The following is a 68,866-nucleotide window of genomic DNA, read 5'->3' on the forward strand; positions in this document are numbered from 1 at the left end:
CCCTTAACTGCCCTCCCTTGCCAGCCTGGCCACCCCTAACTTCCCTCCCCTGCTGGCCTTGTCACCCCCAACTGCCCTCCCCTGCAGGCCTGGTCCTCTCCCAAATGACCTCCCCTGTCGACCTGGTCACCCTTAACTGGCCTCCCCTGTAGATCTGGTCCCCTCCACAACTGTCCTCTCCTGCTGGCTTGTTCACTCATAACTTTTCTCCTCTGCAGGCCTGATTGCCCCCAACTGCCCTCTCTTACAGGCCTAGATCCTTCCAACTTCCCTTCCGGGCCAGCCATCTTGTGGTGGCCATCTTGTGTCCACATGCAAGTAGCCATCTTTGAGCACATGGGGGTGGCCATCTTTTGTATTGGAGTGATGGTCAATTTGCATATTACTCTTTTATTAGAATATGTGTGTGTGTGTGTGTGTGTATATTTATTTATATATATAAGAATATAGATGGATGCACGTATCTCTATCTTTCTCTCTATCATCTGTAGCAGTCCAAGAGAGTAACCTTTATATAGTTATATTGATGTTGTATATTTATATCAAACACTATTTTCTTGATTTAAGGAAACTTTAATTTATTGTAAATAACATTTAAAGTGATGCTTTTGTGAAGCAAGGGACTTAAGTTACCTATATAAAGTCAATGGTAAATAATGAGAGGATCAATTGCATTTTTTAATCTTAAATGTGTTGTGCTAGTTTTCTAATGAGAAAACTAAATTTTAATTTTAAAACATAAAGTTTACACACAATACTATGCTTTTTTTTTTCTCTCTAATAGGATTATAATGCCTAAGAAAAATTTTCAGACACATTTTATTTTTTTCAATATTCTCTTTTATCTGAGATCTCTTTTATGGTTAAGATATCTGAAATGACTTTTCTCTTGCTTAGCATTTAGTGAACAAACTAATAAGATTCTACCAATCCAGCCGAGACCGGTTTGGCTCAATGGATAGAGCGTCGGCTTGGGGACTGAAAGGTTCCGGGTTCGTTTCCAGTCAAGGGCATGTACCTTGGTTGCGGGCATATCCCCAGTAGGAGGTGTGCAAGAGGCAGCTGATCGATGACTCTCTCTCATTGATGTTTCTAGCTTTCTATCTCTCTCCCTTCCTCTCTGTACAAAATCAATAAAATATATTTTAAAAAAAAAAAGATTCTACCAATCTGAAACATGTTGTAGGTAAGATTGTGTATACGATCATAGTTTTAGATAACCAATACAGCACTCTTTTTATGAGAGATGCAATTAGTTACCTATATACCTTTGGAAATTTGAAATATAATAAATCTTCAATATAATATATCTCTTTCAAATTGGTAAGATAGATGTTTGTAATCATATACTTACTGACATGTAATAGTAACTGTATGCATATATAATTCTTCAATTCTTTTTTTAAATTATGAAGATCTTATTTTATCCAAATATCATAAATACAAATATTTATTTCCAATTGTCATAACATTTTAAATAACAATTGAATATAGCATTATAACTGTAATGCACAATTAATTTCTCAGGAAGTTCATGTATCGATTGCTCTTCTGACATGTGAGTTTTATACAATGCATTCTTCTCCAAATTATTTGAAGTAGCTTTAAAAACATTAGTTTAATTGGTCGGTGTGGCTCAGTGTTTGAGCATGAACCTATGAAACAGGGAATCTTGGTTTAATTCTCCCTCAGGTCACAGGTTTGGGTCCACACTGGATACCCAATGGGGCATGTAGGAGGCAGCTGATCAATGATTCTCTTTCATCATTTATGTTTTCTATCAAATTCTTCATCTCCTTTCTTCTCTAAAATCAATAAAAATGTATTTAAATATATATTAGTGTTTATTTCCCTTCTTCATGTATAAAATTCTCATCTTCCAGCCTATATTTACTTGAGTCACCACACGAGTTGTGTTTACAATGAAAATTTATCAACTATACTTAGTCAAATTTTAGTAGTAAAGATATTAGCAATATTGAGAGAAATAGAACCTCTTGGTAAAGAATAAGGAGGAGGAGGAGAAGGAAGGAGGGAGGAATAATAATAATAATAAAAAAAAAAAGCCAACATTTGTTGTTGGAGGGAAAGTTTATTTCAGTCTTTAGATGCCAGACCACAAGAAAAAATGTTTCTTCTGTTAGATTTAGATAATATTGGCATCATTACTCTGCTGCAGAAGCTATCACTGTTATGCTTATACAACATTATAAAATGATGACATTTCCTCCTTACCCCAAAACAGTGGTATAATTTTCATTATAAATCCCTATTCTACATCCTCAGCATGCCAAATTTACTAGGCTTTACTTTCTCCATTCTGCCAACATCCAAAAGTTAAAGTCCTGAATGAAATGGAGAGCAGGCATACCTTGCAGTAGAATATATCTATATCTATATATCTATATATCTATATATCTATATCTATATATCTATATCTATATATATATATATATATATATATATATATATATATATATATATATATATATAGAGAGAGAGAGAGAGAGAGAGAGAGAGAGAGAGAGGGAGAGGACTATTCCAAAATGGAAAACAAATGCAGCATGTGAATACTGTCTAGGTCATGGATTATTAAAAAAACAAAAAACAAAAAAACCTAAAAGAGCTAAAAAGAACTTCTGGAGACAGTTGAGGAAAGTCAGATATATTTTGGATATCATATTGTTTAATTAATGTTAACTTTCTTGAGTATAACATGGGATTAATGTTATAAAAGAATAACTTTAATGTTTTTAAAGGAATACAAGCTATCTTTTTGGGTGTTAAACATTATATCTGTGATCACTTCCAAATCACTCAGGAAAAAAAATGTGGCATACATGCATGTAAAGATGTATGTGTATATATATATATTAGAGGCCCGAAGCACAAAGATTTGTACAAGAATGGGCCTTCCTTCCCTTAGCTGCTGGCACTACCTTCACTCTGTCCCAGAGACACTTTTCTCCCTTCCCACACTGCCCAGAGGCCCAGAATGGCTGATGCAGTGTGGAACACCCATGTCGTGGCCATAGCAAGAACTCAGGTGTCTCTCCCTGCCCACAGCCACTTGGTGCCTGCATATTCAAATTACATGCCATCTTTGTTGTGTTGATTTGCATACTCACTTCTGATTGGCTGGTGGGCATTGCGAAAGTAAGATCAATTTGCATCGTTCTCTTTCATTACTGTAGATATGTATATATCTTACATATATATATTTTCCAGTTTATATAAAGGGAGAAAGAAAAAATAAATGTGGCTAAGTATTAGCTGGTAAATTAAATATATATATAGAGATAGATAGATAGATAGATAGATATTTAGATATAGATATATGTGTGTGTGTTTAAGTTTTTTAAAAAAAACATAAAGAAAAGGCATAATTTATATTATTTTTGAGTAATACAAAATTCTCCCTCCACAGAGAATCATTTTAAACAATCATTTGTAATACTAACTTGAATACTAAATATGTTTTCCAAAAGTTAATGTGTGGCAAGTTAGCAGTGGGCACACGAAGTGGAAATTTTCCTCTTAGTGCAAATATTTGAAGTGTCCTAGGATGTGTATTGTTCTAACTCATGGTGAAATATTTTTTAATTTCATGCTGTTTTCTCATTCTGCCAAGCTATCTTTTTTATGTGTGTATGCAATTTGTAGACTCATCATTTAAAATGTTTATGGATGTGGAATTATTCATTTATCTTTTGTATAATTTCTATAACACAGAGCCATGGCTATTATCTGGTTCATATTGTATAAACTTTTAATTCTCAATTTTCTTGAAAATACAAAGTGATGAAAACCCTAAGCATTATGAACTAACCTGAGAAAATAAGATAGATTTAAATTATGTGGCTCAAGAAGGAAACATTTTGCTTTTATTAGTGATATCTAAGCTCATTTAGTTGTCTTAGGCAAGCACCACAGTAAAAAAATATTTCACAACTAATTTCATTATTGTCTTGTAAGAGATAAATGAAAAAGAAAAGTCAGGGCAAAAGGAACAATTTTAGTGTTTCTCTGAATGTCATTTTGACTTAAATGACCATTTATCATTTTAGGTCTCTTGTTTACATCAAATATTTTCCTATGCAAATACCTATCATTTTATACAAAATTATAAACTAATTTGGCTTTGTGCGGCTTCAAACTCTAAAGTAGTACCAAATCATTTACCAGTATTATTCTAATAAAAATATTCAATACATGAACAGGCTATCAAAATGCTTTATTTTTTGTATATGCAGTTCAAAACCCAGTTTCCTTCAGGAAATTCTCTGACTTCAGTTAGAATTATAAACTGAAGCTGATAACAGTGTGAGCCTCACTAAACAAATATCTAGCAGTGTTTTAAGTAAAGAGATTAAAGAGAAAATAGAATGAAATATCAATTAGCTTGCAGTCCTGAAGCCTTACCAGTAGATACATTTTACATCTAAAACAAGCCTTTAGTTATGCAAATATCTTAAACAAGAACAGTTGGCACATCAGAGACACTTTTATTTATTTTTTATCTTTTTGCTATTTCAGTCCACATTTTTAATTATTAATGAAATAAAAAAGAAAAGCCCATATTTCATAAATCATTAATTTTTAGCTACATGATCACAGGAGAGTTAACAATCAGTTGTTTTTAGATGTATAGGAATATGGTAAGATAATTTGTCATTGAAGATCTACAGTTTCTTTTTATTTGCAGCAGGGAGTGGGTGAAATTCAGTAATTATCATTAGAATTATGAATCATTTATAATAATTTGAATTTTAATGACTGTAGATACCACATTCATCATTCAGGTTGGAAATATTTTATTATTCAATTATTAAACATGTTATGCAGTAGTATTGCATTTAAATGAGAAATTATCCTGTATGAAGTATTATGCAAGGATATTAGTCTACATATGTTTATTTATGCTAGAAAATGCAGTAATGCACTTTATTTTCTGAAAAATAAATATAAAATGCTTCACATTATGAAAATTCCTGCTGATTATCCTGCATATGAGAATTCTTGTCAATATATCCACTTTGAAAAAAAGAGTCTTATCATAATTCTATTTCATTTTATATTTTTTACTTAAAGAAAGAATTGCCTGTCATTTCAGATTCATATGCTCTATAGTGGAAACCCTGTATGGAGTATAGCAAAACATGTTCAGTATTATGAAGATGGCCTTTTATGTGATGAAATATTTTATTTATTTAACTCAGTGACCTGGATTTTTATTTTTTAGCTAGAGACCTGGTGCAGGAATTCCTGCATTGGTCAGGTCCCTCAACCTGGCCAGTAATTGGGCTGACCAGGGCCATTTCACCTGTTTGGGGCCGGCCAGCTTGGGGTGGGAGGTTGGCTGTGAGAGTACACTGACCACCAGGGGGCAGCTCAAGCATTGAGCATCTGCCCTCTGGTGGTCAGTGCATGTCATAGCTACTAGCAGGTTATCTGGTTGTCTGATTCTAATGGTCGCTTAGGCTTTTATATATATATACATACATACATATTTTTTTTTAATTTGAGAGAGAGAGAAAATGTTATTCCATTTATATGCATTCATTGGTTAGTTTTTGAATATCCCCTAACAGGGATCAAACCAAAAAACTTGGTCTATCAGGATGATACCCCAACTACTTGAGATACCAGACTAGGGTGGCCTTTCATTTTACATTGAAATGAGATTTTATTGAGTATCAATTTACCCATGTGGTACATGTGATACACACAATAATGGCTTCCAAAAGATGTCTCTATTCTAGCCCCTAGCACCTGTGACTATGTTATTTTAAATGACACGGACACTTGCAGTTGTGAATACATTATTATTATTAAGAATCTTAAGATGAGATTATTGCCCTGGGTTACAAGAAAGGCAGACAGGAGTGTCAGAGACACAAAAGGAGACATGATGATAGAAGCTGAGGTTGGAGTAATGGAATTTCTGGAGGAGAAAATGATGCCAGGGACACAGACAACCATTATAAACTAGAAAAGGCAAGGGACAGATTCTTCCCTGTATCTTCTAGAATAGGGGTGTCGAACTCAATCAGAGAAGGGGCCAAAATCTAAAATCCAGCCTAAATCGCGGGCCGAATGGTTTACTGAACAGTCATAAACTGTCATTGTGATGGAAACGCAGCGGAGTGCAGTGATGACAGCGCGGTGCGGGCCACATTGCAAGGCCTGGCGGGACGGATTTGGCCCGCTGGCCTTGTGTTTGACACATGTGCTCTAGAAGGAACACAGGCCTATCAATGCCTTCATTTCAGTCAGTAAAACCCATTTCCAATGACTAGAAGTGTAAGATGATAACTTTGTGATGTTGAATGCACTATTTGTGATAACTTGTTACAATAGCAATAAGAAATGATATACCCAGATACCAGATAATTTTCTCTCTTCTCATTTTTAAATTAAGCATAATTATCAATAATTTAAAAAAAATTATACTTTGTCCTAGTCATTGTCACTGAGTGGCTAGAGTATCAGCCAGTGAAGCAAAGGGTCATGGATTCAATGCCCTATGGAGGGTGAGTACCTGGTTCAACCCCAACCGCAGTCAGAGAATATGTAAGAGGCAACCTCTCACATTGATGATTCTCTCTCCTTCTTTCTCCCGCCCTTCCACCATCTGTAAATAGCAATGAAAAATATATTCTTGGGTGAGGATTAACAACAACAATACAAAAACACATTTTTAGTTTTATGTCATCTTGAAAAGAAAAAAAATATAGGTTGGTTGTTAGTACAGTACCTCTGGACATGATATTCAGTGTTATATGTACACATTCTAAGATATTTATACATAGCATAGAATGCTTGCTAACTCAACTTTTCTCATGTATCTCCACTATACATTTGTCTCCTTAAAGATTGCACATGCATAATATTGTTTATGGCCTTTATTTTCAATTACTTAGAGTCAACAAATATTTAATATTTGCTATACTATTTTATAACATTAAAATAGTAACAACTATTCAAATATGCTCCCTAAGGCAAATCATTTTTATCTAAATTTCACACATCATATTTAGATTTGGATTACTTTCTCCTTTAAACTTCTTCTCACACCACTCTTTTTATTCATTTGATTAATTTCTATTTGGAACAGAATTAAAGCATTTAGACATGAAATTGTGTGTGGCATCCCTAAACCAAGCCACTATAATAATAATCAGCAGTTACCAAATTATTTGTGGAAAACTATCAGTATTTCATTTTACTGTTTAATTGCCAATAGATATGTGTTCTCCTTGACCATCAATAGTAATTAGCAACTAATTTAACTCACCACTCAAGTTTTTCATCACCTACACTGTTTGTAACCTGTATAATTATATGTCAAATATTGCTGTAACTTTTCCTGTACTTATCCCATGTGGGGCAGGTAATAAACAGTAGCAGATGGTCTGTGAATAGCCTTAGTCTCAGAGGATTCTCTTATCTAAACTAACAAACTCTTTTCAAGTTCTGTGGCAGAGCAATATCTAGAGACATTTAATATAATGAAAGGATGTGCATGCACCTGTTAAACCTAAGAACCTTCTCAAACAACATGAAATTCTTTAACAGAAATTCTAGTGTTCTCAGTGTATAATCACTGGTATCCCCAAAAGGGTTTTAATTATTTTGTTATGAAACAAACTACATCAAAGGTGGTAAGTAATGGGGAACTTTGGATTACACTGATTATACTAGAAATATAAAACAGATTTTGGAAGCCAGAAGACAATGCCAGGGCTGTGGACTTATACAGTAAATATAGAATAATTTTCTATGATTGTGGAATTAGGAAATAGCTTTAAAATTTTATGATAGAAAGGTACCTCTCCAATTGTGAAGATGTAAAAAATATGAATATTTAAGAATATCCCAAATCTCTTATATAAGTAAAAAGAAACCTAGTCAAAACATTTCCACTGAGAAAGGTGGCAGAAACAAGCTTAAGAACATTCAGATGGGTGAGTTGTTTCAACATATCAGTGGAGCTTGGCCATCAGTTACTGCTTCAATGGTATTTCTGAGGAGTGCATTTCTCAGAGGTGTTTAAGTTTTAAAAGTCAAAATAAACACATCTTGTTAGATTAAATCTGTTCTGTTCCTGAGGCTTTCAGGCTTTTTGCTCTATTACAGATTACATTGCTTAACCAGGGTCTATTTTTATAAAAATTGTGCTGTTTTATTTTATTTTATTAAATTTTCTGATCATAGAAATTTACATGAATGATCTTCTTTTGTCTTTTATTTTTTTAATAAAACAATACAGGCTTTGAGTAACTGTGAGAAATTTAGAAGTCTTAATAACCATTGTCATTTCTAGTAATGATCTCAGAATACATACAAAGGTAAAAATGAGTCTGACAACAGTCCTCAACTATGATGCTTAATACACTGAAAAATGTAAACATTGGGGTAGAACAGTCACATTGCTGCTTATATCCTCCAAGGATCCCACAGAAAATCAACAGAAGAATTTTATCCTAAGATTGCACATAAAATACAGATATCTGATTTTATTTCTGGGAGGCACTTGATAATATTGAATTTATGAAAATTATATTGATGAATACTATTGATGCTATCTTCACTTTTCTAATTCATATACTTCTTAAAAATATGTGGGTATATAAATGTGGGGCTTGCTTTATTCACAGAACACAAAATTTATCATACCCAATTAATTCACCAGAATCAGGTGAATTGTAACTTTATATCCTAACGGTAAATCAAGAAGTTACTAAGCAGTAGAAAATGCACAAGAGTTTTATTTTTATTTTTTATATTAATTTTTTCTGTGTAAATTTTATCAAATCTTTATTACTTTAGATTTACCAATTCTTCAATTACTATTGGGTAAATACAATTATATGTTATATATGTCATATATATGTTATATTATCCTATATAATAAAACCCTACCATGCAAATTGACCAAATGGCAGAAGGATTGGTTGCTATGATGGACGATGACCACTAGGGGGCAGACTCTCAATGCAAGAGCTTCACCCTGGTGGTCAGTGCACACCCATAGGGGGAGAGCCACTCAATGAGAAGCCAGCAGGCAGACATCCCCCTGAGAGGGCACAGGCCAGGCTGAGAGACCCCCCCCCACACACACACACACAGTGCACAAATTTCATGCACCAGGCCTCTAGTAATATATATATAATTTAATATATATTATATAGTTGTAATAGTAATTTTTACTTTTTTATTGTTTTTTCTCATTTTTTTAGTATAGCCACTTAAAGTTACATAGTAAAATGAAAATAAATTTGCAAGATTATAGAAAATTTAGTATTCTCTTCCAGAAAACTAAAGTTTTATGTATTTATATAACTTATTTCTAACTTCATAAGATATTTTTAAACTTTATGTATTTTTTTCTTAGTTATTTTCACATCTTTCAACTCTATGCCTTTTAATTATTTTTCCACTTTTATAGTTAATGTGTTTTATAAGTAGCTTTTATTTATTGGCAGGTGAAACTTTCTCATTAACCTTAAAGGTGTTTTCTTGACTGTGTTATTCTCTTTAAGTAATATGCTAAGGATATTTCACACTTGTCTATTATCTATCAAATTAAAAATAATTCCTGACTTCCCAAATATGGTATGTATTAATTCTCTATCCAAATTCTAAAAGTTTAGTAGTCATTTTGATTTCAGATCACCTAAAATTATCTTTAATTCTAGTTATGAAGGAAATATTAATAGAATTCTGAAATACAAGAGTAGAAAATATATTTTTTCCTTTTTTAATTTTTTTATTATATAGTATCCTTTTTCCCTCATTGACCTCTCTCTGCTTGCTCCCCACCTATATCCCCCACACATGCCCTCACCCTGCCTACTGACTGTGTCCATGGGTTATGCTTATATGTATGCATTCAAGTCCTTTGATTGTTCTCTCCCCATACACACACTTCTGCCTCTCGCCCCTTTCCCCTGAGGTGGGATGGTCTGTTTGATGTTTCTATGTCTCCATTTATTATAGTTCACCGGTTTATGTTATTCATTAGATTCCACATATGAGTAAGAGCATATTATATGTATATTTCTCTGATTGACTTAATTTCACTTAGCATAATGCTCTCCGGTTCCATCCACACTGTTGCAAATAGTGAGAGTCCCTTCTTTTCTACAGCAGCATAGTATAGATATACCACAGGTTTTTAATCCACTCATTTGCTGATGGGCACTTAGGCTGTTTCTAAATGTTAGCTATGGTAAATTGTGCTGCTATGAGCATAGGGGTGCATATATCCTTTCTGATTGGTGTTCCTGATTTATTGAAATATGTTCCTAGAAGTGAGATTACTGGGTCAAATGGGAGTTCCATTTTCAGGTTTTTGAGGAAACTCCACACTGTTCTCCACAGTGGTTGCACCAGTCTGCATTCCCACCAGCAGTGCACAAGGGTTCCTTTTTCTCCGCATCCTCACAAGCACTTGTTTTTTTATCTGTTGATGACAGCCATTCTGACAGGTGTGAGGTGGTACCTCATTGTCATTTAGATTTGCATCTCTCAGATGATTCGTGACTTTGAGCCTGTTTTCATATGCCTCTTGGCTTTCTGTATGTCCTCTTTCTGAAAGTGCCAATTTAGGTCCTTTGCCCCCCCCCCCCCTTTTTTTATTGGATTACTTATCTTACTTTTGATAAGTTATATGAGTTCCCTATAAATTTTGGAGATTAAACCATTATCTGAGATAACATTGACAAATATGTTCTCCCATGCAGTGGGCTTTCTTATTGTTTTGTTGATGGTTTCTTTTGCGGTGCATAATCTTTTTATTTTGATGTAGTCTCATTTGTTTATTTTCCTCTTAGTTTCCATTATCCTAGGAACTATATCAGTAAAAATATTGCTATGACATATGTCTGATATTTTGCTGTCTATGGATTCTTCTAAGATTTTTATGGTTTCCCATCTTACTTTTAAGTCCTTCATCCATTTTGAGTTTATTTTTGTGAATGATGTAATTTGGTGGTCTAGTTTCTTTTTTTTTTTTTAATGTATTTCTAAAGTTTGTGTGGAAACCAAAGGGCTCTTCTTTAATCTCAGAAAATTTCTAAAGTAGAGATTAGTTTAAAGACAAACATTAAAAAGAATCAATGGGGAAAATAAAAGGATACATGTAATATTTTCAACCAGAAAGTTAAAAAAACAGAAGCAAGTGCTCAAATGCACTGAAAGCATAACAGAAGTAAAATGAAATAAAGTTTATTTTAGGTTATTTGACTATATGAGCTATACTCATTAGAGGAGATTAATTCTTAAGAAGATTTTTAAAATTATTATACTTTTAAAACAACTTATCTATGTTTAATACATGCTTAATAATATATATACAAAACAATTTTATGTCGGGCATTTGGAAATAGAACCGATCACAGATAATTTCAAGTGCTCTGATTCTTGCCAAAAATGACTGTACAAAGTTTTCCATAATCACAGTCATTTGAGACTTTGTCCTTTTCATTCTTTTAGATTACATTTCATGCTCTATTCAGCTCACATTAACTTCCATGTCTCAGAATCATAATTTCTGAATCATCTTACACAATTGACCCTAATTTTAGATATACAGTAGAGCCACTTTTAAATAAATAGTCTTCAATATCTCCAATGCACATTTAGTTCAAAGAAGAGAATTGAAATGTCACAAAATAGAGAAAAATTTTGATGCTGCAAACATAACATTTTGTGAAGAGAAAAAAAAAAATGTGTAGTCTTCAATGAGGTCTAAAGGGCCCTTAAGAGTATTGGATTCCAGTTCTGTTTCTCAGTTCAGGTATACTTAGTTGGTCCTTGACAAGTTTTAATTTTGTACAAAACAAATGCCAATAGCATTATCCATCAAATGACAACTCAAAGTTGAGATAGCAATTTACTATTTTCTTGTGAGTGATAGGATTGCAACTCCCGATTGAAAATTACTGGATATAAAGGGGCCCAAATATCTTCTACTTCTCACTCATATGTGGAATCTAATGAACAAAATAAACTGATGAATAAAGATAGACCCTGAGGGATAGAAGCATTGAACAGACTATGGAACCTAAGAGGGAAGGCAGGGGAAGGTAGGTGGGTCGGAAGAGATCAACCAATGAACTTATATGCATATATGCATAACTCATGAACACTGACAATAGGGTGGTGAAGTCCTGGGGTGGGAGTTGGAGTGAGCTGGAAGAGGCCAATCAGGGAAAAAAGGGAACATATGTCATACTTTTAACAATAAAGACTTAAAATAATTTTTAAAACAAAGTAAAAAAATTCTCGTATTTTCAAAGATTAATATATTTTCCTCTTTTGGATTATCTTGTCCTCACAATTTTCTATCTGAATGGTAAGCTTATTTGATAGGTTCTCACTCCAAAGGTCTGTAGTTATCTGGATCTATCTGAGACTGGGAAAATAAGATTAATTAAAGGGGGAAATACCAGGACAAATGGCCTCATATTTATGTTATTTTTATCTTCATCTTCTGGTTGTTATTCTTTATTTGGTACCTGAGGAGGGTATGAAATTATGGCCCCTTTTTATCTGTGCCAGCAACAGGACACAGGCACCAACCTTACCACAGTACCCACAGATTTAATGGTCATTCCAAATCTCTGTGTGCCTCTTATTTGACTCTTTAAACTTAAAGGCATTAGTTGTTTCTTGGTCCTTGTCAAAGACTGGAATTTTAACTTCTGAATAAATGAACTGTTTTCTGGTAATTCTAAAAAATATTTAATAAATACATGGCTAAAAAATCTATATTCAATCCCTTCATTCCAACATGTTTACCTCCCCCTTGAGTTATCTTCTAAAATACAAAGTTAATAATGTCGGCTCACTCTTAGAAAACATTGATAAGTCCTCATCACCTGAAATAATATTAAATGTCTTTTTTTTTTCTTTTTTTTTTCTTTCTTTTTTTTTCTTTCTTATGACCAGGCCCATTATCATCTGTGGAACCCAATCTCCCCTTACTACAAATCTTCTGTCTAGTTCTAATAATTCAGACTGATGTAGTCCTGGAATCTCTTCTCTTTTTATTTATTTATTTATTTATTTATTTATTCCATTGAACATGCTGTTTGGTCTGCACGGAATATCTGCTGCTGTTGGACTGCCTGGGCAGTTCCTAATCATGATACCATTTACACACTACTTTATGAAATATTTCCTGGCCTTCCTTAAGTATGCTTATTATTGTAAAATTTTCTATTTCTACTGTTACTTGTAAGTTTATGTCACACTTTAATTATATACATGAACCATAAAACCTTTGTAGTCATATTTTAATTATTTTTATATCATAAAGTTGCTAAGGAAAGAAAATTCATTTATTCATTTATTTATTCAATATTACCCTGTCTCAATCACAGAAAGATAGCTGCTATGAAGGAAATTATTGTTAGTGACACAATTAATATAGATAGAATGATTTAACTATGACTATGACTAAGATATAATTGGACACCATTGATTTTCTTTCTTATGTGGTATTTTGTAAATACATTTAGGAAAACATCCTAACAATAGTAAAAAACAATTTTTGAAATCTTAAAAGACTGATTAAATATTTAAGTACCATAGAACTTTAAAAGTAACTAGTGTGCTCTAACTATGAGTGACAGAAACTAGGGTAAGGTACAGTGTTGCAAAAATATGTAAGAATGTAGATAAACTGGTAAAGAAAAACTTAAAGCACAAAATGGGGGCAAAATGAAATAGATGCATGAAGTACTCTGAGTTACATGCATGACTTTACAAGCAATGCCATAACCTGACTTCTGTTGTAGAAAGACAGAGATGCCAGTAATGTGGAACATAGACATCAGAAACACAAGGCTGAAGAGCTTTAGGCTCAACACACTTATTGAACACAACCAGTATTCTGTTATTTTGTTTAGGAGCAAATGCTGAGCCAAGCTTTGAAGTCCTGTTGATGGATCAAAATACTTTGAAACCCATGTGATATTTTCATCTCTTCTCTGGTTGATGTTTTCAGAAAAACAAACAAACAAACAAACACATAAATGGCACATCAGATAATATCACAAATAAGACTGGACTCTATGGATTCTGATATCAAAAAAGTGAGCTCCTGGTAAAGCTTGGATTATGTGTTGTGAAGATTAGAAACATATTTAAGGAAAAAATGTAGACATACTCAGATAAAAAATCTTCAATGAATACATGGCTGAGCAGCATGATGATTTTTAGGAGTAATATATAAAACATAAAAGTGAGGCCAGGATTATTAATCGTGAGTAATAAAGTAACACATGAAAAAGGAAATGTTTTAAATGACTTTGGGAATGATAAGGTAGCCATTATCATTTGATTACAAAATGATAAGATTTGAAACAAATGTGATAAAGTATTAATATTTGCAAAATCAAAGTAGTAGTTAAAAGAGTATCATATTATTGTCCATACTTTCTGTATGTATGAAAAATTTCATTATTAAAAAGAAGTATAAACTTGTTTTACAGTACTGGTAGAGTTATAAAGTGTTTATTATGGTGCATATCACTTGTATTAAATTGTTTACATGGTTTTATGTCTGTGATATCTAAAGTACAATGAAACCATGAGTTGTTCATTTTTGTATTCATAGCATCTTTAATCTATATATAAGAGGCTAATATACTAAGTGTCAGATCCTCTGACCAGTCACTATGACACACATTGACTGTAGACAGTGTCTGGGAAGGCACATGGACATTTCTTTAATTATTGTCAGCTGAACCTAAGGCAACAGGCAAAGCCACATTGTGGGAACAAGCTTTGTTAAAAAGGCTGATGTGTTATTAGCACTGACTCTTATTTTTGTCCAGGTGTCAGGTAGTGGGTCTTTGATATGTAAATCAAGTCAAGCACCAGGAATGTTTGGGCCTACTCAAGAATGCAAATAATCTCCTTTTGTCTTGACCTTTTGGTGAAACTTCCTGGTATTTGGGATATAAAATAAACTCTCTGGATAGGCCCTGTGTCATTGTCTCTCCAGCAAAAAAGGACAGTGGTCCCTCCCAACTCCCAACTTTTTCCTTCTATTTTGTGTCTTGTCTATTTCTTTCTTTTATTTCTCAATAGCCAGCTGCCCTTACGCAGGAACTGGACCCACTATATTTCTGTGCTGGACATGGAAAGAGATAAAGACCTACAACTGACCACCATAGGGCAGATGCTCAACAAAGAAGCTGCCATGACATGCACTGGCCATTTACAGAGATACGGCGCCATGACCTGGCACCCACAAAGCAATACTCGGCTTTCCCCAAGTGGAACACAGGGTCACCACCACACCAGAGCAATACCCCACCAAATCATAGACAATGATGCCAAGACCCCATAATGTAAAATGCAGCCCACAGCCTAACCCAGCCTGAAAAGCAGTGGCTGTCGTGCTGGGTAATGGTATCACAGAGCAACACCCAGCTTCATCTCCCAGTAACTAGCTTCCCTGGAGTTTTTTCAGCCCAGGAACACAACCTGCTTTATAACCAGGGGGAAACATTTTACACTGTAACCAAATGTCTCTGAATGCTTTCCCATGCCCCATTTCATTGATCCTCACAGAAGTCCTAGAGTAGGTAGATAGGAGAGTCAGTGGAATCCTATTTTCTTCTCATTAGCTGAAAAATAAATATTTAGAAAGCTTAGAAACTTCACCCAACTGAAAAGAAATAAGAAATGGTGGACCTTGAAAATGACTTCAGATTTGCGAAGAATATAGTCAAACACTGTTGCAGTTAAATATTTTACCCTTTGTTCTCCCTGCATGATCTATTCAATATAATAATAATCTGCTTTTTGTTGATATTTACTGCTGTGTTGCTGACAATTACCGAAAGAGAAATTGAGGAGCTTCATTGGGCTGGAAAAAGGTTATCTAGATTAGAAAGCCAGTCTAATTAAGTAAATTTATCTATATATATAAAGCTCTTGCTGGTGCCAATCGCATGTGTGTGTTCCCAATCTGTCATTGTCAACCGTGACTTTAGTTAACACTTCTATTGTATTATAGAGAAATGGCGAATAGCAATATTAAAATATTTCTTCTAATTTATTTCCTTTCAATGTGCATGAATTTGTGCACCGGGCCTCTAGTTAAAATATAAAATCATAAATAATTATTGCATAAATAAGGAAATTATTAAATTACTAAAGACAATTCAGAGTAGAATGTGTATGAAATATATATTGTACTATACATGAAAACATTCATCTAAGTGAAATGCTTAGGTAGAGAAATAGGGAAAATATAAATTAGTAATAATAAGTCTAAATAATAAAGAGACCCTTATACCTGACTAAGACATGGAGGCTTCATCATGAATAAATAACTGTTAGGGTTAGTCCTGGATTTTTTTCAGCTATAATATGAATAAAGTATATGTAAAATAATAGTATATATACTGAGTGGCCAGATTATTATGATCTATAAATGAATAATAATCTGGCCACTCAGGATAGATAGATAGATATTAATAGATAGATAGATAGATAGATAGATAGATAGATAGATAGATAAAGATAGATAGGTAGGTAGATAGATAGATAGATAGATAGATAGATAGATAGATAGATTAGAGGCCCAGTGCATGAATTTATGCATGAGTAGGGTCCAGCCAGCCTGGTCAGGGTTGGCTGGCTGACCTGCCTGCTGGTCGAACTCCTGATCAAGGGGACTATTTGCATATTAGCCTTTTATTATATAGGTTATAAACTGAGTGGCCAGATTATTATGCATTCGTTCAGAGATCATAATAATCTGGCCACTCAGTGTATATGACAGTGAAGTATAAGATGAAGGTGCATTTTAGAGAAAATTGCTTTTAAAAAAATCCCCACCCAATGATACTGTTTTTTATTGATTTTAGAAAAAAAGGAAGGAAGAGGGAGAGAGAAACATCTATGTGAGATAGAAATATTGATCAGTTGCCTTTCATATGTACAAGGACAGTACAATCAACTTAGCCACACTGGCCAGAATAAGAAAATTGATTTTTTCCCCCACTAAAATATGTAATGGAAAACAATTGAAACAATACAGATCTGAGAAGTTAAAAGTCTAGACTAGTTATATAGGTAGAAAGAGGGAAGGAATATAAGTAAATATTTTACAAATATGTATTAATAATAATACAACAAAGTAAATATTATAATTGCATTCATTTTAAAGAGGAAGAAACTGAAGGACAAATATTTAAAAATATATATATTTCATTTATTTTTTACAGAGAAGAAGAGAGTGGGATAGAGAGTTCAAAAGATCAATGAGAGAGAATCATCAATCAGCTGCCTCTTGCACAGCCCCTACTGGGGATGTGCCCACAACCAAGGTACATGCTCTTGTTGGGAATCAAACCTGGGACCTTTTGACGCTCTATCCACTGAGCCAAAACAGTTTCAGCAGCATAGATATTTTTTAAATAGTTTAAGTAGCCAGGCCTTCTAACCCTAAAATCAGTGTTTTTCTTTAGGGTTTATAACCTTTAATACTCAGCAAAGAGCAAATTTGTAAGGTAAAAAAAAATAAAAAATCACTATTTAAAATTATCAGAAGGCTACATAAAGAGATGAATTAGAAAATATCAACTAAAAGTTAAAGAAAAACAGAGTTCAGATCCATTAAGATTAACATATGACTAAAAATAATTTAAAAATTCGTGAAGTAAAATGATAGTAGAAAACTGTTTAAAGAGATAATGATTGGACATTTCTCAGAACTAGAGAAAGGCATAAGTCATCAGATTTGAAATCTCTATTAAGGTCAAATAGAATAGAAATAAAAATAAAAAGAATGTTTACACTTACATATCACAGTCTTCTAGGAAACCACAGGTAAAGAAAAATAAAATAGCCCTGGCTGGTGTGGATCAGTTGGCTGAGCATTGTTCCAGGTACCAGATCACAGGTTCAATTCCCGGTCAGGGCACATACCTAGGTTACAGGCTTGATGTCTAGTAGGGGGCATGTGGGAAGCTACCAATCCATGTATCTCTCTCACATTGATAGAGAAAATAAAAAAATACCTGTCATGATGGTGAAAAGAAAAAAATGTAGAAATTCCACACACTCAATGCTGCTTTAAATTATATATATATATATGATATATATATATATATATATATATATATATATATATATGTTGGAAAAAAAATAGGGAGCTAAACAGTAAGGAGAAATTGAAAATGTGCTCCACATGGAGTGGCCAGTAACTAACACATGTCTTAGGTTTTAAGTTGGAATCCTTACATTGGAAAAAATTGAGTTTGCTGGCACATGACAAGGCAGGTGGGTATTTTCACAACATGACTACCATTATCATAACTACTAGAATGAAAATGCCTAAGATTTACACACTGTCACTTAAAGAAGTTAGATTTCATGGGAACAGTATGTTTAAAAAAAGTAAATTTTAATTCATTTTCTGGTCAATATTCATTCCTATCAGAAAGAAAAACATAGAGCCCAATTGCTATCTAGAGTTCTAGGACCCTTAGCTGGAATTATGCACCTGAGGGTGGGTATCAAACTGTACAGTGTGAAGCTGGCTGCTTCAGAAGTCTCAAGGGTAAAACTATCTGTGAAACTTTGGAGAGGTGCAGAAACCAGTATAAAAAAATAAATCGGCATATTGAGATACTTAAAGATATGAATTAAAACATAGTCTAAGACAAGCCTAAATGGATATCTTAAGTCTAAAAGCATATTTACATTTTTGTTTTTGGTTGATTTGGTTTAATTAGAGATTATTTGTGAATAACTCTGACAGGATTAAAAATGCCTGTTTGGTAATCACTGAAAATATTAAAAACTTTACTCTGTCTAGAATGTCTGCAGTGATGATTACACCAATCATCAAAGAGGAACTAGGATCCAAACTGTTTGAGTTTACCAGTAAGACAAACAGAGGGAAATAACATGCAATAACTTGAAGGCATTATATTACAGCATACTTGTGGCAGTGCAAAATTTTTATAAAATTGAGGCCTAGCCTAAGGAAATATAAATCAGTTTGGAGCAGTAAGTAATGAGTTAATTTTGGATTTGAGGTAACCCTAAAATAGTTGGAAGGGATATTTGGAAAAAGCTAAAATTTTTAACTAGGCAGTTTCACTTACTTTTTTCTGAAAATTTAAGCATTACCAATCTAGTTTCTTTATTTTTCTATTTGATTGATGATTCTATTCCCTTCCCATTTTGTCTCTAACTCTAAAATTATTCAATACTCACTAATTTGCTTATTTATTACATTATAGTGTTTTAATCCAGGGTCATCTACCTAATAAAAAAGTAATATGCAAATTGACCATACTTCTGCTACACCCACCAGCCACGCCCACCAGCCAATCAGAGAAAGTATGCAAATAAATCCAACCAAGATGGCTATAGCCACAGAGAACTGGAGGGAGGCTTGTGTTTCCTAGGCAATGGAGAAGCTTTCCACCTGCCCTTACATACCTAAGCCTCCACTCAAAGCTATAAATTTTCAATTTTAGAAGACAAACAAATCCAAACAGAAATGGCAGGAGCCACAGAGCTGGAAAGAGCAGGAGGCTAGGGTAGCCCCTGGCAATGGAGGAAGCAAAGCTTTCCACACACCCTGTCAGCCCAGGCTTCCACTCCAGGCTAAAAAATTTCAATTATAGAAAATACAGGAACCTTAACAGAAATGGCTGCCAGCCACAGAGCAAGCAGGAGGCCTGGCTCTGCTCCAGGCTACAAAGTTTCAATTATGGAAGATAAATAAATTCCAGATACTAGCACCTCTGCTTGAGTCACCAGGGTGTGCGGCTGGCCTGAAAACCACCACAGGACCCTCACCCAGGCCGCCCAACACCTCAAGGGAGCTCCCACCCTGACCCAGGACACCCTTCAGGGCAAATCAGCTGGCCCCCACCCAGGCACCAGGCCTCTTTCCTACCTAATAAAAGAGTAATATGCAGATTGACCATCACTCCAACACACAAGATGGCTGCCCCTATGTGGTCAAAGATCCTGCCCTCTATGTGGACACAAAATGGTCACCACAAGATGGCCAGCAGTGGAGGGCAATTGGGAGGCACCAGGCCTGTAAGGAAGGGCAGTTGAGAGAGACCAGGCAAGCAGGGGAGGGAACTTAAGGGTGACCAGGCCAGCAGAGGAAGGAAGTTGGGGGAAAACTGGCTGGCGGGGGAGCAGTTAGACAACAATCAGGCTGGCATGGGAGTGGTTAGGGGGTGATCAGGCTGGCAGGAAGAAGCAGTTAAGGGCAATCAAGAAGCCACGAAGGTGAACAGTTGGGAGCCAGCAGTCCTGGATTGTGAGAGGGATGTCCGACTGCCAGGTGAGATCAGGCCCAAAGTGGCAATTGGACATCCCTTGAGGGGTCCCAGATTGGAGAGGGTGCAGGCTGGGCTGACCTCCCCAACCCCATGCATGAATTTCATATACCAGGTCTCGTTTGGTTATAAGAAACATATAAAGTTTACTTATAAATATTGATTTGGTTATAAGTAACAAATGTCAATAGCCCCATAATTATTAAGAAGAATTTGAGAGAATTACTGAGATTCAAAGTGCTAATATGATTTTTAAATATTTCCCCTAAGAACCAAAATCAGAAAGAGTAAATGTCCCTGTAATCAAAGCTCACTCTTTATAATGCCATATGGTGTCTTTTTGGAGGGTTGGGCACATGGCAAAAACAAAGACATGGCACTACTAGTACATGCTCTTTAGGTTCATGTGCCCAACAGGATCTGAATCCAGTCACTCTGTGAAGTCTTCTCATGGGAAAGAGACTATCAGTAATCTTATTTTGGACAAGTTAACACCTTCAGGAATTGGTGCTAGGAACTTCTTTGGGAAGGCTTTTTACAGTTGATTGAAAAGAGCATACAGATGTTCTCTAAGAAAGAAAAATGAACAAACAAAACTCATAGCCGGGACCAGTTTGACTCAGTGGATAGAGTGTTGGCCTGCGGACTGAAAGGTCCTGGGTTCTATTCTGGTCAAGGGCATGTACCTTGGTTGCGGGCACATCCCCAGTAGGGGGTGTGCAAGAGGTAGCTGGTCGATGTTTCTCTCTCATCGACATTTCTAACTCTCTGTCCCTCTCAATTCCTCTCTGTGTAAAATCAATAAAATGTATTTTAAAAAATTAAAAAAAAACACAAACGAACAAACTCATAGACACAGACAAGAACACAGTGGTTACCAGAGGGAAAGCAAGTGCTGAGGGGTTAGTAAAGGCAAAGGGGTCAAATATATGATAATGGAAGAAGATATGACTTTGATTAGTGGCCACAAAATGCAATATACAGATGATGTATCATAGAATTTTACCCTTGAATATAATTGTATACTTTTATATAATTTCCTTAATCAATGTCACACCAATAAATTTAATTAAAAAAAAAACTCACAAAACAAAGAAAGAGATATGAGAATGGGATGAAAATGACAAACATTTCCATCTCTCATAGAAAAGGTATTTTAAGTACTATGATTTTGATTTCTTATCAGAACCTAAAGTCACATCAGAGGAAAAGCCATTGACAATATCCATCATTCTCATCATTGAATTTATTTTAGCCAATATCTACCATGTATAGCCTATATGATTCTTTCTGTAGAGAAGACAGATTGTTATACAATCTAGAAATGGCATTCTAGAACCTACTTTTTATTTTCACTTTATAGAAATTACACTGTCTACTAATGAACCTTCATGGAGAGTTATTATTAATCACAATGAGTGTCTGGTAGAATATAGACTGTGTCATATTTAAGGACAATCAATTTGTGCCATATACATGAAATATTTTAATAAGAAAAGAAGACTAAGAAATTAATACTTGAGTCTTCCCATACATTTACATTAGCTGATGGTCAATATAATAAAACAAATTGTGGAAGGAAAATCTAAAACTATTGCAATATAAAATAATTATAAATTTGAAAGATTTAAATCTAATTGAAAGTATTTTTATTATTAAAGAACATTCATGATGGAGTAACCCACAATTAAAATTATTCTGTGTACCGTTATCTGAATAGTTATGTTAGGTTTCCTGTGATCTTTCAATATTGTATCCTGAAAAAGTGACTGTGTTTGAAATATTTTACTTACCTCAAAGCAGCACACACAACAAACTACAATTTATTAATAAAATACTATCTAGGTAAAATTATATGTATAGATTTTATTGATATGAATTGCAAGAGTCTATATCTATGTGTTCACCTAGGACAAAGATAATTTATAGAGAGTTAAATAGCTGTAATGTTATATTTTATATAAGTAATGCATCATTTGCACACAAATGACCCAAATGATTCTTATTAACAAAGCAAAAATTACTCATATTTCAGGAAGATAATCAGTTAATGCAATATATATTCAATTATGAATAATCTGTAGTTCATCACCCTTAATGATAGTTTTGTATCACTATTTCAGGTACTTTGAATGATTATAACATAAGAATTGCAAGGATAAAAGTATTTTCATTCAAATGGCATGATAATTTAATGTATATTTTCCTTCATTATGAGAAAAGGAAATCTGCAAAGCAGCCAACTAGAAATTACTGATAATAAACAGTATGTAAGGTCAAAGATCAGAGTTATCATTTAAAATGAAAAGCTCTTCTCAATTGAGTTATAATTATAATAAACAATAACTATAATCATAATAAAGATAATAACCACTAAGTTTAAAGAGCATTAATATGTGCCTCACACATAATAATTTATTTAAAATATAACTGTCTTATTACTTCCATTTTATAGACACAGTAGGAAACATAAGTATTAAGTAATGTGATTGCCAATATTCTAATCAAAGTGATCTCTCCCCAACTTCATGATACTTTCAGAAAAACAGGAAAGGATCTTTTGTCTATTCAGGCTGGTAAGTATTAAAGTCATTTTAGTCATCAGTTTATCTCTAAGCATCACTGGGAATTCATTATCTATTGTCACTCCTTTGAAAAAGCAAGTGAATCACAGAAATGTCAATGAATATCTCATGGGTCTGAAGCCTTGTTCCACATAAAACACTGGGCTTTCAAATATTAAAACTTTCATTTCTTCATTTTATGTGTGCTGAAGATGTAGTCACTCTCCTTGGGTACCAGTAACCTATTGTTGCTTTTCTCTATCATCCAGGATCCAAAGCTGCTGCTGCTCTTTGTCCTTTGCCTCATCCAAACCTATTCCCATAACTGAGGATGCTTTTCTAGAAGTTCTTAGAGTCCCTCTCCTTCTTCTCACCCCCAATTGCCCAATTGTCAGTTCTATGTTGATGGGAGAAAAGTTTTGATTCAGAAATGTAAATCCATGTATCTCTATTGTACATAAAATATAATTTGTTTGTTTGTTTGTTTTTAGTTTTGCTGTCAGTCTTGCAACTGTTTATTGTTCTTTCTATCACTCTTTTTATAAAATTGTAAAATTTTCCTTTATATCATATTTATTGTGGCAAAATTTGCTTGGCACCACACGTGATATATAGAAAAACACTTACTGATGTTAGAATCAACATATTTTCCAGGCTACCCAGTTTTCTAAACATTTCACTAACCACCCAGGATACTCCCTTAAAGATATTGTCCCTTTTTCTTTTGAAATTTTAATTCTTGGGTCTTTTCAGTACCAAAGACTTTGTTTCTCATTCTTCCTAGAAGACTAAACTGTTCTTTTTTAATCCTGCAGAAGAAGAAGGAAATCAACATTTATTGAATGCTTAATCCTTGCTAAGTACTGTGTGTTTATTAAGTGCCTATTATTTGGCAGGTACTTTGCATATATTTATGTTATTTCATTCACACAACAATAATATAAGAAATTTATTTTCATACCAATTTACAGATGAGGCCTAGAAAAATAAACATGCTCACTCTTTTTTTTTCTTATAATATATTTTATTGATTTTTTACAGAGAAGAAGGGAGAGAGATAGAGAGCCAGAAACGTTGATGAGAGAGAAACACCGACCAGCTGCCTCCTGCACACCCCCTATGGGGATGTGCCCGCAACCAACGCACATGCCCCTGACCAGAATCGAACCTGGGACCTTCCAGTCCGCAGACCAACGATTTACCACTGAGCCAAACTGGTTTTGGCAACATGCTCACTCTTAACTGCACCTAAATAGAAGCACAAAACATTTTTGTTTAACTCCAAAGAATACATTTTTTTTTTTTTTTTGGTTTCTTACTCACTATGAAGATGTAGGTGATTGCACACTCCTTATAGATAAAATACTGAATCACCTAATAATTTATCTAGCCCAACATCACTAAAGCGAAAACATCCACTATGAAATATTATTTTTCTACTTGAAGGCAAGTATCAGAAGACTTTAAAAAATAATATGTAATTACTTTTCTTCCATATTTACATCTTTTAAAATCGTCTTTTAGCTTACTTTATTTATTAAATTGTTGACACTATGACAGATGTCCCCCATTTCCTCCTCTTTGCCTATCTCCACCCAGCCCCTCTTCCTCCCTGTATCCCTACAATCTATTTTCATCATATTGTTGTCTGTGTACATGGGCTATGCATATTTTCATGTGTTCTTTGGTTAATCTCTTCCATACTTCATATCCCCATGACTATTCTGTAACTATCAATTTGTATTTCTAAATCTCTTCACCTTTTTCACCCATCTTCCCAACTCCCCTTCTACCTTACTTATTGCCATTTATTTTATTTTATTTTTAATATATTTTTATTGATTTCAGAGAGGAAGAAAGAGGGAGAGAGAGAGAGAGAGAGAGAGAGAGAGAGAGAGAGAGAGAGAGAGAGAGAGAGAATGAGAATGTGCCACATACTGGGGATCATGCCCATAATTTAGGAATGTGCCCTGACCAGGAATCAAACTGTGACACTGAACTACTGAGCCATGCCAGCTGGGTTATTGCCATTTTATTGTTCACATTTTTTATATATTTTTGTCTTTTCTTCTCATTTTTAAAGAAAACCATTTAACATCTCAGGTAATACTGGTTTAATGGTGAGAAATGCCTTTAGTTTTTCTTTGTCTGGGTAGCTCTTTATGTGTTCTTCAATTTAAAATAATACCTTTTCTGGGTAGAATAATCTTGGTTAAGTCTTTGCTTTTCATAACAATATTTCTTGTCTCTCCCTTCTGGAATGAAAATTTTATTTTGAAAAATCAGTTGACAGATTTATGGGAATTCTCTTGCTGCTTTTATAATTCTCTCTTTGTCTTTAACCTATTGGATTTTAATTATGATATGTCTTGGTATAGTCCTCTTTGAGTTAATCTTATTTGGGACTCTGTGCTTGCTGGGCTTGTATGTCTATTTCCTTCATCAGGTTAGAAAGGTTTGCTGTCATTTATTTCAAATAGTTTTTCACTTTCTTGCTTTCTTTCTTTTGGCATCTCCACAATAAAAATGTTGATAGTCTTGAAGTTCTCCCAGAGGCTTGATACACTATCTTTTTATTTCTTTTCTTTTTACTATTCTGATTGGGTGCTTTTTGTTTGTTTGTTTGTTTGTTTGTTTGTTTGCTTTCGTATATTCCAAATCACTGATTTGATTTTTAGTGTCATCTGTTCCACTGTTGATCATTTCACTTAGTATATCCTTCATTTCTGACTGTTCTTTTTTATGGCCTCTATATCCTATTTAATGTTAAGTTCTCATCAAATTCCTTGATTTTTCTCACTAAGTTCTTGATTGCCCCTATTAACATTGTTTTGAAATCTAGCAGATAGTTTGCTTGCCTCAAATTAATTTATTTATTTTTCTGGAGACTCTTGTTCATTCATTTAGGATCTGCATTTTGATTGCTCATTTCTATGTATTAGGTAGAGCTGCTATATATTCTGGATTTGGTAGAGTGGCCTTGTGTAGTAGGTTTCCTATAAGGCCCAGTGATGCAGCCTCTCCAGTCACCTGAGCTGGGTACTACAGGTGCAATCCTGGGTGGACTATGTGCACTTTTCCATTGTAGTTGAGCCTTGATAGCTATTGGTATAACTGGAAAGGAATAATTCTAAGGCCAATTGGCTGTGAGGACTAGCTGCAACTATGGCTAGGAAGATGCTGTGCAAGAGTTCACCCTATGAAGTAGGACATGCTTCAATGGAACTTTGGTACTCACCCAGCCTGCCTCATGAGAAGAGATAGGGCTAATCTGGTGTGGCCTGAAGCTGTCCACTGGGTGTACTGGCTCTGGGGTCTTTCAAGAGATGCAAAGTCAGCCACCAGCTGTGCCCTGCCTGGAGCTACTTGGTATACAGAATGATCTACAGATGGCTGCTACTTGTTTTGGTTTTAGAGGTGTCTTGGAGAGACCACAGTGTGAACCAAGGTGGGCTGCCACTGGTGTCAGGCTTGTGGCATTTATTAAATATATATGGGGTATGCAGAAGCCAGGTGCTGCTTGTTTGAGAGATTTTAGGAAAGTATGAAGCATGAGACAGAGGCCAGTTGTATGGAAAAGCCACTTGAAATGGCTTGGATGGGCCTGCAAGTTGGGTGTTGTGGCGCCTTACTGAATCATTAGGGCAGGGTGAAAAACTGTGAGTCAGCTTGATGGAGTCTCAGATATGGCACCTGCCTGTCTGCTCTGTGGGGGAAGGCACCACAGAAAAGGAACCATGGACTCTACCAACACCTTTATCTGGAATAACATTGTGCCACCAGCCCCACTAATCCCCCAGTACCAAACAATTAATTTCTTCCCTGTATGTCCCTGGATCCTTTCATGTTGCTGCCTCAGCACCAGAGCTCAGAGGGAGTGACTTCAAGTAAGTCCATGCATTGCTCTTTTAGGATGAATTGTCTGAAACTCTAGCAGCCTTCTGTCTCATTCAGCAACACTCCCCACTGTTTTTTACTGCAAAGTTATGGGGACTTCACTTGCTGGCACTGGAACTCTGGGTTGGATGTCTGGTGTGGGGTTGGGATCCCTTGCTCCTTAGGGGGATGTTTGAAGCTCAGATACCTCTTCTGATTATAAACCACCACACACGAATGTGGGGCAAGCCAATTCTGCATCTACCTACAGGTCTTGATATGGCTTTTTACACGTCTTTGAATCTCTAATAGTAGGGCTTCCATTCAGCTAGATTTCAGGTGGTTCTGAATGATGGTTATTCTGTAGTTTAGTTGTACTTTTGATTTGGTTGTGGGAGGTTTCAACTATTCTGTTTAGTACTATATAGTTGTGATGAGAAGTCCCCTATTTACATCTTTACATTTAATGTTTAATGCATGTATAAATGTACATACAAAAAAAGAATATGTCACCTTTGTGTTTTGTCACATATTTGCATTTTTAGATCATATATGCTTTACAGAATATGCCTACATCAGCAGTGATTAATATACATATATTGTATATTATTTATACCAACATCTCATTATGACCACATGGAATAGTATTCAACTTCTTTGCTAACCTCAGTTTTCCCTAAATTCTTACATTATCTTTACAAACACAGAATGATCATTTTTTTCCAGTTTTATTGAGATACAATTTACATATAAAATAGTATTAGTTTACAATATCATGTATATATCACAAAATGATTACCAAAATAGGTTTAGTTAACATACATCACTTCACATAGTTTCAGTGTTTTTATTCCTGTAATAACTTTTAAGATCTGCTCTATGCACTTTGCAAATCATAGTATAGTATTGTTAGTTATAGTCACCATGCTGTGTATTACATGACCATTTTAAAACAAAAAATATTAATTCCATAACCTTTCTTAAAATAATTTCATAAATTTTTGTCACACATTAAAATAAACCCCAAATTGTTTAATACAATTGTAAAACAAATTGTACAACAAATGGATCATCTGACCATATGTTATGAAGTAGACAAGATCCTGGAATATGCCTGGCCATTAGCTAATCCATATATTTTAGTCCATCTATTTTATCACTTGACTCAATTCTTTGTTCAATACCACCTCCAAATAGAGATTATTTAATTTCTCATTGCTCTTTAATCAACAGTAGCTGCTAATATTTAATGGTGAATTTCACTATTCCATCTTCAAACTCTTAATTATTCTTTTTATCTCAACACACATGAAAAGATTATTGATTACATATGAATGTTAATAATATGTGATGCAATCTTTTACCTTTGGTAAATAATTTCTATGTAACTAGAGGCCTGGTGGGTGAATTTGTGCACTGGTGGAGTCTAATCAGCCTGCCCTGATGGGGGTCATTTGAGGGTGAGTCTGGCCAGGGTGAGGGGTTGTGGTTGTTCCTGTTGTCCCAGTCATTCTGCCATTCAGTAACTGGGCTTTTATTATATAGGATTAGTCAGCTCAGACAGCCATAAGAATATATTATAAATTTGAGTGGCTTAAACAACAGAAATGTATTTTTCTTCCAGTCCTGGAGGCTAGAATTTGGGATCAGGATACCAGCCTAGCATTGTCCCATACACCACCTCCAAATAGAGATCATTTAATTTCTCATTGCTCTTTAATCAACAGTAGCTTATAGAACATTACTTATTTACCATTCATTTTAATTGATCTCAGAGAGAAGAAGAGAGAGAGAGAGAGACAAAAATTGTTCCATTGTTTCCTGTCCTCACTGGACTGGGTATTAAACCTGTAACCTGGGCATGTTCCCTGACTGGCAACTGATCCACAACTTATATATAACTAGAGTCCTGGTGAATAAATTTGTGCAGCTGGTGGGGCAGCAATTTCTTGATCCCTTGGTCACAGCTGTGTCAGAGTGTCCTAGAATTCAGTTATGCCTGAGGGGCAGCTTCTCCCACTGAGGAGGGTGTTTTTCCTTGGGGCTCAGCCTAATACTCACTCCTCCAGCTTTCCAATGATTTCTCAAGCACCAATTCCCTGTGCTAAATTATTTCCTGCCTAAAATAGCAAAAATCTAAAACATTTTGGACCTTCTACTTGCAATGAAAAAATGCTGCACAGGGTGAGGTCTGAGAAGTGGGTGAGGTGTTGCTGAAGGCTCCCTTCCTTAAGTCTCAGCTTCTATTATGAGCATGGAGACCAAAGATTATCATTCATCCTGAAGACTATGGCAGCTGTGTTTCCCAAAGATGGCCACCACATTTCCCTTCACTCCTGTGGCCTTGCTACTTCCCGCCACGTCCGCTCTCTTAAAGCAGGACTGACCTCTGAATTCCAAGGCCAAGGGCCAAAAGGTATGAGGTTGTGGCCCCACCCACTCCACCAGGTTTTCAGCTTGCCCTCCTGCCACGCCCCCCTACACACACCACTCTGGGCTCTGACTAGGGCCTTGCCTTCCTGGCTTGCTTTCCCTCTAGCCTGTGCTCCAGTGCCTCATTGCATATCATGGCCCACCTGCTGGTGCAGCTGGGCCCAGTGGGAGGAGTAAGAGTTCAGGTCAGGCCTCACACTTCCTCGTTTGTGTGTGCAGCTGCCCCCAAAGAGGGCCAGATGCCTGGGTGCTGTGCATCTCTCAAGTACTGATGTGGCCACCAGGAAAGCCTCCCCACCACATCCCTGACTCCGGTGCCCTGATCTTGGGAGAGGGTTGCCTGTGCAGCTGGTAGAGACCAAGACCAAGACCAAGCTCTGGACCCCAAATTTCTGCCAGCCAAGCTGACCCAGCCCTGATCAAGCTAGTTGGCTGCCACAGCATATATAGATTATACTGTTGAAATCCATTTTATAAAGTTTAAAATGCTACCATATAGCAAATTAAAAAAAAATCAAGGCATTATCATTGGTGAAATAATCATAATACATTCATGCTCCATATAATGATGTTTCAGTCAACAACCAACCACATACACAACAGTGCTGCTGCTTGTTGACAATGGAGCAGAAAATTTCCTATTGCCTAGTGATGTTGGTTATCACAATTGCAATGCCTGTTTGCAGTGAAACACATTACTCATGTGTTTGTGGTGATGTTAGTGTAAACAAACCTACTGTGCTGACAGTTATGCTTGATGACAACAATGACTTTGTTACTGTTTATTGTTTACTATAGTTTACTTTTTATCATTATTTTAGTATCCTCTTTTTACTAATAAAAAAAATTGCTATAAATAGTATGTCCTATTATACTGGCAGCAGCCTCATACATCTGATGTTGTATGAATTCATAATTTTCTCTTATGCTTAATCTAATATTGTGTGGTTTTGTACAGTAACATGCTGTATAAGCTTGTTTTATAGGACTAATAGGTCATACCATATAGCCTAGTCATGTAGTAGGCTGTACCAGATAGGTTTATGTAAATGCACTCTATGATGTTCCTACAATAAAATATTTTTGTTAAGTGGCCCATGACTATAACATAGCATGTAAAATGACATGAAAATTTCTTGAAAAAAATATGATTATAATTCATAATATGAAATTACAATGGACAGGAGGTCATTTTACTTTTTATTAGTAACTTGAACAATGAGCTTATGGAAAACAAAAGACCCAATGCATGATTTTGTGCAAGAATGAGTCTTCTGTCCTCTGGCTGCCAGCACCACCTTTGCTCGGGTCAGAGCTGCTTTTCCACCTTCCCACACTGCCCAGAGCTGTTGGGCGGTGTGGTACACCTGTGTTGTTTCCATGGTGATGACACAAACATCTCACCAGACCCCAGCTGCTCAGCACCTGTGTATGTAAATTAACCTTCCATCTTTGTTGGGTTAATTTGCATACTCACTCCTGATTGGCTAGTGGCTGTCATGAAGGTACAGTCAATTTGCGTCTTTCTCTTTTATTAGTGTAGATAATTGTAAAAACTTTTGTTCTTTTTTTAAAATATATTTTATTGATATTTTACAGAGAGGAGGAAGGGAGAGAGATAGAGAGCTACAATAGAAACATTTACGAGAGAGAAGCATTGGCCTCTTGCACATCCCCTCCAGGGGTATGTGCCCACAACCAATGTACATGCCCTTGACCGGAATCGAACCTGGGACCTTTCAGTCTGCAGACCGACGCTCTACCACTGAGCCAAACCAGTTTTGGCGAACTTTTGTTCTTAATTACTAAAATAAATTATTCTCTAGAGCACATGTGTCAAACACAAGGCCCGCGGGCCAAATCCATCCTGCCAGGCTTTGCAATGTGGCCCACACTGCACTGTCATCACTGCACTCCACTGTGTTTCCATCACAATGACAGTTTATGACTGTTCAGTAAACCATTCGGCCTGCGATTTAGGCTGGATTTTAGATTTTGGCCCCTTCTCTGATTGAGTTCGACACCCCTACTCTAGAGAGTTCTCTTAAACACTTTGCTGGCATGTGAAATTAGAATTTATGATATGAGTAAAATTTAAATAAGTTCAAATTTTTATCTGATAAATATTGGAACAATGAGGATTTTCAGAAGACAAACTTTCATTAAAGTATAAAGAACTATGCAGATAACTATTGTTGCTGTCAAAATAACCAACATATAAAATACAACTGTTGACACAATATGGTAATTTCATTTTGTTTTTATGTAAAAGAAGAGGATATTTCTAATATAAAAAAAATCTAGGAGCCCAGCAGGCGAATTTGAGTGGTGTCACCTACCCACCTGGGGCCCTGCCTTGACACCCAAACCTGTCCATGCAGAGCTCATGTGCCTGGCCCAGCCCCCAAACCTTCTGGCCTCTTGCTGCTTCAAGCTCCATCCTCAGTCCCTCAAGTCACTTCAGGCTAGTCTTGCCTTCGCTGGGCACCTCCTCACTTCTGCCCAGTCTCAGGAGCAGTTAGCAGCTCCACCCCACCATGGCAACAGAAGAGAGTGGAAGCCTCCTGCCTGCTGTGCTAGGTTCCTACCCCTGGCAAGTGGGCTGCAGGGCACTCAGAGTGCTAACGGTGGGTGGCAAAGGACTGGTGAGGGGAGGCACTAAGCTCTCACCCCTGCTCTCCCCAGGCACCTCCCCACTTCTGCCCAGTCTCTGGAGCAATGCCCTGGCTAATATGCTAATGACCTGGTCTTTAGCCATTACAGTGTCCCCTCCATTAGCATATTAGCTCTTTATTAGCATAGATGTGTATTGGAGCTATAGTAATGCATTCCAAAGAGAATAATGCTATTGTAGCTGAGTTAAATTTTAGTTGGACTGAAACAATTTTTTTTTGCCTCAGTTCCAAGTCAACAGACCACCTTTAATAATTGTTTTGTGATTACTTAGTATTTCATTTGAGTGAAGTAATGTAAGTCACCAGAATAGGATATAAAAAGACAAATAGCATTTATTGGAGCTGTTTTATTGTGGATGCTTCTTTACTTTTGTTTCAAAATAAACCATGTGAATAATATGAGCTTTAGGTAATTTGAAAGTGTAATAATTAGTTATAATATTTTATAATACTCTTAATCAATTTTTGGCATTGTTTCCTTTGGCAGGGATACCCTTTTTAAAAAATAAAATTTATCTCATTTATTGTAGAAATGAAAAATTCATGTCTGTGAAGCAATTGGACTTTCTGCATCTATTTACATTTTCTATAATAATAGTTGTTTCCTAAGAAGCAAACACCGCGTATAATTAGAAAAAAATTCAAAGTTTTTAGTTGGGAAGTTTTAAATTCAAATACTTTATACACAAGTTAAAAACAACACAATGGCAATCATATTTCACAATATTGACACATTGTTATTTCTCCTTTAAGATCAGAGAAATAATTCTTGCTGGATTTTGGACATCTTTCATCATAACTTAAGTATTCAAATATAGTATCATGAATATTTCATATTTATGCATGCATTTCTTCTTACCAACCTTTTATACCCACTTTACTTTGAATTCAAAATCTATGATAATATCAGAGAAAGTAAATAAGTTCACATTTTTAATAAAGAAATAAAATCAGAGGTCTTCCTCTATAACAGTAGTTTTCAGAGTTCAAAAAATATAGCAGTAATCTTTTTTGCTATATACATTCAATTATAGAATGCTAATATATTTTGAAATTGCTGAAAAAAAACAGCAATAAAAGCGAAGTTATATCCTGCCTGATTTCTTCACTGGTACACCCTGATCTGTGAGAAACATGGGGTTCTACAAAGCAATATGAAAACCACTGTTCCAAAATAAATTTGCTTTTTTGCTTGTTGTGATAGAATCATAACTATGTTATTTCCTGCTTATTCTGAAAACTAAAATGGTATCCATGTCCTTATCTTCCTTTAGTTTTTTCTCTTTTATTTTCTTTGCAATAAAATCATTTGTGTAGGAATAAATTAAAAGTAAATGCCTTTGAACTATGACATTATTTGGAAGTCTAGTGATAATTCAGGGTCCCTTTTCTTTTTTCTTTTTTTTAAAAATGAAGTTATCGCTCTCTTTTTTTAAAAAAAAAATATATATTTTATTGATTTTCTTACAGAGAGGAAGGGAGAGAGATAGAGAGCTAGAAACATCAATGAGAGAGAAACATCGAACAGCTGCCTCTTGCACACCCCCTACCGGGGATGTGCCCACAACCAATGTACATGCCCTTGAACGGAATCCAACCTGGGACCTTTCAGTCTGCAGACAGACGCTCTACCACTGAGCCAAACCGGTTTCTGTAGGGTCCCTTTTCTCAATCTTAATCATATTACTCATAGAAATTTGAAAGATGCTAGTTAGTGTGGTTTTGCTCCAACCACTGCCTTCTCTATCTGAGGTAATGGTGATTGCATTCTTGCGATTACTGAGGTCAAAAACTTGGTGTAATTCTTGACTACTGCCTTTCTTCCCTCATATCCATTTCTTTTTCTTCTTTTTTTAAAAAATATATTTTATTGATTTTTTTACAGAGAGAAGGAGAGACGGATAGAGAACTAGAAACGTCAAGGAGAGAAACATAGATCGGCTGCCTCCTGCACACCCCCCACCGGGGATGTGCCTGCAACCAATGTACATGCCCTTGACTAGAATCGAACCCGGGACCTTTCAGTCCGCAGACCGACGCTCTACCACTGAGCCAAACCGATTTTGGCCTCTCATATCCATTTCACAAGGAGGTTCTTTGATCTGTGATATGTCAAGAAACCTACCACTTCTCATCATTTTTCTTAGTATCTCCTTATACCAAATTACTGGCATATCTAGTATCAATCATTACATTGCTTTTCTATAAATTTTTTCCAAAAATAACCCGTCAAAGATTTACGGTGGCTCAAAACTCTGCAGTGTTTCCCATTTTTCTGAGAATAAAAGTTAATGTTCTTGCAATGCTTGTATTAGAGTTCTTCTGAGAAATAGAATCAGTGTGTGTGTGTGTGTGTGTGTGTGTGTGTGTGTGTGTGTGTGTAAAGTTATATTTATCATATATTATAAAGATATATTTATCTTATTATAAGGAATTAGCTCTTGTGATTATGGAGGCTGAAATATTCTATAACCTGCCATCTGCAAGCTGATGGTGAAGTTCTAGTCCACGTTTGGAGGTCTGCAAACAAGAGAGCCAATGGTTTAGGTTCCAGGCTGAGGGCGGAGAGAAGGAATTCTCCCTTCCTCTTCCTTCTTTCTATTCAGATAGATCCACAGCAGATGAAATGAGGCCCACTCATGTTGGGGAGAGCAATCTGCTTTACTCACTACTGATTCAAATTTCAAATGCTAATCTCATCTGGAAATAATGTTAATCAAATATCTGGGTACCTCAACACCCAGTCAAATTGACACATAAAATTAACTATCACAATACTTTACTCGGTTCTTCATAGACAAGCTCCCAAACACTTCATCTTGTGCCTTCTGCCCCTCTCTTCAGCTCACTGGCTGATTTACCTTGAATACAACAGGCATGCTTACATTTTAGGGCTTTTATATTGGCAGTTAACTCTTATAGAACATTTCCTTCTCAGGTATCTGCATTGGTAACTCCTTGGCCTACATGAAGTCCGCTCAAAGATACGTTGCCACTGAGGCTATCTCCACTACCTTGCTTAAAATTGCAACTTCCCCCTCTTCCCTGGAACACTTTGTGCTTCCCTTTCTCTTTAACTTTTCTATCTTTTTTTAAAAAACAAAAAAAACCAAAAACATAACATCTATCAACAGTCAATGTAGTGTAAAATTTTATTTTATTTCTTTATGTCTTCTTTTTAGGATGTAAAACTAAAACAGAAAAATATTTGTCTAATATATTTGCTAGTGACTCTAAGCACCAGAAAAATAGGGGCTGGACATTTTGAAAGGGCTTAGCGAATGTTTGTTAACAATAGATGAAGGGACACAAACTCATATACAGGTAAAAGTATTCATTTAAATTGTCTGTTAAAACTGTTTTCATGCCTTTCTAAGTTCTAATCAATTGCTTTTGAACCAAAGGTAATGTAATATCTTGCAGCATTAAATAGTTAATCATTACTGTAGACTACCATTCATGTCAGCATAATACCAGACTAAGGGCCTGGGCCAGTGGACATTTGGCTCCTGTATAGCCTCTTTAGCACAATGGAATCTGCACATGGCTCGCTGGAATAATGAACGGAGTATGACTGACTTTTTTCCTCCTTGTATAGTAAAAGCTATTTTTAATAACCTTGGCTACAAATCATAAGAGAATATAAGGATCACTAACAAAAGATATGTGTTCATTTATTGATCTTTAAAAGAAATATTGAATAGGCTTACTGTCTTAATATGTCACAAGTGAATATAAAATATTAATTTTGGTCTAAGTTGTATTCATTAAAACAGTTCCCTAGTATTGTGACTGTTATTCAAACAAAACATTTTCCACCAACTTTTATACCATTCAATATTTATTCTTCCTATAATTTCTGTGATTGTTATTAAGTACCATTTAACTAATGCATGGTGATAAAATTATGTAAGAAACATAGAAGCACGGAACAGATTGACAGATTTAAGAGGGGAAGTGGGGGTGGGGAGTGATTAGCATAGCCCATGGACACAGACAACGGTGTGGTGAAGGCCTGGGAGGGGATGGTACAGGGTGGGAGGGGTCAGTGGGAAAAACAAACGGGTCATCTTTAATACTTTATACAATAAAGATAAATTTTAAAAAACAAAGTTTAAATGATCATCCCAAGGACAAATGGTGTGCTTCAAGAATAAAATTAAAGCCCTAGCTGGTTTAACTCAGTAGATAGAGCGTTGACCTGCAGACTGAAGGGCCCCAGGTTGGATTCTGGTCAAGGGCATGTACCTTGGTTGTGGGCACATCCCCAGTGGGAGGTGTGCAGGAGGCAGCTGTTCGATGTTTCTCTCTCATTGATGTTTCTACTCTCTATCCCTTTCTGTTCCTCTCTGTAAAAAAATCAATAAGATATATTTTTAAAAAGAATAAATTAAAAAAATATATTTTTTAAAATATGCACATCTCCCAGTCTGTAAATTCCTCTCCTCATCTCAAACGTCTTAATATTGTGTATAGTTGTTTAAACCATTATAAGTACTTACATTTGTATTTCCTCCTTTTTTAAAACTGCCTAAAGATGAAAAATGTAAACTAAAGTTAAAAGGCAAGAAAAAAATCAGGATTTAAAATATGAGAAATAGGCTTTGAGTTTTAAGTGTTTTGGCATTTTTCACATGGCAACATTATTGCCCAACTGTGAGGTTGTTTGTCATAAAGTTTGAAAAGGTTACTGCATGACCACTCGAAGGAAGTATAAAACACTAACCTCTGCTTGCATTTAGAACAAGAAAGCTATTCAATATATTTCACACTCTCTCCTCCACTTGTCTTCAACACAATAATCTGGATGGTTCCAACATAAATTTTATCCTATGAATATTTCTGGAAAGAAAATGTGACAATATCCTCAGGCAACTACTGCTTAAGGGTGACTTCAGTTCATCGTTCTTCTATTACTTTTTCTTGTTTTCTGACATAGGTATTATTTTTACAGCAGGTTTCTGTGCAAAATATAGCTGCATGGGCACAATGCAAAATGCTCAATAAAGCCATTTGATTTTGACTTTTGATGTGAATCAACCCATGAGTCATAATTTCCTATTTCTTGCTAGATACAGAAATCACTTACTATGTAAACATGAGGACTCTCATATTTGCCTGCACACTGGCATGGTTTACGTTATATTTTTCTTGGGATTGTATTGATTGTAAATATTCTGGTTCTCTGCCCCTTCAAAACAACCATTTATTTTTATTTGTTTTACCTGTGTCAATCATTGACTTCAAAGCACCACTGGTCCTCTTTCTGTTGCTCTAATAATTCTTAACAACTCACAGCATGCTTTTCTATTTACCTGGCCTTAGGGATGGTTCTGAATATGTTTAATTAATATTTGTCTTTCTTTCATGTATTTTAGTAATAGTTTCAAGATTTTTTAAAATATTTTATTGATTTTTTTACAAAAAGAAAGAGAGGGGGATAGAGAGCTAGAAACATCGACCAGCTGCCTCCTGCACACCCCCTACCGGGGATGTGCCCACAACCAAGGTACATGCCCCCGACCAGAATCGAACCCAGGACCTTTCAGTCTGCAGACTGATGCTCTACCACTGAGCCAAACCTGTTTCGGCAGTTTCAAGATTTCTTATCACATAAAAATATACATGAGAAAAGTATTTGCTGAGTTTTAATATTATTAGCAAGTGAACATTCTTTACTTAATTTAATTAAAAAAAACTTTGTCATCCCAATTATTTTTACATAAGTAAATTTTATCTGGAAGTATATATAATCAGTTTGTAAAAATTAATAACAAAAAAGGTTATTCTACAATTAACCTTATTTCTTTTAAAAAAATATTTTATTGATTTTGTACAGAGAGGAAGGGAGATAGATAGAAAGCTAGAAACATTGATGAGAGAGAGTCATCGATCAGCTGCCTCTTGCACACCCCCTACTGGGGATATGCCCCTGACCAAGGTACATGCCCTTGACTGGAATTGAACCCCAAGCCGATGCTCTATCCATTGAGCCAAACCGGTCTTGGCCAATTAACCTTATTTCTAAAAACAAAACAATATTTCAATGACAGTAAAGTAAGAAATGAATTAATGTCTTTAGTGTAGGGAAACGTATCCTATTTTTAGTCAAATGTTGAAAGATTATTTTCACTTCAATTCAACTAAATTCCTAAATTAATAATAATATAGAATTCTAAAGTTGAATGAGAACTTCAAAAGCAGTAACTATAAAAATCATTAATATAAGGGGGAGGTACCAGGGGTTCAGTGGATTAAAAATATGTGTTAAAGATCATAAATCTAGTTAAGGGAGAAGGTTGGAAAACAGAATAGTTCATCAAGATTTCACTTTGTGGATGTTTGTTGAATGAGCCTCATTTCTCCTAAAATGTTTCAAACTAGTATGTCCTATTATTAAAAACAACAATAGTGGTTTCAGTCAACAAGTGGTTTTATTTCATTTGTTTTAAAAAAATATTATAATATAAATTATGTTCAGTAATGCATAAGATTCTTAAATGAACTCCCTAATGTATTTTTGAAAACTGCACATACCCAGATAACAAAAACAAAACATGGGCATATTACAAATACCTCAGAAGTGCCCTTATGCTTCTTCCATTAACAAGCTCTCCCTCCCCCACCAAAAGTAATTCTTATTCCAAGTTCTAACATTACAGATTTGTTTTATTTTATTCTTGCACTTTACATAAATGAAATGATGCAGTGTGTGCTATTTGATATTTGCCTCTTTCTGTTTCTCAAATTTATCAATATGTTCTTATTGCTATAGTTATAGTGTGAAAATATCAAAATTTACTTATTCATTCTGTTTATTATGTTCCTTTGGGTAAATTATATTTTGAATATGTGAATAATAAATGTTATTATCCTACCTAATAAAAAAGAGTAATATGCAAATTGACCATACAACCCCTACACCCACAAGTCATACCCACCAGCCAATCATGAGCAAATATGCCAATAAACCCAACCAAGGTGGCTGTGACCATGGAGGGAGGTTTGGGTTTCCCTGGCAATGGAGGAAGCCAAGCTTTCTGCCTGCTTTGCTGGCCCAGGCCTCCACTCAATGCTACAAAGTTTCAATGATAGAAGATAAATAAATCCCAACAAAAATGATGGCAGCCATGGAGCTGGAGAGAGCAGGAGACTAGAGTTGCTCCCAAAGATGGAGGAAGCTAAGTTTTCCATCTGCCCTGGCTGGCCCAGGCCTCCACTTTAGGCTACAAAGTTTCAATAATAGAAGATAAATAAATCTCAGATATCAGGGTCTCTGCTTGGGTCACCAGGGGCCATGGCTGGCCTGCAAATCACCACAGGCCCCTCGCCTGGGCCACCTCATGCTCTAAGGGACCCACACCCTGATCTGGGATACCCTTCAGGGAAAACCAGTTGGCCCCCACCCAGGCACCAGGCCTTGATCCTATCTAATAAAAGAGTAATATACAGATTGACCATCACTCCAACACACAAGATGGCTGCCCCCATGTGATCAAAGATCCTGACCTCATGTGGACACAAGATAGTCACCACAAGATGGCAGCAGGGGAGGACAGTTGGGAGAGACCAAGCCTGCAAGGGAGGAAAGATGGGGGCGATCAAGCCTGTAGGGAGAGCAGTTAGGTGTGACCAGGGCCTGCAGGGAAGGACAGTTGTGGGGGATCAGGCCTTCAGGGGAGGGAAGTTAGGGGAAAACAGGTTGTCAGGGAGCAGTTAGGTATCAATTAGGCAGGCAGAGGAGTGGTTATGGGATGATCAGGCTGGCAGTCAAAAGTGGTTAGGGGCAATCAAGAAGGTAGGCAGGTAAGCATTTGAGAGCCAGTAGTCCTGGATTGTGAGAGGGATGTCCGACTACCCATTTAGTCAGACTGTTGGACATCCCACAAGGGGTCCCAGATTGGAGAGGGTGCAGGCTAGGCTGAGGGACACCCACACCTATGCACAAATTTACTGTATCAGACTTCTACTATATATGCACATTTAATATATGATTTTTTGTCCAGTCTCTTCCCATACCCCCACACAAACACCCCTTTCCCCCTGAGAATTATCAATCCCCTCACATTCTATGCCCCTGTTTCTATTATATTCACCAGTTTATTCTGTTCCTCAAGTTTTTAATTCACTTGACTTTTAGATTCACTTGTTGATAGATATATATTTGTTGTTCATAATTTTTATCTTTACTTTTTTCTTATTTTTTCCTTTTTTTAAAGAACACCTTTTAGTATTTCATATAATACTGGTTTTGTGGTAATGTACTCCTTTAGCTTTTCCTGATCTGCGAAGCTTTTTATCTGCCCTTCAAATCTGAATGTTAACTTTACTGGGTAATCTTGGGGAGCCAACCTTGGTAAGTAATGCTGTAATGAATGCAGGGGTGCCTATATTCTTTTGAATTAGTGTATTAGTTGGAATTAAGTGGTATTTCCTAGTTATATTTTCCATTCGCATGATTATAAATACGGAGCACATTTTCACATGTTTATAAGCTATTTTGATGATGTTGTTGTTTTTTATATTAAGTATCTCTCCAATAATGTGGACTCATCTGCATGTCTTAAATTTAAGAAACTTTAACTCTAGTTTCCTTACTTGTCTGAGCTATAATCTTTTCATATCTAGCCTGCTGCAGGCTGTACAAGACAAATCTTAGCCAAAATATCCTATGTGGGAAAGACAACAAAGTCTTAGTTAATAACTTTTGGTTATATTTAACTAGTGTCCCTGTGCACAAAATTAGTGCACAGTGTTGCGGGGTGTCCCTCAGCTTGGGCCTGCATCCTCTCCAATCTGGGACCTCTGTGGGATCGGGCCTAAACCTGCAGTGGGACAAACCCCTCGCAATGTGGTACTACTGGCTCCTAACCACGCATCTGTCTGCCTTCTTGATCTCCCCTTACCACTCTTCCTGATGGCCTGCTTGCACCCAACTGCACCCCCCACCAGCCTGATCACACCCAACTTACCTTCCCTCCTTGCCTGATCACCCATAACCCCTTCTGCCTTGGCCCTGCCGTCATGGCTTTGTCCAGAAGGACATCTGGAAGGTCTCACAGGTCTAATTATCATATTACCCTTTTATTAATATAGATAGGATATGACATCCTGCCATAACTATAACATATGTACCAGTATTACTCTATGAGGATATATACTTCACGCATTTTCTTTCTCTTCCTCTCCTTACTCTTTCTCGGCCTTTTTCTTCTCCTTCTTCTCCTCTTCAGCTTCTCCTTCAGAAGGGAGTTCATCCTTAGCCTCCTTGGTTTTTGCAGCCTCAATGGTCTCCTCCTGGACGTATTAAGAAGGGAAGGAGTGAGCAGACATCAAGCAGGAGCTAGTCTGTAAACCACCGTAGGCAGATCACCAGAGACCTGGGAACTCTGGGAGTAGCCACTGGCTATGCTTCCCACGCTGGTGAAACTGATCCAGGTCTCCTCACCTTCCAAGAGTTTCCTGTAAGCTGCAATGTCAATGTCCAAAACTTTCAATATATTGAAGAGGTCCCGGTATTCTTTTAAATATCCCGCCATTTCACTCTCTGTGGTTCTCAACTCATTTTCTAATTTGTTGATTGTGTCCTGCATAGCACTAACGTCAGAGTTCTGCTTATCTTCCAGCTCTCACAGCTGCTTTCCCAGAACTTCCTTCATGCCCCAGCTTGCTTCCATTTCCAGAGTCTTGGCCTTAAGCAGACGGCAGCTCTCAGACACCTCATCTTTGGCAGCATGCACCATGTAGGTGTTCTTGGCAGCGCTCTCTGACAGCATGGTGAAGTGGCTCTTGTACCATTCTTTGGCATTCTGCATGTTCTTGGTAGCCAGCTTTTTCTAGTGGGTGTGGATGTCCTTGAACACTGCAGAGAGGTTGGACTTGGAGAACACATCCATCTCCATGGAGATCTGAGCATACTGGACCTGCACCTTCTTCAGAAAGGCGATTTTGTATCAGGCATTCGATGCACTTTTCCAGCTCAGTGCTGGCAAAAGCCACCTCATCTGCACCTTTGCTCACCTACATCAGCCAGCCTTCTGCGTCCTCATGGTTCAGCACCTCTTCTTGGTAGCTCACCTGCAGGTTGTTCCCAGCCACTTTGGAGCCCCAATGCCTCCTAACTGCCCACTTCTTTCTCCTCTCCAGGGACAGGGTGCAGTGGAGCTGGGCATAGGCATAGAATTTTCATTAAAATGTTCAGCCCTGGCCTGCTCCACAGGTGTCCTCAGGCGGCCCGGGGCAGACAGTGATCCCGGAGACCCTGGTCACCCCCGCCTACAGACCAGCAGGCAACTTCAGGCACTGTCTATGCCACCTGCTTGGTCCTGATCACTGCCTGGACCCCGTGGACAGCGTCAGAAGCAGACTGCTGGAACTGCCTAGTAGTCCCAATCACCCCCTTGACCTGAGGGCAGCATCAAGCCTGTCCATGCTGCCTGCCCAGTCCTAATTGCCCCTTGGACCCCACAAGCAATGTTAGGCCAGGTCCCGATCAAAGCCTGCAGAGCCTGCCTGGACACTATTGACACCTGGATCTTGTGGGTGACATCAGGCCCTGCCCACCGGGCCTGCTGGGTCCATGGCAGCCTGCTCTGCCTGCATATACAAATTTACCCACTATCTTAGTTGGGGTCACTTACATATCACTCCTGATTGGCTTTGGGTGCAGGGAAGTTATGGTCAATTAGCATCTTTCTCTTTTATTAGTGTAGATATCACCCATTTACTGTTTTATATTTTCTCTGTAAACCAAAGAGTTACTCTTCTTATTTTTTTCTGTATTTTTCATACTGTTACCATGTATTTAATTAAATATTTAACTATTATTAACTATTCATAATTTCTTGCTTAAAACGTGTGCTTCTGGCCCAGTTGGCATGGCAGTGGTTGAGAGTCAACTTGTGATCCAGGAGGTCATGATTGGATTCCTGATCAGGGCACATACCTGGGTTGTAGAGAGTGCAGGAGGCAGGCAATCAATGATTCTCTCTCATAACTGATGTTTCTATATCTTTCTCTGTCTTCCTTCCTCTTTCAAATCAACAAAAATATATATATTTTAAAATGTGCTTCTCTCAAGTGTTACAGTCTGTTAAGCCTTTCTCTGATCTTCCCTTTTCAGTTACAAAAGATTTGCAGCATTTTTAAAACATTGCGCTTTGTTTAAACTTTTAAATAACCTAATTGTTATTATAATTTGTGCTAAGTCAACTAAATAGCTTCAAGATTAGAGATGGCTGTGGTGTGATATAAATGCTTTTCTCTGAGAACTGTTGGTTTAGATATTTGTAAATAAGCAAATAATAATTTAAAGTTTTTAATATGACAAAGATTCAACATTTATCAACATTTGAATAATTTATAATTAATAGTATTTATAATTTATTGAGACCATTAAGTTTTCATGCCATGGTGAATGTTTAAGAAGGGCAGTCTTGTTCTGAAATTATTCATTAAAAATTAGAAAATACAATGTAGACACAGAATGATTGGGTAAAACAACAGGGTTCTAATTTAAAAACAGTGTGAATGTTTGTAAAATTATACTCATGCTCAAATATGTAATTTATTATCATTATTCTAGTTCTCAAAAATATACCAGGTTATATCAGAGAATTGTTTATTCTCATGTAATCTCTACACTGAATCCCAGGAGATTATCCAAATAATTTTTAGTTTATACAATTTACTTCCTTTTCCACTTAGTTGTTTCCTCTAAAGAGTACTTTGATTATTTTTCTAATATAAAGTTTTTGCATTTTATAAAATATCTAACAAACTTGTTTTTTAATTGGAAAAATGTCTAGAAAGCCATAAGATATGTGTATTTTTTTATTGTACAGTTGCTAGTTCAAAAGCACAAATGAACTCAAATTTGCTTAGATATTTTTTAAAGATGAATAAATAGCATTCCTTATCTATGTAGCTACAATTTTATTGCCATTTCATCATATCCTGTTCTTTACTATTTCATTGTATTAGTGACCATGTATAAAGGTTATTATGGTAAATAAATTTAATGAAAAGTATGTAATGAACTCTGTAAATTGGGAAATCTTTTTTTCAATATGTAGTACAATATATAGGTTTATAGGAGTGGGGTTTCTTATGAGACCCTTTTACCTGTCAAATCTATCACCTAATTTTAGTGTTTTCTCTTTCTCGAGGATGAGAAAAACTAGATTTATTTTCTAGGTTCCAGGTTTCTGGGTAGAAATACTGAACTTTAAAAAGTCAAAATATTTTATGGTGGTTTTTTTTTTTTTAAATATATTTTATTGGTTTTTTATAGAGAAGAAGGGAGAGAGAAAGAGAGCTAGAAACGTCGTTGAGAGAGAGACATCGACCAGCTGCCTCTTGCACACCCCCTACCAGGGATGTGCCCGCAACCAATGTACATGCCCTTGACCGGAATCGAACCTGGGACCCTTCAGTCCGCAGACTGACGCTCTACCGCTGAACCAAACCCGTTTCGGCATGGTGGTTTATGTTATGCTTCCTTCTTTTGCTTGGCTGAAATAGCATGTAGCTTGCTGTATTGAGTTCTAAAAAGTCCCACTAAGAGAACTGTAGTACAGTAGCTCAAGGTGTTGAGGTAAATATATCCTTCTTTTGGAATTAAATATAATTACTTGAGAAAAACTTTTGCTTTGCTATAGGACATTGGTAGACACTGATTATTAACCTTGGGATAACAAATAACCAGGATCCTTGATTTTAATTTTATTAACTGGATCTTTTATAACCCACATAAATCATAATTTTCAGTGATAACAGCAATGCTCATTCTTAAAGAATTTGTATATTTGATATGAGACCTGAATAGTTATGTAAACTCAAGTAAATTTCATGAGCAAGTTCTTCATATTTCTAACCATTTCTCCCTCAATTAATTCTTATATCTCATGGGATGATTGCTATGATTAGTTAGCAAAGGGAAAGAATGACATATTAGCCTCTATTTTCTTAGTGGTATAAAGCAATTAAAATTTGTTATCTTACAGCTCTGGTGTTAGAAGTACCAAATGGTTATTACTGGCCTAGAAATCAAGCTGTTCAGTGGGGCTGCCTTCCTTCTGGAGGAAGTAGGCAAAAATGTGTTTATTTGCCTTTTCCAGACCTATCTTCAAAGCCAGAAGAACAGCATAGTGTCTTCAAATCTCTCTGACCTCCTGGCCTCACTTTTTCTCTTAAAAGGACTGTTATTATTACATTGAGCCAACTTAGGCAATCTAAGGTAATTTATTCACTTCAAGGTCAGCTGCTTAGACAACATAATTCTATCTTCCACTTTAAGCCTCACTTGCCATATAACATAATAAAATATTCCAAAGTTCCAGACATTAGCATGTGGATATCTTTGGTGGCCATTATTTTGCCCAACATAGATGGATTTGCCCAACCTTCTGGTACCAGTCAGAAGTAGATTTTCAAAGTAATATAGTCACTTTCAGGTATGGTCCTTAAATATAATGGTAAAGAGTATCCTCCCAGTAAGAATTTAAAGCAATATATTTTGTTGTCACTTAGTATAAATATATAAAGGGCCAGATAGATCTATAGTATATATTTTGGACAGTGATTAATAATTTTGCCATATGGTCATGAATTTAAATATTATAAGATTAAATAATTAGTAACAAATTAATCAGAAGAAGAGATGTAGATGAATCTTTCAAAATTGAAAGAGAATAATAATTTTTGTATCTAGATTAAATAATAATTTATTGTATCTATAAAAAATATGCCATCAATAATTATGCAATTTTATTTTTACAAACAAAATATATGAAATAATAGCACACAAAGCATCAGGTAGTGAAAAAAATGGTCATTCTAGAGAGACAGAAAGTTCTGTCTACTGCTCCATCCTACAACATAGAGGAAATATAATGGCCAACACACAGGTAGAGCTTTCAGGATTTCCTAAATTGTGAAGACAGAGCTGGGAGCCCAAGATATCCAATGAACAAAGAACTTGTAAGACTTAGCAAAAACAAGAGAGTTACCCAGAGTTTTACTTAGAGATCTGTAGAGAGTCCCTCTTAAATATTCAGTTGAGTACTAATAAAGGAATACATATGACAAATAATCAAGGGTAGGAAAAATATCAAACCCTGAAAAGACCAGATAAAACAGTGTCTGATCCAATATAATCAACCTGATATCAGTTATAAGAATAGTTTTCTCACTGCAAAATAGAATTATTTCAGCATTGCTAGTCTCCACTGTACATAGGATGGGTGGGGCATTTAGCAGTGCATTAAACCAATCAGCCTTGTTGAGAAGTACAGTAATCCATGTTGTTGAGATCATGAATTAGTTCTCCCCTCTCTGTTGCCATGGTCACTTTGCATGAAAAATGCCTTTACCTAATAGCCAGGAGGAAAACCTCATAAACCAGTGCACATTGATTAAACTATTAGAATTGTCTTGTCTAAATAGAGAAAAAAGGAATAATTTAACCATAAAACCTTAGAATAAATGTAGCTTTTATCCCATCAAAATAGTTTAAAGTTAGACCAAGAGCATCAACATGTTTCTAGGTACCTAATTATTTCTTTATTGAAAAATATCTGGTAGTACAGGATGAACTTTTTATTTATTTTTTTTCAGGATGAACTTTTTAAAGATTTCAAAAATAATGAAATTAAATCTCAACTATTTTTGAACATGTGGTATTACTATAATTACAGCTTTAAAAAATAATAATCAATTGCCTTCACATCTAAACCTTAAATACACCCACTAGAAGTTATAATAGGAAAAGTCCATTTACAATAATGTCTAAATCTAAGACTGACAAGGAAAATATAATCCTTTAGTAAATAACATTAAGACAGTCTCAAAAGTAGATTTAACTAGTGAAAAAATACTATATATTAATGACTTCAGTATCATAAAAATATCAGTTCTCTAAATTATAAGATAAAAATATAAGACAATCCAAATTGAATACCAAACAAATCTTTTTTGTTTTAATTTTGTTCTCTATAAAAAATAATTGATTCTAAAGTACAGTGGTGCCTCACACAACGAACTTAATCAGTTCCAGGAGCAAGTTTGTTATGCGAAAAGTTCGTTATGTGAAACGCGTTTTCCCATAACAATACATGTTAAAAAAAATAATTCGTTCTGTAGCATAAAATATGCTAAGATGACATAAAAAAAGATAAATTTTTGTTATTATTTTTATTTAGATACATCTAAAAACATAATTTTTAAAAAAAAAACACATTTTTTTAATTTTAAGACAGACTAAGTAGAGTCTACCGAATCTTGCACATCTTCATCCATTTTCTGCTTTTTGGCCGATGGTTTCATGAAAAACCTGTCCAAAGTCGTTTGTTTTTCTCTTTTCTCCAACATCTGCCGGAAATAACGGACAAGAGTATCGGAGTAAAGGTCGTTGATCCTGTTTGCTTCAGCTGAATCCGGATAGTGGGCATTGGTAAACTGAACTGCTTTCCATTTGACCAGGATGTTCTTGATGTCAGCAGTTGGGATTGGTTGATTGTTTGATTGTTGCTCCTCGTTATCAGATGACGCTTCCCTTTGAGCATTGTCCTGTTTCATTTCAACAGAAATCACCTTCCTGCTTTTTTTAGAAGCCATGATATAAAAAAAATATTGAGTTTAACTTAAAAGGACGACTGCCGTGATACGTGCATGATTTAATTCGTAATGAAGAACGATTGCCGCGATACGTGCTTAAGTTAAGCGCAGTGACTAACGACTGCCTGCAGTGCCTGCGCGGAAGGATGCAATACATCGGCAGCGATCGTGGAAGCTCCAGCAAAGCAGTCGTGGAAGCTCGGGCAAAGCGGTCGTGGAAACTCGGGCGACTTCGTTGTGTGAAACGAAGTTCCTTGTATGAATCATGATATGAAGTTCGTTGTGTGCAGCGTTCGCTGTGCGAGGCGTTCTTTATGCGAGGCACCACTGTACACATGAAAAAATAACAGGAAGAAGAGCTAATAGTCCCCTGAAGGTGGGAAGGGAAGTGAGGCAACATCAGTAGAAGGAATGTAATCTTATGAAGCATTAAAGTCTACTACACAGCTTTTATATTCAAGCAGCTTTTCAGCATTTAAAGACATATAGAGATCAAGAAAGCAAGCTACAATGGACTAAGAAAAACCTAGAATTAGACCTAAATGAGTATAAAATTTAGTCTATGATAACAATGTTAAACCAATGGTGGAGACTTGACCAATTACTAAGTAAATGGTGAGCATCAAAGTAAATTAAATTAAAGAAACTGAAGAAAAAAAACAACAAACCAAAACACTATTTGGAGAATAAAAAATAAAATTAGATCAATACCCCAGACCACCACTTGCTTTAAAAGGCAAACATTTCTTCAACAATAAAGAATTTAAAAAATAAAAAATAAAAGGAATTAAAGAAAATGGTAGCCCAAAAAGAATATACTAGATATATTGACTTTTAACCAAGGAACATAAAAATCAAATTATGAATATAAATCTAGGAACAATAAATGAAAGATTCATAAAGTTTACTTTGTGAAATCAAAACACTCTGTTTGAAAACATAAAATCATAATCAAACTCAACAGACAAACATCAAGTTGCAAAATGTTGGAGGAGTAAGTGGAAGCTACACTGACACTTTCCCAGGACCAAACTGCAATTACAACTAAAACATAGAAAAATTATCCTGAATAATCAACTGAAGACTAGCAGGAGAGAACTCTGTAAACCAAAGATGGAAAGTGAACACCTCATAGATACTGATAGGAAGTGCAGAGGCACAAAAAGCTGGCTGGGATCCACAGACAGAGCTGTGGAGGAATATTTCAGCTTTGGGCAGTTCCCACTGAGAACACGGGGGTCTACACTCAAGCTGGGATGGCCATCCCAGAGCACCAGAACGGAGAAAAGTGCCCAGAAAATATCTGACTGTGAAAAGAAGTATTGCTGTCTGGAGCCATCTCCCACTCCCATTTCTAGTTTGATGTCCAATTATTTAGCAGTAATATAAAACTTATTTGAATGCCACTTTCAAATTACATTAGATTATCAATTCCATTTTTTCCTTGGAGAATTTTTAGCTATAGTCATCCCCCTTAGAGAAATAATCATAATATTTACTTGCTAAGTCTTCTGCACCAATATACTTATTGAATATACTTTTTCTACTCTTATTGAAAGGTCTACTCAATGGATCTCAGGTCTTCCTCTTCCTTTGGTCTACTTCCTTGTTTTAGTGGAGTAAAACCTCTTGGAGTTTTCTGAGAAATAGTGTATTTGAGTCTTTGATTGAAAATAAATGTCTTTATTATTTAATTTTAATTTATAGTTTGGCTCATACAAAGTTTTAAAGTGAAGCATAAAAAGCCAATTGGAATCTCTGTGACTATTAGCAGGATTTGTTGATTGGTGGTCCTCACTATGAAGTAAGTAAGAATTGCTTCTTTCAATTTAAAGAACAGTTTTAATTCACATTTGTAGAAATTTTCTTTCCTGCTGTTTAAATTCTTTAGAAAAAAAATGATAAAAGTCTTCAAATCTTCAATGAAGGAAAACGTGTAGGTATCAGAATATTTTTTAAGTATTTAGAAGAGAACTAATAGCAACCATTTTTTATAGATTGTTTCAATCCATTTTCATAATATATCCCTTCCCCATTTCAAGCTGTTTTTGTTGCCCTGATTTGGAAGCCAGCTAAAATATTCCCCAGAAGTCATTCTTAGCATGTATCACAATCAGCAGGAGAGCTGTTAAAACACTTTGCCTGCACACATTTTCAGAGTTTGTGATTCCTTGGTGGTGGTGGTGCCTGGAATTTGCCAGGTGATGTTGCTGGACCAAGAATTACTGTGACCTAAATGACTTGAAAATATTACATATTCTTTCATGGCAATATGTATAATCTATCTTTACACATAATTCTCATTACAATCAAATAAAATAGCAAATTTTGTCAATCTTATGTAATCACAGTTAGAGATCATTAGCTGTACTTTTAGGGCTCTTCAGAAGAAGTTTTACCAATTGTCTCTCAGAGTACCCAGATTAGGAGTAACTTTATCATGGAAAAGGGGGTTTAGCAGTGTGATTACAACTATGAGCTCTAGAACCAGGGATCTAGAATTCATTGTCTCTGGGGCTCAAGGTAAGTAAGCTCCAATTGCTTAACTTCTATCATCTCTATCATCTCCTTTGGAAACATCAATACAACTTATTTTTTAATCTTATTACATAAATTTCATCAGATAATAGCTGAAAGCTATTTATTGAGAGCTTGACCCATAGTAAGCTCCAAATGTATTGTGTGTGTACCAAGAGCCTTATCATCTCCAATGAACTGCTGCTATGACTAATAAGAGGACCTGGGATTCAGGAGCTGATTCACCTCTAATGCAAACCTTCAGCAAGTGTAATATCTGTCTTTGAGCAAATATGACTACCATGATCCTCTGGCTTCTGGGACACGAGAAATAACATCTTTTGTCCCTGTGTCAGAAACTTGTGTCTTCTGTCAGCAGTAATGAATGTGTGACAACTAAATATTTATCTTGTAAATAGAGTAAAACATAAAATGTTCCCATACTTTTAACAGTTTCTTTTTTTTTTAATTTAATGTTTTTAGTATATTTTATTATATATATATTATATATATATATATATATATATATATATATATATATATATCACTATATAATAAAATTGATTTTTTACAGAGAGGAAGGGAGAGGAATAGAGAGTTAGAAACATCAATCAGCTGCCTTCTGCACACCTCCTACTGGGGATGTGCCTGCAACCCAGGTACATTGCTTAACCAGAATTGAACCTGGGACCTTTCAGTCTACAAGCCAATGTTCTATCCACTGAGGAAAACTGGTTAGAGCAACAGTTTATTTTTCTTCCTTTCTCTCTCTCTCTTTTTCTCTCTCTATTTCTTTCTTTCTTTCTTATCCTCATTTGAGGACATTTTTTTCTGTTTATTTTATTTTATTATCTTATTATATTTTGTTTTGTTTTGTTTTATTTTATTTTATTTTATTTTATTATTTTATTTTTTAGAGAGATAGTGGAGTGGGAAAACGAAAGAAGCATCAATCTGAGAGAGGCACAGTGATTGGTTGTCTCCAGCATACATGCTTACTGAGGATTGAGCCTGCAATCAAGATACATGCTCTAGGACCTAACCCTTTGGTCTGAGGGCCAATGCTCCAACCACTGAGAAAAAACTTCCAGGGCTTAAAAGGTTCTTAGAATGCTGGTTATCCTCTAGTTGTACCATAAAGTTAAATAGACTTAAAAAAAATAAACCTCTATATGCCCTGGCAGATGTGTCTCAGTTCGTTGGATGTCATCCCATGTACCCAAAATGGGCTTGTTCAATTCACAGCCAAGGCAAGTGACTAGGTTGCAGGCTTGATTTCCAATGGAGGCATGCAGGAGGCAGCCATTGGATTTTTCTCTCTTGAATCAATGTCTTTCTCTCTTCTTCTCTCTTAAATCAATAAAGAACATTAAAAAAATAATTAAATAAATAAACCTCTATAATATGAAATTACAAACCACAAGTTACTTTTTATATATACACATATATGTTTTTACATCCTTTAAATCCTAGATAAGATTCTATAAATATTTACCAAGTTTAATTTTTTAAAATATATTTTTATTTTTTACAGAGAGGAAGAGAGAGGGATAGAGAGCTAGAATCCTTGATGAGAGAGAGAGAAACATGGACCAGCTGCCTCCTGCAAACCCCCTACTGGGGATGTGCCTGCATCCAATGTACATTCCCTTGACCTGAATCGAACCTGGGATCTTTCAGTATGCAGACTGACGCTCTATCCACTAAGCCAAACTGGTTTCGGCCCAAGTTTAATTTTTTAAAGATATTTTTTGTACTTGTGTGACTAAAATAAGGGCTATTTGTACATATGGTTTTGAGGTTAATATTCTGAAAATGGAGGTTACCAATGCAATTCAATCTGATTTCTTTTAAACTTCAATATCTGTAAAAACAAGGTCCTTACTATTTCACAAACATCTTTCTTTGCAAAGGAATGAACCCATTGCAGACTAATTTGGTTTGAATAATATATTATTTTTAAAATCAGTGCTGCTTTACTTGTGGATAATTTTCTTGTTACTAGTGTATTTTTTCCATAGGTGTTTAGGAATACATTATTCTAATAATTTGTAAAATGCAAAATTTATGAATCTCAAATAAAGCTGGTTTCTATATGGTGGGTTTTTATGTTCAGTCTCAAGAGGGTAAAATTAAAGCAGTTAAGTTTAATGTTTGACAAACTATTTTAAGTAGCTAACCTTTCACTATGGGGGGTCAAATTAAAATCTCTTTTAGTCTATTACCCCTTATTTCGAAAAGCTTATATTTACCTCAAGTATTTGTTATATTCTCTACTAGTGTCATTTGGAAGGTCAGAATCTGACCCAGACTTAGGTGTCAAATTGGTAAATTGTCTTCACATTGTCCTTTGCAAATTAACAAAGCTTTTAGCATCTCTGCTGTAAATCAAATATTTCATCATTTCCCTACATTTCACAGTAAATCTTGAGACTCAAGTCAAAAGCATAGTTTTTATTCCTTTCTTCGTTATATTTTAAAAAATTTAACTTGATTTTATTGATTGCTTATTATAGAGAAATACTTAGTCCTTAACTTTAGTATATTAAAAATTAATGGAGCTGAGGACAATAGCATTGATTAACCACTAATGTGTACATATCATACTGGCCACCAACGTGATTTTTTCTTGTGTAAATTCTTTTTTTTTATTTCTTTATTGATTAAGTGTAAATTCTTGGCTTTAAAATCATTCTCAGCCAAGGGTGTGAAACCAGGGATACAAATGAATTTGTATCTGATGTTCAAAACTTTCTCTTTTTCAAGCATCAAAATTCATAGTTGAAAGTAGTGAGGCAAAACTTCATGCTGGTCAAAAGAGTAGAAACTAATGCAGTAGCATTAGGGATCCAGAAATATTGAGACCATTATTATGAGCATTTGTGAGCACAAAATTAACTTTATGCATTTGTCTAATAGTGTGTTAGTGTGATTTCAAGCACTGAAAAATGTTGCCAATGGTTAGGTGGTAAGAGTTCTTTACCCACAAAAGCAGGGCCTACTGAAAGTAAAGAAGACTGAAAAAGGCTAACTGTTGGATCTCAAAGGGAGGGTGGAGATAAAAGGGAAAGATCAACCAAAGGACTTATGTGCATACATATGAGCCTAACCAGTGGTCAAGGACAATAGTGGGGGAGACATGAATGGGGAGTGGTGGGGGATTGGAATGGGTGGTTGAGGGCAAATATGTGATACCTTAATCAATAAAGAAATTTTTTTTAAAATAAGGCTAAGTAATGGCCTGATTCTAACCTAATTGCTAAGGTTTGGAAATAAATACATATTGCTCTGAATGGAGGAGGCATATTCTGTGGTGGGTGGGATATACAATGGAGCAACTATATAGAGTCCAAACCCTTTACAGAGCCCAGCTGTTTCCAGAAGATATAGTGTGGGACCTAACAGAGGCCTGGTGAGTGAGACCTTTGGGCTTGACAAGAACAGGATTCTTGACAAGGACCAGAGGCTTCCTCTTTTCCAAAGCCTCTGGGGAAATGATAAGGAAAAGTGAAGCAAATTGACATTGGCTTGTTGTAAAAATATACAAGATTATTCCTAATAGCTGGGGATATCCCATAAATGTGAGAATTGTAAGAGAATATATGATATTTTCAAATCCACACACATACATGAATATGCACCTCACATATAATCATGTTTGTACATTAGTAAAATAGTACTGCCCATATGATATAAATAGCAATACTGTTTCTGTGGGACAAGCATGGTTCGAAGCCTAGTTTTCTCAGGTATTGCTTAGCCTCACCATTGGGGATATTTAATACTGCCATTACCCTAGACTAGTGGTCGGCAAACTGAGGCTCAAAGCTACTTGCAGCTCTTTGGCCCCTTGAGTGTGGCTCTTACACAAAATACCATGGCCTGGGCAAGTCTGTTTTGAAGAAGTGGTGTTAGAAGAAGTTTAAGTTTAAAAAATTTGGCTCTCAAGCTGAAACCGGTTTGGCTCACCAGTAGAGCGTCAGTGTGTGGACTGAAAGGTCCTGGGTTTGATTACAGTTAAGGGCATGTACATTGGTTGTGGGCACAGCCCTAGTAGGGGGTGTGCAAGAGGCAGCTGATGGATGTTTCTCTCTCATCTATGTTTCTAGCTCTCTATCACTCTCCCTTCCTCTCTGTAAGAAAAATCAATAAAATATATTTAAAAAATTTGGCTCTCAAAAGAAATTTCAATTGTTGTACTGTTGATATTTGGCTCTATTGACTAATGAGTTTGCTGACCACTGCCCTAGACACATAAAATAATTGCCTTTGTTTAATTCAAGTCTCCAATCCTCTAGATTTGATATGGATAAAGGATTAAAAGAAACTGAAGTTCATGGCAGTTTCCATTGGATAAAAGGGATTACTGTGGTCCATGGATGTGGCAGTCCTGCAGTCCTATGAATGCTAGCTGGAGCCTGGAATGTACTGATGTCATGCCCATGTCATGGAACACTGCTGAAGCCATAGCGATGACTTGCATCGTAACTATCCTTTTGGTGTCCTAGGTCAGAACAGTGATTTGCTGAGAGGGAAAGTCTCTCAAGTGACTTGTTATTAACTGTAGTTTGTTTATATTAATTGTGCTTATTGCAATTTAATTCTTTATCATCATCATCTGACCTTCTGAGAGTAGAGTTTGGGGGAGAAAAGTGCCTGATTTGAGTGACTCTTTACATAGTTGAACCATGAAGCATAAAGAAAAGAAAAAACATCTAGAAAGTGAGTATTTCATCAAAATAGCAAGGATTTGAAGAAGTATGTGTTAAGCACATCCGTGGGGAATAGGATAACCAGGTACTATTTTCTAAAGAGAGATAATCCTAGTTGTAATGAGAGAGGGAGAGAGAGAGAGAGAGAGAGAGAGAGAGAGAGAGAGAGAGAGAGAGAGAGAGAGAGAGATAAGTGGGGAGAGAGTGACAGAGGGATAGGAAGGACGGAAAAGGAGGAGAGATGAAGGCAGAGACAGGGAGTAGGAGAGAGATGGAGATCCAGAAAGAGATAGGAGGGGGAGGGTGGAGGAGGAGGAGAAGAGAGAAGAGAAAGAAGAAGGGGGGGGAGGGGAAAAAATTTTGAACACTTAAAACTGGTTGTATAAGGATTACAGTATAATTTCAGAAAGAATTTATTTAATCATGGGTAAAGTTGTATTGTTTGAAGATGTAAATGTTGAACTACTATTTGAAATGTAAGAAAAAAATGGGGCGTGCATGCACACACACACACACACACCATCTTTTAATAATGATGGTTTAATTAAAGAGATGTTTTGGCTCTTTCTAGAAAAATGGAAAACTAAAATAGCTTGGTTACTATGGAGATTGAAAGAAAACAAGTAACCACTATGCTGAGTGGTGGGAGGAAGATGGAATGGAGCCAACCCCAAAGTTCCAATGGTAGCTCACATTCCTAAAGAAGACTGATATTCCTTTTAAAATATATATATTTCATTAATTTTTTATGGAGAGGAAGGGAGAGGAATAGAAAGTTAGAAACATCAATGAAAGAGAAACATTCATCAGCTGCCTCCTGCACACTCCCCACTGGTTATGTGCCTGCAACCAAGGTACATGCCCTTGACCTGAATCAAATCTGGGACCCTTGAGTCCGCAGGTGGATGCTCTATCCACTGAGCCAAACCAGTTAGGGCAAGGACTGATATTTCTAACTTGTTTGTTATTTCTGCAAACTTCAATGGGTCTTTGGAAAAGGCTGTATTCATTTCACTTTCAAAAATCAATAGTGCATATTATATATGTTATTGAACATAGACTAGGAGACATGGAAAAATACAATCAAACCTATCCACATATACACACATACAGAACACTACACATATGTAGAACATAAATAATCCGGAGAAAAAAGAGATATTAACCTGACATAATTGCCCACTAATTATGTACCAGGTCCCCCCCCCCCTTTCTTTTTTTGCCTTTCAAAAACACGTATCTCTACTTTATTAGAGTAGATTAGTCTTCAGTGACTAATAAACAAATGGATCTCTTTCTTGCTTATATGACAAATTAGCATATATATATGCAGGCCACTAGAGCTGATGTAAACTTTGTTATCATTAACATGACAGCTTTCAAATAAAACCCCAAGATATCAACATCCCTGTAAATTAGAAAAAAGAAGAGCATGGTGGAAGAGGCTTATGTTTCCATCCCGTCTTCACCAGGCTTTCCCCGCTTCCCCTTCTTACTCACTCCACCTTCTCTCGGGCTACCTTAACACTGTTATAGTCTTCCACAGGCTTCCAAATTTTCCATGCTCGATTTTGTCTGTACCATAGGAATTTCCCTGACTCTTAGCACACTAGATGAGTATCCATGTTTTCAATTTTTATGTAAGCAGAAAGGCACAATATAGGCTTTGTGTCTGGTTTCTTTTTCTCATCATTATATTTGTATCATTTATTCATGTTGCATGTGACTTTAGTTTGTTCATTCTATGTATACCATGGCATGAATATAATTTCTTTATTGATCATACTTCTCTGAGCATTTGGTTGCTTTCTGTCCTAATTACTTGAAAAAATGATGTTCTGGGCATTATATTAAATGTGTTTTCAATAAGGACATTTTTATTTGGTGAATTTTTAACAGTTAGACTGCTAGTGCTTAGCATGCATATTCTATCTCAGGCCCTTTCAGAACTCAGTTTTTCAACATTTGCTTTCTAAGGCAATCTCATGTTACTGCACACCTAATATGCACACACATCTCTCTGCCATCTTTTTTAAAGCACAGGTATTTTTTCTCTAATACACCTGATTTTCACATCCTCATGCTCTTAAATTATTTCCTCACATTACACAAATACACTAATTCCACTATCTTTAAATGGAATATTCTCAGTAATAACATTCCATATCTGAACTATGTTGTATGTAACACACACACACACACACAAATCTATCAGTATAAGAAAAGCAATGTACACACATAAATACGTGCTTAAATTACACACAGAAACACAGCATACATATCATCCACAGTCACACAAAATTTATCCCATATTCAGATTTCCAAACAACAAATTAGTCACACATTATTTAATCTCAACACAATTTTAACTAATAAATTATAAATTTAAACACCAAACACATTACATTCCCTATAGCACACTGCTAAACTATGAATAATATATTTACCAGAAACATTTGTAAGAGATGAATATTCTTGAAACAGTTAAATAATGAGCATTAAGTGTTGTTAACAATGAAACAAGAACAGTGACATGAGAACAATGAATAGTTAATTTATTAAAAAATATATATTTTTACATATCTTTATATATGTACCTCAATAAGAATATCAATATAAATAGATAATGTTTCATGAAACTTGCACCACATATTCCATAAAGGTACAATATTTTCATGAGAAAATTGAGTTGATATCCACATTTAATTTCATGCATATTGTCTCTCAGACATACTTCTAAGTATATGATAATCCATACACATCAACAGAAATATCACATACAAAATAGCCAATCCCAGTGACATCCACCAAACACAGTTTTAATAGGTATATATTTAGGGTTTAGAATAAATTAAATTTTAAATGGGAAATCCATCTTAATTTGTATAAGAACCATTATCATGTGAGGTAATAGTGCCCGGCATGTAATGTCCACTCAACATGTAGTTTTTCAATTAACTCAGAAACCCCAGAATGCCTCATCTCCATGTGCTTTTTTATTCCACTGCCCAGGACCCAGCAACATTCAACAGGATGCACCTCAGCCACAATCATTTATGGAGGTCCCAGGCTGTACTCAGACATCAGGAGAAAATACATCCACCTCTGAATATTTTTCCTGTGTCACTTCATCATCCTATCTTCCCCATCATGAAAAGTATGGTAAGGAATATATACAAAGGCGGGATCTGAGCTTGATCAAGAGATGCAGCTCAGCTTCTCAGCCCAGTCTCTACTGATTTCACTTTCCCATCAGAAACAGGAAAGGGATTCAGGGCAGACAGACTAGTACTAAGGATTCTGCAGAGGGACAGGTAGGGAGTGTGCCTTCAAGTACAGGGCAAGATCGCTCAGCACACATTTCCAGCATAACAGCACAGGGACAGCTGTGGCTGAGGTAGTGAACAGTGCTGATATGTGTTGGCAAATTTCCTTAGAACCTGCCCCTCAGGTGAACACACACTGATATCCTCTTCATACACTCACACATCTGTGCTCCTTCATACAAGGTAACTCCCCATTTCTCCTTTTAACTTTTTTCAGTCAAATCCACAGGCCTTCATTCTACATCTGTCTTCCCATTCTCTACAAGGTACACTCTTACCTTGATTCCTTCACACTCACCTAATTACACACTAAGTCTATAGATATTTGTAAGCAATCAGACAGATAATTTGTTTTAAATCCCTCCTTCTAGGCCAAACAGTTGAAAACTCATATGCCTTAAAGGAAATGAACATTGATCTATTATCTTTCTAATCCATAAGCCACTTCAACCACCATGTCTTTTATCATTCCCTTTTACTTATGGGATATATATCCCAGAACACCATACAACTCCACACAAACATACATACAATGCTATATCCTCAAAATAATACCACAAAAAATGCTCAAAAAAAGAATACCACACATGTTGTTACACCATGTAAACATCACGAGTGAGGCATACCACACACAAAATTCTGAAATATCACACAGAGACATTCTTTTAGTCTACATGGTCCCATATGAGATGGCCATCTTAGCTCTCATGGCCCTCCAACACACATTCTAATTTTATATTTGAAACTTTCTTTCCTAGGATCCCATCAATTAAAACAAAATGTCCCCGATCTTAAGGAATGTAGTATGCCTGTGTCACAGTCAGCATGGACACGGAAGATCATGGATTGGACAACAGGAGGTTTGTATGGTAATGCCAGTTAGTGATGCATGTAATTTTCATTCTTGTTTCATTGTATGAATGTAATCTCATGGTGAGAACTGCCTTCAAGGGAAATTGATAACTCTGATGTAATTGTGTGTCCGGGTAGAAAGGAGATAACAGTCTCTGTTCCATTTAAAAATAATATTTTTTGGAAACCCACTCATCCATGACATATATTGACACAATGAATATTTCTGTGCATTTTATATTTTCATGGTAACCATTTTATACTTTCCATGAAGACATGGCTGTGTATGTTCACTGAACATGCCGCATTGAACTCGTACTGTTTATTTATCTGACAGATGAATACACAAATAACAACCATGGTACATATCTGTGTTATTTTTATTTAATTGCTCAGCAAAGTTGAATTTAAGAGGAGATACTTTGCAGAACAGACACAAGGCAGTGGCCCTGACTCAAGGCCTGAAAGCATGAAAGGCTTCTTATTTAGATAATGTATTCTCCATCCCTTCTAAAGACAGGCTAACTGGTGCTGGGAAGGAAGGGTGAACAGTACACAAAGTTGGTAGGGATGTAGACAGAACCCAGAGTTGAACTGAGTGATTCTGCCCATTAGTCAACACATGGCTGCTCAGTGCAAAAACTGAAACACTTCTGCATCATCTTCAGTGTGGTAAGCAGAGGAAGTAATGTATTCAAAGGGAAAACACTGAAAAGGACTAGAGCATGTGCAAGGAGATCAGAGGAGAACAGTGTTCTATTTGAGGAAATAATAGAAGAGGACTTAAATGGATGAGAGTTTTATCAGAGAAAAATCTAAGAGTGTGTTTCTATGAGTCAGTCAAGGGCATGTTATGTTATAGTGAACCTGTGAAGCACTAATAACTTAAAACAAGCCAAAAGTGTAGTATCCTCAAGAACTTAACTTGAGCAAGAGTACAGACATGTAAAATTAAATGCAGCTTCACATGCGTATACCTTCATAGCCAATATTTTCATTCACAGGGATCCCTATCAGACAGACCCATTTGCACTCATTCTCCCCATCATTCATTTTTTTTATAGTCTTCCACAGGCTTCCAAATTTTCCATGCCCCATTTTGTCTGTACCAGAGAAATTTCCCTGGCTCTTAGTACACTAGATGAGTATCCATGTTTTTAATTTTATGTAAGCAGAAGAGCACAATATATGCTTTGTGTCTGGTTTCTTTCTCTCATCATTATCATTTATTCATGTTACATGTGACTAGTTTGTTTATTCTATGTATACCATAAGATAGATAGATAGATAGATGATAGATAGATAGATAGATAGATTTTATTGATCATACTTTTCTGAGCATTCGGTTGCTTTAAGTTTGAATTAATGGAAAAGGCAATGTTCTGGGCATTGAATTACATGTATTTTCAATGAGGATATTTATTTTTGGTGAGTATTTAACAATTAGACTGCTAGTGATTAGCTTGCATATTCTATCTTAGCCCCTTTCAGAACTCAATTTTTTGCTTTTTAAGGCAATCTCATGTTACTGCACACCTAATTTGCATATTCTTCTCTGCACTCCCTGCCGTCTTTTCAAAGCCCAGGATTCTTTCACTTACAAAACTTGTTTTTCATATCCTCACATTATTTAATAATTTCCTCACGTTTTCCAAGGATACTAATTCCACTAGCTTCAAAGGGAATATTCTCAGTAATAACATTCCATATCCAAACAACAAAGTATGTAAACACACACACTAATCCATCAGTATAGAAAAAAGCAAGGTACACACAAAAATATGTGCTTACCTAACACAGAGATACCAAGTATACATACTGTCCACAGTAAAAAACTTACTCCATGTTCAGATTTAAGACAAATCAGTCACACATTAGTTAATCTTAACCCAGTTTTAACCAACAAGTTATAAAATTAAACACCAAACACATTACATTCACTGTACCATACTTCTAAAATGTGAATATTTGCCAGAAACATGCATAAGAGATGATGATATCTTTATGGGTTATATAATGAGAATTGAGCTTAATTGACAACTAGTGGAGAGTTGCACAAAATTCATGGATGGTGGGAGTATTCCTCAGCCTGGTCTTCACCATCTCCAATCTAGGACCCCTCAAAGGATATCCTACTGCCTGTTTACAGGAATGGGGCCTAAACTGGCAGTCGAACATCCCTCTCATTCTCTGGGAATTTCACTCCACATGATCTCATATGGCATGGCCATCTTACTTCCAACAGCCCTCCAATACACATTCTAGTTTTCTAATGTTTGAAACTTTCCTTTCTAGGATTCCGACAATTACAACATAATTTTCCCTATCTTGGAAAACATAATATGCCTGTATCCCTGTCTGTACGAAAACGGAAGATCATGGAGGGGCACACAGGAGGTTTGTATGGTGATACCAGTTAGCTTTGTATGTAATATCCATTCTTTTTCCATTGTGTGAATGTAATCTCATGGTGAGAACTACCTTCAAGGGAAATAATGACTCTATTTTAATTGTATGTCCAGGTAGAAAGGAGAAAGCAGTCTCTGTTCCATAAAAAAAACCAAAAAACAACAACAACAAAAAACCCTGGGAAACCCACTCATCCATGACACATATTACCACAATGCATATTTCTGTGCATTTTATATTTTTATGAGACCCATTTTACAATTTCCATGAAGAGAGGACTGTGTGTGTTCACTGAACAAATCACATAGCAGATTCTTATGGTTTGTTCAATGGACAGATAAATACACAGAAAACAAGCACGATCCACATCTGCATTATTGTTACTTAATTGCTCAGCAATGTTGAATGTAAGAGAAGATACTTTGCAGAACAAATACAAGGCAGTGGCCCTGACTCAAGGCCTGAAAGCATGGGAGGCCACTTCTTCAGACAATGTATCCTCCATCTCTTCTAAAGACAGGCTAACTGGTGCTGAGAAGGAAGGGTGAACAGTACACAAAGTTGGTGGGGATGTAGACAGAACCCAGAGTTGAACTGAGTGGTTCTGCCCATTAGTTAACACATGGCTGCTCAGTGCAAAAACTCAAATACTTCTGCATCATCTTCATTGTGATCAGCAGAGGAAGTAATGTATTCCAAGGGAAAACACTGAAAAGAACTAGAGCATGTGTAAGGAGATCAGAGAACAGTGTTCTATTTGAGGAAATAATAAGAGGACTTAAATGGATGAGAGTTTTATCAGAGAAAAATCTAAGAGTGTGTTTCTATGAGTCAGTCAAGGGCATGTTATGTTATAGTGAACCTGTGAAGCACTAATAACTTAAAACAAGCCAAAAGTGTAGTATCCTCAAGAACTTAACTTGAGCAAGAGTACAGACATGTAAAATTAAATGCAGCTTCACATGCGTATACCTTCATAGCCAATATTTTCATTCACAGGCATCCCTATCAGACAGACCCATTTGCACTCATTCTCCCCATCATTCATTTCCTTATAGTCTTCCACAGGCTTCCAAATTTTCCATGCTCCATTTTGTCTGTACCATAGAAATTTCCCTGGCTCTTAGTACACTAGATGAGTATCCATGTTTTTAATTTTATGTAAGCAGAAGAGCACAATATATGCTTTGTGTCTGGTTTCTTTCTCTCATCATTATTATTTATTCATGTTACATGTGACTAGTTTGTTTATTCTATGTATACCATAAGATAGATAGATAGATAGATAGATAGATGATAGATAGATAGATAGATAGATAGATAGATAGATTTTATTGATCATACTTTTCTGAGCATTCGGTTGCTTTAAGTTTGAATTAATGGAAAAGGTAATGTTCTGGGCATTGAATTACATGTACTTTCAATGAGGATATTTATTTTTGGTGAGTATTTAACAATTAGACTGCTAGTGATTAGCTTGAATATTCTATCTTAGCCCCTTTCAGAACTCAATTTTTTGCTTTTTAAGGCAATCTCATGTTACTGCACACCTAATTTGCATATTCTTCTCTGCACTCCCTGCCGTCTTTTCAAAGCCCAGGATTCTTTCACTTACAAAACTTGTTTTTCATATCCTCACATTATTTAATAATTTCCTCACGTTTTCCAAGGATACTAATTCCACTAGCTTCAAAGGGAATATTCTCAGTAATAACATTCCATATCCAAACAACAAAGTATGTAAAACACACACACTAATCCATCAGTATAGAAAAAGCAATGTACACACAAAAATATGTGCTTACCTAACACAGAGATACCAAGTATACATACTGTCCACATAGAAAACTTACTCCATGTTCAGATTTGAAGACAAATCAGTCACACATTATTTAATCTTAACCCAATTTTAACCAACAAATTATGAACTTAAACACCAAACACATCACATTCACTGTACCATACTTCTAAAATGTGAATAAATTATTTACCAGAAACATGCATAAGAGATGATGTTAATCTTAAACAGTTATATAATGGCATTGAGTGTTATTAACAACTAGTGGTCTTTTGCATCGAATTTGTGCATGGCAGGGGTATTCCTCAGCCTGGTCTTCACCCTCTCCAATCTGGGACCCCTTCAAAGGATGTCCAACTGCCAGTTTATAGGGATCGGGCCTAAACTGGCAGTCGAACACCCCTATCTTGCTCTGGGACTGTTGGCTCCTATCCACTCACCTACCTGCCTACCTGATTGCCCCTAACCACTCTGCTGCTGGCCTGCTGGCCTGCTTGTCCCTAACTGAGCCCGTGCTGACCTGCTCACTCCAAACTGCCACCCCACTATCCTGATTACTCACAACTGACTCCCACTGATGACCTGCCCCCCACCAACTAGCCCCTCTCTTTGGCCTGATCGCCCCCAATGGCCTCTCCAGATGCCTGATTACCCAAAACTGCTGTCCCATCCTGGACTAATCAACCACAACTGCCCTCTTCCTTTGGCCTCTAACCACCTCTACCTTGGCCCTGCCAACATGGCTTTGTCCTGAAGAAAGTCCAGAACATCTCCTGAAAAGTCTCTCAGTCTAATTAGCATGTTATCCTTTTATTAGTATAGATAGAGGCCTGGTGCACAGGTGGAGGCCTGCTGGTTCGCCCTGAAGAGTATCCATGATTAGAGTGGGGTTCCCTTGGGTCACGGGGTGGCATGGGCTAGGGACCTGTGGTTGTGTGTGAACTGGCGACTCTCCAATAGGGTGAGGGTCCACACTGGGGTTTGTGGCCAGAATGGGTGAGGAGTGATGGCTGTTTACAGCCGCCCATGCCCTCTATCTGGGATTCTTACTCCAAGGGGTCATGGCCAAGCAGGGTAAGGGCCTGAGGGATATTTTCAGCCTGGCCACAGCCCTTTCAGGGTGGCATGTACCCATTGGGTGCCTGAAACCTGGGTGAGGGGCTGATGGCTGTTTGAAGGCTGACCAGGCCACCCAGTGGGGGGTTTTACTCCATGGGGGTGTGGCCACCCAGGGTAAGGGGCTAAGTGCCATTTTCATTTTTGTTTTCTTCCCTCCCCTCCCAGCCACTATTTCAGTGGGAGCCAGGGCATGCTGGAAGCCTGGTTCCACCTACTGGGACCCAGGTCTAGAGCCACTCCTTGAGTAGAGGCCAGAGAGATTGAGAAGTTTGGCTTCCTCCATAGCTGGGGACCACCCAAGTTCCTGCTCACTCCAGCTCTGTGCCCAGCACAAACTTTAATGGGTTAATTTGCACTTGCTACAGATTGGTGTTGGGTGTAGCAGAGGGAGAGTCAATTTGCATATTTCTCTTTTATGAGTATAGATGACGGAGCAAGAAGAACAATAAAACAAGAAGAGTGATTTTTTGAATAAATTAACTATGTATAGTTAATTTATATAAATGATATTTTTACATATTTTTATGTATGTGCCTCAACATAGATATCAATATATATAGATATACAGGAAAATGATTAAAAAAAAACTATCACCACATATTCCCTAATGGTACAGTTTTTTCATGAGAAAACTGAGTTGATATCCACATTTAATTTCATGTATACTGTCTTTAAGGCATACTTCTAAATATATGATAATTCATACAAAACAACAGAAATATCACATACAAAGATATTCCATACACATCAACAGAAATATCATTTACTGTGACATCCACCAAACACAGTTTTAATTAGTGTTTACTTAGAGTTTAGAATAAATGAAATTTTAAATGGAAAAGCCATCTTCATTTGTATGAGAACCGTTATATGTGGTAATAATGCCTGATGTGTAATGTTCACTCAACAAGTCATTTTTCAATTAACACATAATGCCTCATCTCAATGTGCTTTTTTTATTCCATTGCCAGGAACCTACAACATTCAATAGGATGTGCCTCAGCCTGAGTCATTTATGGAGGCCCCATGCTGCAGTAAAGCAGTAGGAGAAAATGCATCTGCCTCTAAATATTTCAACTATGTCTCCTACCCACCCAAGCGTCCACGTTATGATGAGGATGATAAGGAATAAACAAAGGCAGGATCTGAGGCTGGTCAAGAGATACAGCTCAGCTTCTCAGCCCATTCTCTACTGATTTCACTTTCCCATCAGAAACAGGAAAGGGATTCAGGGCAGACAGACTAGTACTAAGGATTCTGCAGAGGGACAGGTAGGGAGTGTGCCTTAAGTACAGGGCGAAATGTCTCAGCACACATTTTCAACATAACAGCACGGGGACAGCTGTGGCTGAGGTAGAGGACAATTCAGATATGTGTTGGCAAAGCTTACTCAGAACCTGTCCCTCAGGAGAGCAAAAACTGATATCCTCTTCATACACTCACACACCTGTACTCCTTCATACCAGGTAACTCCCCATTTCTCCTTTTAACTTTTTCTGTCAAATACACAGGCCTTCATTCCACATCTGTCTTCCCATTCTCTAGTAGTATTACATAAGTACCCTCTTACCTTGATTCCTTCACACTCACCCAATTACACACTAAATCCATAAATATCACCCAGATAATCTGTTTTAACATGTTCATTCTAGGCCAAATACTTGAAAACACATATGCCTTAAAGGAGATGAAATTTGATCTATTATCTTTCTAATCCATAAGCAACTTTAGCCACCAAGTGTTTTACCATTTCCTTTTACCTATATATATAAAAAAATACTCATGGGGATATATCCCAGAGCATCCATACAAATCTAAGCAACCTACATATAATGCTATGTCCTCTTAATTAAGCCACATAAATTCCTCAAGTAAAGCATACCACACACATTGTTATACCATATAAACACCTCAAGTGAGGCATACCACACACAGAATTCTGAAATAGCGCACATAGTCCTCCTTTCACATGATCCCATATGGCATGGCCATCTTACCTCCCACAGACCACACACACACACACATTCTAGTTTTCTGATGTCTGAAACTTTCTTTCCTAGGATCCCATCAATTACAACAAAATGTTCCTTATCTTGGGGGAAGTAATATGCCTGTGTCACAGTCAGCATGGAAACGGATCATGGAGTGGACCATAGGAGGTGTGTACGGTGATGCCAGTTAGTGGTGCATATGATTTTCATTCTTGTTTCATTGTATGAGTGTAAACTCATGTTGAGATCTACCTTCAAGGGAAATTTATAACTCTAACGTAATTGTATGTCCAGGTAGAAAGGAGACAGAAATCTCTTCTTCATTTAAAAATAATGCTTTTTGGAAACCCACTCATCCATGACATATATATCACAATGCATATTCTATGCATTTTATATTTCCATGAGTACCATTTTACATTTTCCATGAACAAAGGGCTGTGTGTGTTCACTGAAGATATCACATAGCAGAATCTTATTATTGTTTAATAGACAGATAAATACACAGATAACAAGCATGGTCCCCATCTGGATTATTTTTATTTTATTGCTCAGCAAAGTTGGATTTAAGAGAAGATACTTTGCAGAACAGACACAAGGCAGTGGCCCTGACTCAAGGCCTGAAAGATGGAAGGCCTCCTCTTCAGACAATGTATGCTCCATCTCTCCTAAAGACAGGCTAACTGGTGCTGGGAAGGAAGGGTGAACAGTACACAAGTTGGTGGGGATGTAGAGAGAAACCCAGAGTTGAGCTGAGTGGTTCTGCCCATTAGTCAACACATGGCTGCTAAGAGCAAAACACAAACACTTCTGCATCATCTTCAGTGTGGTAAGCAGAGGAAAGGAATTAATGTATTCCAAGAGAAAATACTGAAAAGGACTAGAGCATGTGCAAGGAGATCAGAGGAGAACAGTGTTCTATTTGAGGAAATAATAGAAGAGGACTTAAATGGATGAGAGTTTTATCAGAGAAAATCTAAGAGTATGTTTCCATGAGTCAGTCAAGGGCAGTTATGTTATAGTGAACCTGTGAAGCACTAATAACTTAAAACAGGCAAAAACTGGTAGGGTGTCTCAAGAACTTAACTTGAGCAAGAGTACAGAGACATGTACAATTAAATACCCTATCACATCATAGCCAATGTTACATTCACAGCATCCCTATCAGACAAACCATTTGCACTCATTCTTCCCATCATTCATTTCCTTATAGTCTTCCACGGGATTGCAAATTGTCCATGCTCCATTTTGTCTGTACCATAGAAAAGTTCCCTGACTCTTAGCACACTAGATGAGTATCCCATGTTTTTAATTTTTTTGTAGAAAATGGGTACAATATAGCTTTGGGTCTGGTTTTTTCTCTCTCATCATTACATTGTATCATTTATACATGTTGCATGTGACTTTAGTTTTTTTCATTCTATGTATACCATGGCCATGAAATAATTTCTTTATTGATCATAACTTTTCTGAGCATTTTGTTGCTTTCAGTTTGAATTACTTGAACAGGTGATATTCTGAGCATTATACTTACTTATACTTTTATGAAGGATATTCTATTGGGTGAGTATTTAACAGTTAGACTGCTAGTCTTAGCTTGCATATTCTGTCTTATCCCCTTTCAGAACTCAATTTTTCACAATTTGCTTTCTAAGACAATCTCATGTTACTGCACACCTAATTTGCACACTCTTCTCTGCACTCTCTGCCATCTTTTCAAAAGCCCAGAATTATTTCTCTTTACCCAATTTGGCTTTCATATTCTCAGATTCTTTATTATTCCTTACGTTTTGCAAGGATACTAATTCTACTCCCTTCAAAAGGAAAAACACCCACACAAGTCTATCTATATAGAAAAGCAATGCACACACATAAATATGTGCTTACCTAACACACAGGTACAAAGTATACATACTATCCACAGTCACACAAAACTTATTCCATATTCAGATTTGTAGACAAATCTCAAATTACAGGCCTTCATTTCACATCTGTCTTCCAATTCTCTAACAGCATTACCTTACTACACTCTTAACTTAATTCATTTACACTCACCCAATTACACACTAAATTCCATAAATAATTTACATGCAATCACACAGATAACCTTTTTTAAATGCTCATTCTAGGATAGAGTTTTATCAGAGAAAAACCCAATATAACAAAAGGGTACTATGCAATCAACCAAATGGCGAAAGGACTGGCTGCTATCATGTGAAATAACTACCTGGGGCAGACGCTCAACAGAGTAGCTTCCGCCTGGTGGTCCGTGAGCTCCCACAGGGGAGCACTACTCCGCCAGAAGCAAGGCTCACTGCTGGCGAGCACAGTGATAGTGGTGGGAGCTAAGGATGTACAACTGCCAGCTTAGACCCACTCCCTGAAGGAAACCGGGCTAAGTGGTCAGTTGGATATCCCCTGAAAGCTCCTGGACTGTAAAAGGGCACAGGCCAAGCTAAGGGACCCTCCCTTAGTGCATGAATGTCCTGCACGGGGTCTCTAGTCTAATAATATGTTTCTATGAGTCAGACAGGGCATGTAATGTTACAGTCAACCTGTGAAGCACTGCTAACTTAAAACAGGCCAAAAGTGGTTGGATCCCCAAGAACTTAACTTGAGCAAGAGTACAGGCATGTG

The 68,866-nt window shown here is 36.3% G+C and overlaps 1 pseudogene; it reads right to left on the minus strand.

Annotated features, from left to right (window-relative positions):
* Positions 1–41,052: 41,052 nt before the first annotated feature.
* On the minus strand, positions 41,053–54,505 carry LOC118722963 (annotated as a pseudogene).
* Between the last annotated feature and the right edge of the window lie 14,361 nt (positions 54,506–68,866).

The sequence above is a fragment of the Pipistrellus kuhlii genome, unplaced genomic scaffold, assembly GCF_014108245.1.
Source record: "Pipistrellus kuhlii isolate mPipKuh1 unplaced genomic scaffold, mPipKuh1.p scaffold_m20_p_2, whole genome shotgun sequence".
Taxonomy (NCBI): Eukaryota; Metazoa; Chordata; class Mammalia; order Chiroptera; family Vespertilionidae; genus Pipistrellus; species Pipistrellus kuhlii.